The following is a 71,538-nucleotide window of genomic DNA, read 5'->3' as shown; positions in this document are numbered from 1 at the left end:
ACAATCAGACCCCTAAGGTTAAGGTGCTTTAGGGGGACCGAAATAAAGTAAAAAAAATTTGGCAAAAAATATTTAAAAACAAAAAAACCCCTAAAAGTGCAAATCAACCCCCTTTCCCTAGAACGCATATAACAATAAATACATAAAAGGTCATAAGCATGTTAGGTATCGACACTTCCACAAATCCTGATGTATGAAGATATAAAACCAATTATACCTGTCGGTGAACCTGTAACAGAAAATAGTCCCTAAATCTCCAAATTGCCACCTTTTCGCCATTTTGCTGAAAAAAGCTCCAATATAGTTTGTTTCATTTCTAAAATATTTCTCATTTTCCTTGTCCATGTGCAGTTGATTCTTCATTGTGCAGCTGGCTGCTTCACGTTGAGGCTACATTCACAAAAACTGCCTGGTCATAGCCGGGTGGTCATACGTTCGGCGCCATGGAAAGGAGGAAGGTTGACCACTCCCCTCTCCATAGAGATGCACAGCGCCGCAACACGGGGGAAAGATAGGATCTATCCTATCTTTTCCCTGTGTACGGAGCGGTACGGTGCCGCAAGTGTGCAGCTCCATATTGCTCCGTGCACCCATTGCCGGCCTATGGGGGACGTATGTATGCTTGCAAGCTTTCGGCCGTACATACGTTCCCTTACAGTCATATGCATGGGGCTTAAGGCTGGGTAATGAAGAGCAAACCGCAATGTGCAGAATTTATGGAGAGCTGGGGGACATCGCAAGCTCTTTGGAAAGTCCCATAGGATGAAGTAGAAGAGGAATAAGGGCTGCTGGGGATGGCCATTAGCATTAGATGACGAAACCTGGAGGGGCTCTGGTGATGTCCACAGAGCCCCTCAGCTCAATAGCATTTTTTAAATTCAATTTTAGAAAAAGGAAGATATTAGGAATAGGGAGCCTCCTTATCCAGGAGCTTTTGCTTATTCGACCTGGGAAGCCCACCTGAGGATATGGCTTGGACTCATTGTAGCCATAGACCTGTCTCGATGAAGCGACAAATGTCTGGAGCTTCCCGGGATAAGCAGGCTGGGGTACAACAGTGGTGGCTCCAGCTGAAGCAGTTGGGAACAGCAATAGCTCCTTTTGGAGCAGATGTTAACCCAGTCCTATGAGGGCCTTTAAGGCCTTAGACCTGGTGAGACCCAGCAAGGCAAACACAACAGTTTTGCCAAACTCCAGTCATTGCAGAACAAGGGCACGTTGTCCCTTTTGCATCTTGCATGACTCCCAAGTCACAGCCCACAAGGCACTACAGGCTCCAGATGCGTTGTTCAGTGCAGGGGCGTAAAAGTGCTATTTCCGTGTATAATGCTAAGTGCGACGATTCACTAAGATCGTGCACCAAAAATAATGAATCTGTTGCTTCCCCGTGCTGGCCTGACAGAGTTCACCATCTTTTTTGTGATCCACCTTTAACATACGTTGTGCAACAAAACTTGCAATTTAAATACGGCGCTTGGTCCAAATCAGTCTGACCTACTGACGGAACGCCCCCTAAATTGTTTAGCATGGAGGCCCGTGCAGCTGCGCCACCAAAGGGTTGCACGCGACACAATAGCGCCATAGACACTTCTTAAATACCTGTGAAAGCCATGTCAAGTTTTAGCCATGAAGAACGTGTACAATACGACAAAAGTGCAGCGGGACCATTAGTAAATGTGCCCAATTAAGTACATCAGGTATAACATCATTAAAATCCAGTAGCCATCTGTTTTGATCTCCACCTCTATTTCACCGCTTAACCCTTTCTGGCCCAGTTATTTTCATTGCAGCTAAATCTCCATCGTGATACTGCCGAAAATGTTTTGCAACAATCCATTATTAACCTCTTTGCTAACTGCCCCATTAAGATGTTCTTTAGTCCTGATATTCAAACTATGACAGGTGCATCCAAAATAGCTGAGATTACAAAATGTAGTACACTACATTGTTTGTGTTTCAGTTGATAAAATCTTTTATTCTATAATTAGTATTATCAATGTCAACCATCAGATTTTTACTAGGTTGTGGATCTATGACATCAATTAGAGCCACACTTGTAATATCCCAAGACTCCAAGCCACGTGCGTTTAGTGTTCTCTTCAGCAGTAATCTCTCTAGGGGGGCAAAGTGGCACCTAAAATGGGGACTTTACCCGTGGAAAAACCGCATCCCTTATTCCAAATGTTTCTCATCCTAAATATCTGACCACATGGTTCATATATGGCTTGCTGTCAATCCTCCCACCGCGCAACATAGCTGTACAGAAGCCCAACCCCTGTGACTAAACAGAGGATTCTGCCAGGGTGCAAGGTAAGTTATAACACACAATTATATTGTAATGCAAATGCTTAGAGAAAGCAGAAAAACAGATTTGCTAAGCAGATGTCATGGGCTTTTGCAATCTGTCTTTAGTGAAAATGAGGTCGCTGGTGACAGGTTCCCTTTAAAACCCTCCTCTACAAGGGAAAATAATTTAGTTTTAAACATACAAGTAGGATCAGAGGGTGATTATTAGATACATAGAGTCATTTTTATTCATAATATTATAACCCCAAATTCAGGAGAACTACCGTCCCCCTTTTTCTGCTTTTCTAATAATAAGATCCTGATTGCATTTAAGTTCAGACAGAGCATGTTTTTGTAAAGCAGACAAATTATAATTTTGTTTGCCATACATCCTACTGCACTGCACTGATTGCACAGGGTCGAAAGGACGGATTATGAACAGTGAAATTGTCTGACACACTGGGGTTCATTTAATAAAGCTCTGCGGAGCGCATTTTCGTCGGGTTTCCCGACGATTTCCGAGTTGCGCCCTATTTAACAGGGGATTTTGGCACACGAGATTGGATTTTGGCGCATTGGCGCTGGCTTTCACACGACACAAATCGGGGGGCGGCCATTGGACAATCCGACGGATTCAGACAACCCGTGGGATTTAACATCGGAAATTGTGTCACAAGACACGCACTTAAAGGAAACCTACCACTTGTAGTGGCAGGTTTCTGATGGAAATACCGGGCACCAGCTCAGGGTGAGCTGGTGCCGGAGCTTATTTTCGGTAGTGTTTTAAACCGCGGTATCGCGGTTTAAAACACTTTTTAAACTTTATAGCCGGCGCAGGCAGGTACGCGCTCGTCGCTTACCGTGCACGCGGCTACATAGGAAGTGAATGAGAGCCGCGCGCATGGTAAGCACCGAGCGCGTACCTGCCTGCGCCGGCTATAAAGTTTAAAAAGTGTTTTAAACCGCAATACCGCGGTTTAAAACACTAACGAAAATAAGCTCCGGCACCAGCTCACCCTGAGCTGGTGCCCGGTATTTCCATCAGAAACCTGCCACTACAAGTGGTAGGTTTCCTTTAAAAGCACCGGGAAGGTGAACTCCGGCGGACCTCGGCGGGGAAGCAACAGATGCAGGAAATCAGGCGCACAAGCTACGTGAATCGCACCAGACTTCATCTTTGTTGGACCGTGCGTATCAGGGATTGCGACAGGACTGGGTAAGTAAATTTGCCCCACTCTGTCATCAGTGCATCAGAGTTATTAGGAGTCTTGGGATATTACAAGTGGGGCTCTAATAGATGTATTTGATGCAGAGTTTCGCAAACTACTAAAGATGTGATGATTGAGGTTGATAATACTAATTATAGAATAAAAGATTTTATCAACTGCAACACAAAGAATGTAGTGTAGTAAAGTTTGTACATTGTGTAATCTCTGCTATGTTACATGCACCAGTCAGAGTTTGAAATTCAGGAGTAACAAACATCTTAATGGGGCAGTCAACAAAGAAATCTAGTGAGGCACATTTACTTACCCGTCCGAGGAGTTCATCCAAAGTGCATTGTCTGACGATCATGCATTTGTGCCACAATTCACTAAGATCGTGCTCCCGATATCCTGCATGTGTCACTTCCCTGCTCAGGTCCGACAGAGTGCACCATCTTCTTCCTGGTACATGTAAGTGCATTGTCTTGCAACACAAATTGAAAGTTAAATCCCGCGCTCAGTCCAACGCACTCACGAAAATCACGAAAACCATGAACAGTCTGACGAAAGTGCGATCCGTGACCCTTAGTAAATAAGTCCCATTGTCGCCAAACATTTTCAGCAGTATCACCATGGAGATTTAGCTGCAATCAGATCACTTGGACTGGAAAGGGTTAAGCAGTCAAAACAGATGGCTACTCGATAGGGAAAGCTATTGGATTTTAATGATCAATACTATTATATCTCATGGACTTCATGTGAGAAATTACTTGATTATGTTGTGTTGATTTTCTTTTTGAGGATGCACTGATTATTTATATATATGTCTTTGTATGTGATTCTACTCTTTCTGCTTGAACCTTTTGTATTCCACACCTGAACTGATTGTGTGTGATGTTAGGGGGATACTTTAGGCAGTATATGTGTTAATTTACTATGATTAAGGACCTTGACAGTCAGAAACGTGACAGTTTGTTTGTACTGTATTGCTTTTAATGCTGTCTATGTAACGAATAAAGCTGGACGCCAATTTCTGTTTTGACACTGGAGTGCCGACCTTCCCTTCTGAAGTGTTGTACATCTATTGTACTAGAATAAAGAGAGGATTATCCTTTAAGCGTGCACCCGATTAGTGAACTGATATATTCTGGTGTGTGAATTGCATTTGATGTTCATAACCCTATCTCCACGTGTGAGACTTGACTGCCACTAACATCACATGCCCTCCCTTCACCATCTTCCCGGGGATCTGGCCTGTTCAACTGGTCCAAGCTTACCGTGACACTATTGCTATGCCATGCTTCAAGCCAGCCATTCAAGTATGATAGCCATACCCTATAGTTATAATTTAGTGAGATACCTTTTAGATACAGTATAGTGAGGGTTAGATGCAGTGTAGTCCATATAATTCCATATCTAACATATATTTTGGCTCATAGACCTTTAAGCTACTTAGGTATCACAGTGTTTTTAGCATCACTGACTTTGCAAACATCCGCTCAAGACAGAATAATGGAACTTGACATCTCAATCCGGAAAGCACACAGCAACACAAAGGGAATAATGACTGAATGTATCTACTAAAATGTTTAACTTGTTTAACATGGAAAGTAAACTAACATAAACGTTTCAGTGAGATTAGAGAGTTCACTATAATGTAAAAGAGATTAGTTCAATATATCATTTTGTCAAGATCATGTATGTTATACGCCTTCTATGATAAGTATATAAGATAATCACCTAATCAATATTAGGATTTTTGCCCAGACCCTGAGTCTGTGTTGATTGCATCTTGTTCCTGAGCACCAATAACTATTCTAAGTCCAATATACTCACTGCACTGGTCGACTTGAGATCAGACCCAACAGGTACCAGGGATATTCAGCTGCCCCCACACCAAAAGGTCAGGCCCTGGTGGGAGGATGTTGCAAGTGGCTTTCACAAATAGGATATTTACTTCTGTTCCTTGCTGGCATTCACAAGCTGTGTTATGTACTCAACATACAACTCACAGGGGGTCATTTACTAAGGGCCCGATTCGCGTTTTCCCGACGTGTTACCCGAATATTTCCGATTTGCGCCGATTGTACCTGAATTGCCCCGGGTTTTTGGCGCACGCGATCGGAATTTGGCGCATCGGCGCCGGTATGCACGCGACGGAAATCGGGGGGCGTGCCCGATCGAAAACCTGACGTATTCGGAAAAACCGCCGCATTTAAAAAAAAAATTGTGTCGCGAAAATTTCACTCACCTTCATCCTGGATAGGCCGTTGTATTTCGAGGCATTCCAGCGGACTTCAGCGCAGCAGCGCCACCTGGTGGACGGCGGAGGAACTGCTTTGATGAATCCCGGCCGGACCCGAATCCAGTGCAGAGAACTGGATCGCGAACGGACCGGGTAAGTAAATCTGCCCCACAGTCTCTTTATTCCAAGACTACAGCACAGCAACTGTAACAGGCTGCGGTAGTGGCTGAGGTTGGCTGAGGCTTTCTGCCTGGGTCCTTACTGCCTGGATGCAGTCTGGATGTAGCTCACAGGCCTGGTCCAGTGGCCTAGGGTTGGAGAAGGAGTTTGGTTGCACAGCAGGAGTTTAGGCAAGCTCTGTATGGAGACAGAAATGCAGGCCTAGCAAGAGGGGAGTAAGAGGGGAGACAGCACCACCAGACTGCAAGTCTCCTGTCCAGTGCTCTCACGCTGTTCTAGACTGTTCTAATACTGTTTGGGACCAAAATAACAGAATATTTCCTACCTATCTTCCTACTCTTTAGGGAATTCCAACCTTTCAACCAATAACAGAGCTTGCTCAGATCGGGATAAACATTGTATAACATAATAATGTCAACAATAATGACTTTAACCCTTCCCCTAATGCACAACAAGAGAGTAGAGCAGCACTGTGAAAGTCGGATTCAAATCCGTGTGGGTGCAGGCTTCTAGGGGTCCGACTCACGATCCCAAGGTCCACAGTCCAAAATCCAAGACAAGGAAGCAGCACCCCGTGAAAACTAGTGTTTTATTTCACCAGTGGAAAAGTGCAACGTTTCAGCTATCTCAATGTAGCCATTTTCAAGCATAGTGTGTGAACATACAAAGCGGGTTTATATCCCCCGCAGGATGTGACATCATCAATAGAAAAAATCAGTAGAAAAAAATCATGTGCGATTTTAAACCATATTTCATTATAATCACATAGGGGGTCATTTACTAAGGGCCCGATTCGCGTTTTCCCGACGTGTTACCCGAATATTTCCGATTTGCGGCGTTTTCCCCTGAATTGCCCCAGGATTTTGGCGCATGCGATCGGATTGTGGCGCATCGGCGGCGGCATGCACGCGACGGAAATCAGGGGCGTGGCCGAAGAAAATCCGACGGATTCGGAAAAAAACCGCCACATTTAAAAAAAAAATCTGTGGCGGAGCTTGCACTTACTTTCACTCAGTCCGGCCCGGTGAACTCCAGCGCGTTCCGATCCTTTTCAGCGCAGCAGCGCCACCTGGTGGACGGCGGAGGAACTACCTTAATAAATCCCGGCCGGACCTGAATCCAGGTGCTGTGTTGATATAAAAATGTCATAGTACCCGACAATCAACCCAGGGCGCCGTCACGCCAATGTTTGTCAACAAACTCACAGCGCATATCAATGTGGTTGCTAAGCAACCCAGTTTAAACAGGACGCCTTCTCTGTAAACCACAAAATAAATCAAGGCTAGAGTACGTCTAAATGCACCACTTATCTGATTGTAGACATGCCTCTGCTATGGGGGCAGCAACCCGAGTGGACTCACTGGGACGATTTGATCGCGTTGCGGAGCTGTGTACAGTCTCGCCGCAATCTACCACATCATCCAGTATCGTCACTGCCTCAGAATTGCCTCAACTCTCGCGAGACTTCACCCAAACACAGCGGCAGCCATTTCAGATGTGGGCATGCGTATATATTGCCCATAAGCAGGTAGATGTGGCAGGAAGGTTATCCAAACTGGAAAGGTTTTTTGACTGTAGAGCGATCCCACGGAAAAATAGATAGGAACCACTTGGTTGGGGGCAGCCTAGTCAGGATCCACCCAGTCATGGTGAACTTCTGCATGTATCGCTGTGTCCATCAGGAACATCCGTGTGCTCTGTTATACTCATTAGTCATATTCTTCCAGTATATAGTGAAAAAATGTCACTTGTGGAGGTTGTGAAGAGTAGATGAAAAAGAGAAAGCAGGCATAAACCACATTCCAAGGAAAAAGATGTTGGCAGACGGGCTCAGGGTCGGCAAACCATTGTGAAAGGATCTGATGCGATAGGATCGGGAATGTGAGGTGGAAGTGACCGTTGGCTACCGCGCGGGGTTGTGCGGCTCAAGCTGTGTGTTGCAGGGATCACTCCCTTACTGCGTTGCTACTGGCCAGTACAGAAGCCAACATTCCGGGAGCAGCATAAAGGCCAGGAGCAGTATAACTCGTACAGTGCTGTATGAAGGACCCATAGAAGCCCTATACTTCGGGAGCCGTGTGGATAAGTAGGGACTGGTGAGATCTGTATACTAACCCCACTAAAGGGAATTGTTGTAAACTAGCTAACTATTTATTAACCCCTTAACGACTTGGCCTTTTTTAGTTTTTTCACTTCCATTTTTCACTCCCCACCTTCAAAAATCTATAACTTTTTTATTTTTCCACATAAAGAGCTCTGTTATGGCTTATTTTCTGCGTAACAAATTGCACTTCGTAGTGACGGTATTTAATATTCCATGGCGCGTACTGGGAAGCAGGTAAAAAATTCCAAATGCAGTGAAAATGGTGAAAAAACACATTTGCGACACTTTCTTGTGGGCTTGGATTTTACAGCTTTCACTGTGTGCCACAAATGACATGTCTAATTTATTCTTTGGGTCGGTACGATTAAGGGGATACCAAATTTGTATAGGTTTTATAATTAGAGATGAGCGAACATGCTCGTCCGAGCTTGATGCTCGGTCGAGCATTAGGGTACTCGAAACTGCTCGTTACTCGGACGAATACTTCGCCCGCTCGAGAAAATGGCAGCTCCCGCCGTTTTGCTTTTTGGCGGCCAGAAACAGAGCCAATCACAAGCCAGGAGACTCTGCACTCCACCCAGCATGACGTGGTACCCTTACACGTCGATAGCAGTGGTTGGCTGGCCAGATCAGGTGACCCTGGGATAGACTAGCCGCTGGCCGCGCTGCTCGGATCATTCTGTCTCTGGATGCCGCTAGGGAGAGAGCTGCTGCTGCTCAGGGAAAGCGTTAGGGTGTTCTATTAGCTTACTGTTAGGCAGGAGTGATTCTCAAAGAACCCAACAGCCCTTCTTAGGGCTACAATAACGTTCTACTTTTTTTATTTTAATTTGCATCTTTTACCATTTTGTGAGGAATTAGCAGGGGGACTTGCTACCGTTGTGTTTAGCTCTTAGTGGCACACATATCCATAGCAAAGACCGAAGTGGGAAAATTCAGTAGGGGTTGGATTTCTATTAGGCAATAACTCAGTGTCATCTCATCTGGCATAGTACTGTGCTTCCTTTGATACTTGGCTAGAAAATAGCCATAGGAGAATACAAACAGCTTCTTGAAGCCTACAGTAGCGTTCTATATATTTGATTTCTGGTTGATCTGCTGGTGACTGTAGTTTCTGCAGTGCATGTACTTGCCAATTCTGAGCAATTTGTAGTGGGACTTGCGACCGCTGTGTTCTGCGCTTAGTGGCGCACATATCCATAGCAAAGGCTGAAGTGGCAAAATTCAGTAGGGGTTGGATTTCTATTAGGCAATAACTCAGTGTCATCTCATCTGGCATAGTACTGTGCTTCCTTTGATACTTGGCTAGAAAATAGCCATAGGAGAATACAAACAGCTTCTTGAAGCCTACAGTAGCGTTCTATATATTTGATTTCTGGTTGATCTGCTGGTGACTGTAGTTTCTGCAGTGCATGTACTTGCCAATTCTGAGCAATTTGTAGTGAGACTTGCGACCGCTGTGTTCTGCGCTTAGTGGCGCACATATCCATAGCAAAGGCTGAAGTGGCAAAATTCAGTAGGGGTTGGATTTCTATTAGGCAATAACTCAGTGTCATCTCATCTGGCATAGTACTGTGCTTCCTTTGATACTTGGCTAGAAAATAGCCATAGGAGAATACAAACAGCTTCTTGAAGCCTACAGTAGCGTTCTATATATTTGATTTCTGGTTGATCTGCTGGTGACTGTAGTTTCTGCAGTGCATGTACTTGCCAATTCTGAGCAATTTGTAGTGGGACTTGCGACCGCTGTGTTCTGCGCTTAGTGGCGCACATATCCATAGCAAAGGCTGAAGTGGCAAAATTCAGTAGGGGTTGGATTTCTATTAGGCAATAACTCAGTGTCATCTCATCTGGCATAGTACTGTGCTTCCTTTGATACTTGGCTAGAAAATAGCCATAGGAGAATACAAACAGCTTCTTGAAGCCTACAGTAGCGTTCTATATATTTGATTTCTGGTTGATCTGCTGGTGACTGTAGTTTCTGCAGTGCATGTACTTGCCAATTCTGAGCAATTTGTAGTGAGACTTGCGACCGCTGTGTTCTGCGCTTAGTGGCGCACATATCCATAGCAAAGGCTGAAGTGGCAAAATTCAGTAGGGGTTGGATTTCTATTAGGCAATAACTCAGTGTCATCTCATCTGGCATAGTACTGTGCTTCCTTTGATACTTGGCTAGAAAATAGCCATAGGAGAATACAAACAGCTTCTTGAAGCCTACAGTAGCGTTCTATATATTTGATTTCTGGTTGATCTGCTGGTGACTGTAGTTTCTGCAGTGCATGTACTTGCCAATTCTGAGCAATTTGTAGTGGGACTTGCGACCGCTGTGTTCTGCGCTTAGTGGCGCACATATCCATAGCAAAGGCTGAAGTGGCAAAATTCAGTAGGGGTTGGATTTCTATTAGGCAATAACTCAGTGTCATCTCATCTGGCATAGTACTGTGCTTCCTTTGATACTTGGCTAGAAAATAGCCATAGGAGAATACAAACAGCTTCTTGAAGCCTACAGTAGCGTTCTATATATTTGATTTCTGGTTGATCTGCTGGTGACTGTAGTTTCTGCAGTGCATGTACTTGCCAATTCTGAGCAATTTGTAGTGAGACTTGCGACCGCTGTGTTCTGCGCTTAGTGGCGCACATATCCATAGCAAAGGCTGAAGTGGCAAAATTCAGTAGGGGTTGGATTTCTATTAGGCAATAACTCAGTGTCATCTCATCTGGCATAGTACTGTGCTTCCTTTGATACTTGGCTAGAAAATAGCCATAGGAGAATACAAACAGCTTCTTGAAGCCTACAGTAGCGTTCTATATATTTGATTTCTGGTTGATCTGCTGGTGACTGTAGTTTCTGCAGTGCATGTACTTGCCAATTCTGAGCAATTTGTAGTGGGACTTGCGACCGCTGTGTTCTGCGCTTAGTGGCGCACATATCCATAGCAAAGGCTGAAGTGGCAAAATTCAGTAGGGGTTGGATTTCTATTAGGCAATAACTCAGTGTCATCTCATCTGGCATAGTACTGTGCTTCCTTTGATACTTGGCTAGAAAATAGCCATAGGAGAATACAAACAGCTTCTTGAAGCCTACAGTAGCGTTCTATATATTTGATTTCTGGTTGATCTGCTGGTGACTGTAGTTTCTGCAGTGCATGTACTTGCCAATTCTGAGCAATTTGTAGTGAGACTTGCGACCGCTGTGTTCTGCGCTTAGTGGCGCACATATCCATAGCAAAGGCTGAAGTGGCAAAATTCAGTAGGGGTTGGATTTCTATTAGGCAATAACTCAGTGTCATCTCATCTGGCATAGTACTGTGCTTCCTTTGATACTTGGCTAGAAAATAGCCATAGGAGAATACAAACAGCTTCTTGAAGCCTACAGTAGCGTTCTATATATTTGATTTCTGGTTGATCTGCTGGTGACTGTAGTTTCTGCAGTGCATGTACTTGCCAATTCTGAGCAATTTGTAGTGGGACTTGCGACCGCTGTGTTCTGCGCTTAGTGGCGCACATATCCATAGCAAAGGCCGAAGTGGCAAAATTCAGTAGGGGTTGGATTTCTATTAGGCAATAACTCAGTGTCATCTCATCTGGCATAGTACTGTGCTTCCTTTGATACTTGGCTAGAAAATAGCCATAGCAATAGGATAGCATTGTTTGGTTTTAAAAACTCAAAAAAAAACAAAAAACACAAAAAAAAAAAAAAAACACAAAAAAAAACAAAAAAAAGTAAAAAAAAAAATAAAGTTATAACTCTCATTTTAAAAATGTTTAACCCGAGGGCTAGGGGTAGAGGACGAGGGCGGGGACGTGGGCGTCCAACTACTGCAGGGGTCAGAGGCCGTGGTCCTGGGCGGGGTGAGACACCACCTGCTGATGAGGGAGCAGGGGAACGCCGCAGAGCTACACTCCCTAGGTTCATGTCTGAAGTTACTGGGACTCGTGGTAGAGCACTGTTGAGGCCAGAACAGTGCGAACAGGTGATGTCGTGGATTGCTGACAATGCTTCGAGCAATTTGTCCACCACCAGTCAGTCTTCCACGCAGTCCACCCATGTCACCGAAATCGCCACTCCTCCAGCTCCTGCACCTCAGCCTCCTCCCCCCCAGTCTGCCCCCTCCCAGGAAAATTTGGCATTTGAACCGGCATACTCTGAGGAACTGTTTTCTGGACCCTTCCCACAGTCACAAACCACTTGTCCGGTTGCTGCTGAGCAATTTTCCGATGCCCAGGTTTTCCACCAGTCACAGTCTGTGGGTGATGATGACCTTCTTGACGTAGTGGAAGTGTGTAAAGAGGTGTCCGACGATGAGGAGACACGGTTGTCAGACAGTGGGGAAGTTGTTGTCAGGGCAGGAAGTCCGAGGGGGGAGCAGACTGAGGGATCGGAGGATGATGAGGTGACAGACCCAAGCTGGGTTGAGAGGCCGGGTGAACACAGTGCTTCTGAGACGGAGGAGAGTCCTCGACCTGAACAGGTTGGAAGAGGCAGTGGTGGGGCCAGACGGAGAGGCAGGGCCAGAGCTGGTGCATCAGCGCCACTGTCAACTAGTGAAGCTCCCGTGGTGAGGGCTCTTGCGGCGAGGGCTAGATCTTCAGAAGTGTGGAGGTTCTTTAAGGAAACACCGGATGACCGACGGACTGTGGTGTGCAACATTTGCCAAACCAGGCTCAGCAGGGGTTCCACCACTACTAGCTTAACTACCACCAGTATGCGCAGGCATATGAATGCTAAGCACCCCACTCAGTGGCAACAAGCCCGTTCACCTCCGGCCGTGCACACCACTGCTCCTTCCCCTGTGTCAGCTGCTAGTCAGCCCCCTGCCCAGGACCCTGCCACAAAAACCCCATCGTCGCCTCCACGATCCTCCACAGCATCCACCAGCGTTCAGCTCTCCATACCCCAGACGCTGGAGCGGAAACGCAAATATAGTGCAACCCACCCGCACGCCCAAGCCCTTAATGTGCACATCTCCAGATTGCTTAGCCTGGAGATGCTGCCCTATAGGCTAGTAGAGACCGAGGCCTTTCGCAACCTCATGGCGGCGGCCGCCCCTCGGTATTCGGTCCCCAGCCGCCACTACTTTTCCCGATGTGCCGTCCCAGCCCTGCACCAGCACGTGTCAGACAACATCATCCGTGCCCTGACCAACGCCGTTTCTGACAAGGTCCACCTGACCACGGACACGTGGACGAGTGCTGCCGGGCAGGGCCACTATATATCGCTGACGGCACATTGGGTTAACTTGGTGGAGGCTGGGACCGAGTCTGACCCTGGGGCTGCTCATATACTGCCGACGCCGAGGATTGCGGGGCCTACCTCGGTCCAGGTGTTTCAGGCCTACTATGCCTCCTCCTCCTCCCACCCCTCCTCCACCTCCTCCTCCGAACTACCATCCGTGGGCACGGCGCCATCAGTCGGTAGCTCTAGGCACAGCAGCAGTGCCGTCGCTAAGCGACAGCAGGCGGTGCTCAAACTGCTGAGCCTAGGCGACAAAAGGCACACCGCCCAAGAGCTATTACAGGGCATCACGGCGCAGACTGATCTGTGGCTGGCACCGCTGAACCTCAAGCCGGGAATGGTTGTGTGTGACAACGGCCGTAACCTGGTGGCGGCTCTGCAACTCGGCAGACTGACACATGTGCCATGCCTGGCCCATGTGTTAAATCTGATAGTGCAGCGTTTCCTCAAGACATACCCCAATCTGTCTGATTTGCTCACGAAGGTGCGCCGCATCTGTGCGCATTTCAGGAAGTCCAGCCCAGATGCTGCCACTCTCAGGGCAGCGCAGCGCCGCCTCCAACTGCCCGCTCACCGACTGTTGTGCGACGTGCCCACGAGGTGGAATTCAACACTGACCATGTTATCCAGAGTTTACCAGCAGCGCAGAGCGATTGTAGACTGCCAGATGTCAACTTCCACCAGAACTGGTAGTCAGGTCAGTCAGCTTCCTCAAGTCTACAATGAGGAGTGGACGTGGATGTCTGATATCTGTCAGGTGCTGAGTAACTTTGAGGAGTCAACACAGATGGTCAGTGGCGATGCCGCCATCATCAGCCTCACCATCCCGCTGCTTGGCCTGTTGAAAAACTCTCTGGTCAGCATGAAGTCGGAAGCTTTGCGCTCGTCACAAGAGACGGGGGAAGAATATTCCCTTGTTGATAGCCAAAGCACCCTGAGGTCTGTTTCTCAGCGCATATCGGAGGAGGTGGAGGTGGAGGAGGATGAGGAGGAAGAGGAGGAGAATGTTGGCGAGACACAAGAGGGGACCATTGTTGAGTCCTTCACTGTTCAGCGTGTATGGGCAGAAGAAGAGGAGTTGGAGGAGTTGGAGGAGGAGGAAATGGACAGTCAGGCCAGTGAGGGGAGTGAATTCTTACGCGTTGGTACTCTGGCGCATATGGCAGATTTCATGCTAGGCTGCCTATCCCGTGACCCTCGCGTTCAAAGAATTTATTCCAGCACCGATTACTGGGTGTTCACTCTCCTGGACCCACGGTACAAGCAAAATCTTCCCACTCTCATCCCTGGAGAGGAAAGGAGTGTGAGAATGCATGAATACCAGCAGGCCCTGGTGCACAAGCTGAAACAGTATTTCCCTTCTGACAGCGCTAGCGGCAGAGTGCGTAGTTCTGCGGGACAAGTAGCGAGGGAGAGTAGGCGAGCAGGCAGCTTGTCCAGCACTGGCAAGGGTACGCTTTACAAGGCTTTTGCCAGCTTTATGTCACCCCAGCAAGACACTGTCACCTGTCCCCAGTCTCGGCAGAGTAGGGCTGATCTTTACAGAAAGATGGTGAGGGAGTACGTAGCTGACCATACCATCGTCCTAAATGATCACACAGCTCCCTACAACTACTGGGTTTCAAAGCTGGACATGTGGCACGAACTGGCGCTGTACGCCTTGGAGGTTCTTGCCTGCCCTGCCGCTAGCGTCTTGTCCGAGCGGGTTTTCAGTGCAGCTGGTGGCATCATCACCGATAAGCGTACACGCCTGTCGACTGACAGCGCTGACAGGCTGACGCTTATTAAAATGAATAAAGGCTGGATTTCTCAGAATTTCCAATCTCCACCAGGTGAAGGAAGCTCAACCTGAATAATTGATCCACTCCTCCTCCTCCTCCTCATTTTCCTCCTTCTCCTCCTCTTTGTACAGTAAAGCAGAGGAAAATGGCTATTTTTTGACAGGGCCCACTGGCTCTTGCTATAGTACTTCATGCATTTAATTTTTCTGGAGGGCCACCTACCCGGTCCTCTGTTTGAAACAATTTTTGTGAGTGCCACATACAGGCACTCAATCTATTCCATTTTTCTGGAGGGCCACCTACCCGGTCCTCTGTTTTAAAAAATTTTTGGGACTGCCACATACAGGCACTCAATCTATTCCATTTTACTGCAGGGCCACCTACCTGCTCCTCTGGTTTGAACAATTTTTGGGACTGCCACATACAGGCACTCAATCTATTCCATTTTACTGGAGGGCCACCTACCTGCTCCTCTGGTTTGAAACATTTTTGGGACTGCCACATACAGGCACTCAATCTATTCCATTTTACTGCAGGGCCACCTACCTGCTCCTCTGGTTTGAAACATTTTTGGGACTGCCACATACAGGCACTCAATCTATTCCATTTTACTGGAGGGCCACCTACCTGCTCCTCTGGTTTGAAACATTTTTGGGACTGCCACATACAGGCACTCAATCTATTCCATTTTACTGCAGGGCCACCTACCTGCTCCTCTGGTTTGAACAATTTTTGGGACTGCCACATACAGGCACTCAATCTATTCCATTTTACTGCAGGGCCACCTACCTGCTCCTCTGGTTTGAACAATTTTTGGGACTGCCACATACAGGCACTCAATCTATTCCATTTTACTGGAGGGCCACCTACCTGCTCCTCTGGTTTGAAACATTTTTGGGACTGCCACATACAGGCACTCAATCTATTCCATTTTACTGCAGGGCCACCTACCTGCTCCTCTGGTTTGAAACATTTTTGGGACTGCCACATACAGGCACTCAATCTATTCCATTTTACTGCAGGGCCACCTACCTGCTCCTCTGGTTTGAACAATTTTTGGGACTGCCACATACAGGCACTCAATCTATTCCATTTTACTGCAGGGCCACCTACCTGCTCCTCTGGTTTGAACAATTTTTGGGACTGCCACATACAGGCACTCAATCTATTCCATTTTACTGGAGGGCCACCTACCTGCTCCTCTGGTTTGAAACATTTTTGGGACTGCCACATACAGGCACTCAATCTATTCCATTTTACTGCAGGGCCACCTACCTGCTCCTCTGGTTTGAAACATTTTTGGGACTGCCACATACAGGCACTCAATCTATTCCATTTTACTGGAGGGCCACCTACCTGCTCCTCTGGTTTGAAACATTTTTGGGACTGCCACATACAGGCACTCAATCTATTCCATTTTACTGCAGGGCCACCTACCTGCTCCTCTGGTTTGAACAATTTTTGGGACTGCCACATACAGGCACTCAATCTATTCCATTTTACTGCAGGGCCACCTACCTGCTCCTCTGGTTTGAACAATTTTTGGGACTGCCACATACAGGCACTCAATCTATTCCATTTTACTGGAGGGCCACCTACCTGCTCCTCTGGTTTGAAACATTTTTGGGACTGCCACATACAGGCACTCAATCTATCCCATTTTACTGGAGGGCCACCTACCTGCTCCTCTGGTTTGAAAAATGTTTGGGACTGCCACATACAGGCACTATCCAAATTAAATTGTCTCCATAGCAGCCTCCACACGTTGTCTCCATTGCTACCTCCAAAAGTCGTCCATATAGCTGCCTCCATACATCGTCCCTTTATCAAACGAGGTGTGTCAGGCAGAAATTTGGGTTGTTTTCATGGATTCCACATCAAAGTTGTTAACTTTGTCGCCACCCTGCTGTGTAATCCCCAAAATATACTGGCAAACTTTTACCATTTAGGGATATTATTTCAGCGCTTCTTGCGCATCTGTTTACATTCCCCTCACCCGGCATATCCTAAACTTATAAGAACGCTACTACACTTGATCTTATACAAAAGGTTCTTAGAAGTGCTGTTTGGGGAGTAGCCTAGAGACAGGGGCTTGGATTGGCGAAAGCTCGCCTGGCAGCGGAACGCCAGCTCCATGCGCATCATGCGCTTCTTGCGCATCTGTTTACATTCCCCTCACCCGCCATATCCCAAACTTATGAGAACGCTACTACACTTAACTTGGTGCAGGCTGGGACCGAGTCTGACCCTGGGGCTGGTCATATACTGCCGACGCAGAGAATTGCGGGGCCTACCTCGGTCCAGGTCTCAAAGGCCTACTATACCTCCTCCCACCCCTCCTCCACCTCCTCCTCCTCCGAATTACCATCCGTGGGCATGGCGCCATCAGTCGGTAGCTCTAGGCACAGCAGCAGTGCCGTTGCTAAGCGACAGCAGGCGGTGCTGAAACTGCTGAGCCTAGGCGATAAAAGGCACACCGCCCAAGAGCTATTACAGGGCATTCCACATCAAAGTTGTTAACTTTGTCGCCACCCTGCTGTGTAATCCCCAAAATATACTTGCAAACTTTTACCATTTAGGGATATTATTTCAGCGCTTCTTGCGCATCTGTTTACATTCCCCTCACCCGGCATATCCTAAACTTATAAGAACGCTACTACACTTGATCTTATACAAAAGGTTCTTAGAAGTGCTGTTTGGGGAGTAGCCTAGAGACAGGGGCTTGGATTGGCGAAAGCTCGCCTGGCAGCGGAGCGCCAGCTCCATGCCAAGATCCAACTAACATAGTTTTAACTGCAGCACCTTTAATCTACTACTAGTTCACTGCCTCCATACATCGTCCCCTTATCAAACGAGCTGTGTCAGGCAGAATTTTGGGTTGTTTTCATGGCTTCCATGTTAACTTTGTCGCCACCCTGCTGTGTAATCCACAAAATATACTGGCAAACTTTTATCATGTACCGATATTATTTGAGCGCTTCTTGCTCACCTCCTTTGGTTCCTCTCTGCCACCCATTGGTTTGAAGCCTGAGTCCATTTAGGGTATGTCGCCATGACACTCTCTAGCCTGCTGCCGCTGCCTCTGCATGCCGTCCCCTATAGTGTCAGGGTCAATTATTGGATGTTTTAGATGCTATCTAGCTTCATTCTGTCACTCTGTCATGGCCATGCTGTTGCCCATAATTTTGGCATAATGGTGCGATTATGCAGCCTCAGAGGCATCCATGCATGCTGCCCCTGCTGTTTCCTGTCCATTTCCGTGGTGTTTCCATCCTTTTCTGAGGTTCCCAGGTGTTTGGCCAAGCTTCCCTGTGCAGAGCCTTGGTCCCCTTGAAAAATGCTCGAGTCTCCCATTGACTTCAATGGGGTTCGTTATTCGAGACGAGCACTCGAGCATCGGGAAAAGTTCGTCTCGAATAACGAGTACCCGAGCATTTTAGTGTTCGCTCATCTCTATTTATAATGTTTTCATACATTTAAAAAAATTAAAACCTCCTGTACAAATTTTTTTTTTTTGATTTTGCCATCTTCTGGCGGCAATAACTTTTTCATACTTTGGTGTACGGAGCTGTGGGTGGTGTCATTTTTTGCGACTTTTGATGGCGTTTTCATTGCTATCATTTTTAGGACTGTGCGATCTTTTGATCACTTTTTATTAATTTTTTTATATTTTCCAAAATGGCAAAAAAATTTCATTTTTGACTTTGGACACTATTTTCCGTTATGAGGTTAAACGCAGTGAAAAACCGCAATTATATTTTGATAGATCGGACATTTTCGGACTCGGCGATACCTAAGGTGTTTATGATTTTTACTGTTTATTAATATTAATATCAGTTCTAGGGAAAGGGGGGTGATTTGAATTTTTAGGTTTTTTTATTATAATTTTTTTTTTTTTTTAACTTTTTTTTACTTTTACTATTTTTCAGACTCCCTAGGGTACTTTAACCCTAGGTTGTCTGATCGATCCTACCATATACTTCCATACTGCAATATGGCAGTATATGGGGATTTTACTCCTCATTCATTACAATGTGCTGATAGCACATTGTAATGAATGGGTTAAAACGAGACTGCTTCGGGCCTTCGTGAGACCCGAAGCTGTCATGGCAACAGATCACTGCTCCCCGTGACGTCATCGGGGAGCGGCGATCCGCGGCAAGATGGCGGCCCATGCGGCGCCATCTTTTTGGAGCCTCCGGCAGCAATCGCAGTGAAAGCACCCGCGATCGGTGCTAGCACCGATCGCGGGTGTTACCGGTAAGCCTTTACTGCAATATGCAGCAAAGACTTACCGGCTATGGAGAGGGCTCGGCCCGCGAGCCCTCTCCATGCACCGGGACCCGGCGCGCGCCGTACTAGTATGGCGAGCACCTTACTGGTCACCTATCTGTAGCCTCCCAATGTATGCCCCCTCCATGCAGATCACCACCCACACTCCCTACTTCTTTTCATAATCCTATAATCACCATTCCCCACCCCTGAGGCACCTGCAGTTCTCTTCTCCTCTACTCTGTCCAGTGCGCAGCTCTGATGCCGACAGACGCAGTGTGATGACATCATCACGTCTGCCAGCTTCAGCTCAGCGTACAGTGGTCGTACAGAGGAGAAGCGGACTACTGGGGGAAGGGGGTGGTTATTTATTTTCCCTAAAGTTCTTTTGGTGCGACCCAGGACTGGATGTTCCACGGACGACTGTGGTGACCAGTGTATTAGATCACTACATGGAAATCCAAGGGAAATAAAGACACAGACACCAAGATGTAAGGGGGAGGGGAAAATATTTTATTTATATCTATATTGTTTTTAATATTTTGTGTATTTTATTTTATAAATCTAAGCTATATTAATATTATCTGTATTACTATTTATTCATAAAATTATTAAAACTATGAAACTTTACCTATTTTTTTTTAGCTTTTTATATTTTTTTTATATTAATAATTACTTACCTACACTATCCACATTATAACCTACATTATCTAACCCAGTGTGTGTGTGTGGGGGGATATATATTTACTTCTCTATTCTTTTCTATAAGACACTTCTTACTATAGGACGCACCCCAGATTAAGGCTTCTAAAAAAAGGAAAAATATATTTTACACCAATTAAGATTTCCCTGTTGGTCGCACTAAAGCACAGCACACACAGACATACATTTACACAGACAGCTCTGCATCATCCATAGTTACACACTCAGCTCTGCATCATCCATCCACATACACACTCATTCCTGCATCATCCATCCACATACACACTCAGCTCTGCATCATCCATCCACATACACACTCAGCTCTGCATCATCCATCCACATACACACTCAGCTCTACATCATCCATCCACATACACACTCAGCACTGCATGATCCATCCACATACACACAGCTCTGCATCATCCATCCACATACACACTCAGCTCTGCATCATCCATCCACATACACACTCAGCTCTCCATCATCCATCCACATACACACAGCTCTCCATCATCCATCCACATACACACTCAGCTCTGCATCATCCATCCACATACACACTCAGCTCTGCATCATCCATCCACATACACACTCAGCTCTGCATCATCCATCCACATACACACACAGCTCAGCTATACACATTCAGCTCAGCTATACACACACAGAACCACACACACATACTTCCCCCATTCCCCTTCTTCTTACCCTGTCCCAGGGCAGCATGGCAGTATGAGACCTGTGGTGATGTAAGAAGCATGTGATCAGTCACATGATTCTGACATCACTGCAGGTCCTGTACCTGTAGGACGCTGGGGAGAGCAGTACGGAGGCTCTCCTCTCTGGGAATTTGGGTGCAGCTCTATATCAGGGCATCACCCGATCTCCCTTACAGCGGTCAGGAGGGTCTGGCAGTGCTGGATCCTCCTGACCTCCGGTCTATAAGACACAGGCACTTTTTAGCAAGATTTTTTTCTTGCTAAAAAGTGCGTCTTATAGTTCAGAAAATACGGTGCTTAGCTGCACTATCCACTTTATAACCCACATTATCTTACCTAGTGTGTAAGGGGGTCTATATTTTTTACTTCTCTAATATTTTCTATGTAAATTATTATTATGAGACTACACCTATTTTTTTTTAGATTTTTATATTTTTTTGTTTATTTATATTAATATTTACTTACCTAAACTATCCACATTATAACCTACATTATCTAACCTAGTGTGTTTTTGTGGGGGGATATATATTTACTTATCTATTATTTTCTTTGTAAATGATTATTTTGAGACTACACATTTATTTTTTTTTCTAGATTTTCTTATTTTTTTCTTATTTATATTAATTAATAATTACTTACCTACACTATACACTTTATAACCCACATTATCTTACCTAGTGTATGAGGGGGTCTTTATTTTTACTAGTCTAATAAGTTCTATATAAATCATTATTATGAGACTACATCTATTATTTTGTGCGGGGGGTTATTTTTTATTTATATTAATAATTAATAATGATTTAAAGAAGTTTAGCACTAAAACTATTTATGGCTGAGTTGATCCAGAGGAAGGCAAAAAAACACCTTCCTGACCCCATATATGGGGATCAGAACAAATCCCAGGATCAAATACCATCATCTAATTACATCTGCTATCAATATTATAAACTACATTATTCATCCTAATATGTGGGGGAGGGGAAATCTATATTTTACTTGTCTAATATTTTCTATATAAATTATATATTTTTTAGGATTGTAAATCTATCATACTATACCTATTTATGGCTCTGTATGATCCTGAGGAAGGCAAAAACCTCCTTGAAGATCAAACTAATGCTCCTCAAGGTGGAAAAATTCCTTCCTGACCCCAAATATGGCGATCGGAACAATTCCCAGGACCAAAGCCAATATCTACACCTGTCCTATATATCTATGTGTGTGTATACCTACATCTATCTAAGTGTCTATCAGTGTATCTATGTGTGTGTAGTGTGTGTAACTTACCAGGCCTGTGCTGAGCAGGACACACAGGCCTCTCCAGGAGCCGGACGTTTCTTCAGGAGGGAAGTGATGTCAGACGCTGCCGGATATCAGAGGATCAAAGCCAAGCACCGAGGCAACGTCATGATGGAAATGTACAGCAACCTGATGTCATAGAGAGGATGTTGTAGGCGAGCCGAGGTCTCACACAGCAGCAGAGGTGGGTACAGGAGGCATTAAGTTCTGGGCAGTGGCACGGGCTGATCCTACAAGACACAAGAGGGAAATGTTACTTCTACCACTTGTACATATATAGACAAGAGAACTAATGTAACATGAAAATATTTATTCTTATGAGATTTGTGTATATGGAGAACTCACCAGTCATAGATATTACAATCTGGATCTCTCCATCATCCTAAGAATAAGCAGAGACATAGTAATTGTTAGGAGCAATAATAATGAAGAACAGGAGGGAGAAGATTATGGAAGAGACTACATCAGGTTAGTAATGACTATTACATGTAAGCTTTGTACAGGAGAAGGATCTTACCGGGCCCAGCTAGGTGACATGTAGGAGAATTCGGCCACGGGGTTAGTAGGTGTTTCATCTCCCGGCCACTGCAGGTGTTTGTTCTTCAGAACGGCCCTGAATGGTGTAAATGGGGGCTGTGCTCTCCCGGCCTCAAGATCCTCCCAGCCAATGCTGTCAAAGAAGGGATGGTGTCTGATGTTACCGGACACACCCAGCCGCATCTCAGGATTTTTCCGCAGCAGGTTTTTAATCAGATGTTTTAAATCGGAGGCCAGCCAGGGTGGTATTTCTGGCATTTCGGTGATGATGGACTCGACCGCCTCACTCCTGATGGGCCCATAGTAAAATGGGGAGTATCCGGATGACATCATGGACACAACAATCCCCAGGCTCCACCAGTCAACTGCTGCGTCATATTCCTCATCCAGCAGCACCTCTGGGGCCATAAAACAGGTTGTGCCCACCACTCCACGGGTCTTATTGGAGGAGGTGACACCATCGCGGGCAAGGCCCAGGTCGATGATGCGGATGTGCCCACTTCTATCCAGCATGATGTTTCCTGGCTTTAGATCTCTGTGGACGATGTTATGTCCATGGAGGAATTGGAGGCCACATACTATCTCTGCTGTGTAGAATCTCACATTATCGATGTTCAAGCTGCCGCACATTCTGATTAACGCCTGCAGGCTGCCGCCGGACAGATACTCCGTGATGAAATACGCCCCGTGCTGAGACTGATGTGCGGCATACAGATGGCATAGGAATGGGCACTCTCGGGCTTTTTGGAGTATCCGTCGCTCTCTCATCAACATTGCTGTATTGTCCGGTGTTTTGAGGACAACTTTCACGGCCATGAAGGTGTTTCGGCCAGGGAATGATGCCAGAACCACCTAAAGATGGAAAGGGGAGATACTTATACATTTATTACATACGATAGCTGAGTAATCTGCTGGGGGTCAGACATTTCTGCTGGCTATGACAGTGGGGTACACCGCTCACATAAAGCGCCAACCAGCTCCCCAGTGCACAATCCTCTGTGTAGTCAGGCTATGGTCAGACAAGTGTCAGACTCTCTGTACTATTAGTATTTTATGCTGTCATTTACCAAAAATAACTGTTGCCAACATCCTAAAGCCATCTCTTCCTTGAGGAATATTTTTTCACTATAACAGTGGTGTCGACTGATCTATATGACATCAAGGGCCTCATTAAAAAATGTAGTAAGCCCATGTCATACCTTTCTGAAGCGAGAAAGTTTTAATTTAAAACCTCACACTTAAATCATCTCACCCTCATGCTTTATAAAAATGGAACTAATTCAGAACATAATATTTTTCAATGTATTTACAGCAGACCAACGGCATATAACAATGAATAATCTCTACTATACATCTCTTAATGATGAAACTTTGTGCATACATTCACCACTAGGGGGAGCTCAGTGGATAGAAAAAATACAGCTTTTATTCTGCTCAATGAAAGCTAAAAATGTATATTGAATAGAGCTCCCCCTAGCGTGACTGCTGGGAAATGCAGCAATCATTGTCAGGAGAAGATCAGTGTTGGACCCATTCCCCTTACAGGCGCCTTTGCTGCTCTACTGTCTATGGATATTGGATTTAATCCAATGGATAGCAATTAGACCCAAGAGCTGACCAGAAGGAAGCAAATACAATGCTGAACACATCACTATAAGCATAATATGACCTTTGTGGAGCAAGTAAATAACAAAAATAACACAAATTTAAAGTTAAATCCTGCTCGATTGCGACACACTCCGATCGCATGCGACACAATGCCCTTCTAAATACCTGTCCCGGCGGCGCAATCCCTGAAAAGTCGGAAAACCCGACGGAAATGCGGCCGCGAGACCCTTAGTAAATAAGCCCCAATGAGTCTTTCCCAATCTCAGTGTGACCCCACATATCATACGTATGGCTAGAAATATTACTGGAGATTCTCAGCTCTTGACATACATTGGATAAAAATGTCTGTTACCAGAAACTAACGGCAAAGGCAAAATGTAACCAATAAGAAATGATGCCACTTACTTTTCCAAAGCCGCCCCTACCCAGCACCTGATGGATGGTGAGGCGGTAGACATAGAAGTCGGGGTAGGGGCTTGATGTTACAGGGTCCTGGCTGCTGCCCGGTCTTGGCCCGTCATCCTCTAATAATCCGGCAATCTCTCCTCTCCTCTTTATCTTCAATCCGCTCTCGCTGTCCTCTTCTCTCTTCCTCTTTTCTCTCTTCCTCTTCTTCTCTTCTCTCTTCCTCATCTCTTCTTCTCTCTTCCTCTTCTTCTCGCTTTCTCTGTGTCCTGTAGACGCCATCTTTGGGAATCCAGTAGAATCCAATCCAGTCGCTGCCTTCGACAGTTGAAGGTAACTGGTAGTTGGCCGTGTGCAGGTCACAGGTCAGAGGTCACGGAATGCTCAGGTGGCACCTGCCTGCCAGTAGGATCATGTACCTGCTCTGCCATCTATACTGTGGGCATCAGACATGGCAGTACAGTGTCCAGAGGAATTAATATATTTATATGTATTATTGTATTGTTATATTAGTGGTAGATGGGCAGAGGATGAGAATTATGCCCGGGCTGGCAGTGGTGCCCATATTATACATCACCAGGACATCTGCTGCAATCAGGAATGAATGCAGACATGTTGAAATGTAGATGCTCCTGGGGTGGCATGGGATGGGGGTCATCTATACTGATGATATTTAATGAGGAGGACAATGTTTAAATGGGAATATATCAATTTTAGGAGTTTTAAGAAACAATGATGGTTTGGGAAAGTTTGCAAGTGTCCAATTATGAACATGCAGGTATTGAGGGCCTCTATGGTAGTAGTTATGAGCGATGTACCCCAGGGTTCTGTTCTTGGCCCTCTACTATTTAATATATTTATTAATGATATAGAGGTAGAAATTAATAGCACTGTGTCTATTTTTGAAGATGACACCAAACTGTGTAGTGTAATACAGTCTATGGAGGATGTTCATAGGCTGCAGGGTGACTTGGACAAAATGAGTTTTTGGTCATCCACTTGGCAAATGAGGTTTAATGTGGATAAATGTAAGGTTATGCACATTGGGGCTAATAATCCAAAGGCAAAATATGTCCTTGGGGGAGTAAATCTGGGAGAGTCCCTTGTTGAGAAGGACCTGGGGTACTACCGGTAGTAGATCATAAATTGAATAACAACATGCAATGTCAGTCAGCTGCCTCTAAAGCCAGCAAGATCTTGTCATGTATCAAAAGTGGTATGGACTCTCGTGATAGGGATGTAATATTACCACTGTAAAAGGCATTAGTCCGGCCTCACCTTGAATAAGCTGTCCAGTTCTGGGCACCGGTCCATAAAAAGGATGCCCTGGAGCTGGAGGGGGTTCAACGCAGAGCCACAAAAATGATAAGGGGTATGGAGGGTCTTAGTTATGAGGAAAGATTACAACAACTAGATTTATTTAGTCTGGAAAAGAGATGACTACGAGGGGACATGATTAATTTATATAAATATATGAATGGTCCATACAAAATAATATGGTGGTAAGTTGTTTCAGATTAAATCAAATCAAAAGACAAGGGGGCACTGTCTGCGTCTGGAGAAAACAAGGTTTAATCACCAGAGGCGACAGGGCTTTTTTACTATGAGAACTGTCAATCTGTGGAATAGCCTGCCTCAGGCGCTGGTCACAGCAGGGACAGCAGAGAGCTTCAAGAAGGGTCTAGATGCCTTTTTACACCTAAATAACATTGATGGTTATATTATATGGAATTGTTTCCCCTAAATCCCTTCCTCATCCAGTCCTTTCCCTTCCTTGGTTGAACTTGATGGACATGTGTCCTTTTTCAACCGTATAAAATATGATATTAAAGATATTGTCAGTTGTGTAGATTTTATTTGGTGATCGATCGGTTTGGTGATTATCTAAGTTACCGGAATTCATACATCGGTACCATATTTTTTTACTCATAGGGCCAGGATTATAGAAAGGGTAGAAAGCATTTAGTGGTGCAGTTGCTGTACATTTGTTATATTGTAGAGACCAGATGTGTAGCTAGCGGTGTCAGCAGTGGTCGTAACTTAAAGCTGATGGGCCCCAGTTAAAGTCTGTGCCAGGGCCCGGATATAATGTTTGTTTTATAGTATAAGCCTTCTCATATCGGAAAGTGAAACCTTTTGGGCGCCCTAAGCCTCTAGGGCCCGGTTGTGACCGCTCCATCAGCACCCCCTCAAGTTACGCCCCTGGGTGTTAGCAGAAGAGGGATAAATAATATATCCACAATGGATGCTGCTCCCACGCTGAAGTATACCCTGTACTGCATAGTGACAACACTGAATAACACCCCCAGATTGAAAATTGCCCCCCTAACTCTAAGTAATGATCCCAGTCTCCCACACTCCGTATAATTAAAACAAAAGATAATACTTATCTCTCTTCTCTCCTGACTTTTTATCATCTTAGACAGCAGATAGACATGAAACAGGGGAAAGCTTCTCAGACAGTGTATATAGAATAGTGTGTGCTGACCCAGAGACATCTGAATCTTAGGCCCAAAGATTTGACGACTGATTATTTATCACCCCATGCGCATATACAGGATCCAATAATTTTTTTCAGAGACAAAATATACACTGTTTTAATTCCAGCCTGTATTCTGATGTTTCTCAATTGAAGATGTAAATGTCTCCATCAATGCTTGCTCCATTATCTGGCTGCTTCTAATTAAAAAAGGAAACCTACATCTGTTTTCTGGATTTTAAAGATGTTGTTTGAGAGTTGAAAAACATGGCTGTTTTCCATAAACAGCACCAGACATGACCATGGTTTGTGCAGCTCAGTGAAGCTAGAAATGAATGGAGCTTAGTTTGAGTACCTTCCACTCCCCAAGGTCAGGTGTGGCGCTGTTTTGGTAAATAGCCATGTTTTTCAAACTCCAGACAACCCTGGCATGCACGCACTATGGGGGGAAAGAATTTCTACCCTAAGCTACAACAATTGCCCTGCTCCTGATATATGTTTATAAAATACTCCCTAATGCAACTCAATAGCATATAATGGCCCCACTTAATGTTATCCCCCTTGTTGTGACCCCTCACTTGTAAAAACCCTCACATATAATGCACCCTTTTATGCACCCCACTTAGTGAGCCCTTTTATTAATCCCCATTACTTCTAATGCCCCAGTTTTCTAAGCTCCAACCCCACTCACATTGCGGTCCCTCTCCTCTTCCCTCTAGTAATTTGTGGCCGTGTCCTTATTCATTTAATAGGACAGTGGTCCCCAAACTTTTTTCTTGTGACCAGGCACCCCCTGCTCTTTATAAGGCCAGACAGACCACTTTCCACCTCCCCCCCCTCCCCACTTATAACATACTCTCTGCTTCTTTTAAATGTGACAAATAACAAAAGCAAACATATACTTACCTATTTCTGCTCCACTGACGCAGCAGTAGTCCCTTACTCCTATGTGCAGCGGCACTACACGTCTCTGAAGCCACTGTGCAAAGAGAAAAGGGGACTATTGCTGCTTCAGCAGGGTAAGTGGAGTATATATTTTTTTAATGATTTTAGGCCGTGGTTGGGGACCGTTATAATACACAGCTCTGATTATTCTCTGTGATATAATGAGCCGTGCACCTGTGTGACCTGTGTGACATCACAAGACCAGGGACCGATTGAATGTCAGCGAAAAGATCTCTAGAAAACAGGAATTGATATAGAAAGTATATTTCAAAATGGTATAACTTGTCATTTATTGAATGATGACATTCATTTTAAGATGTGGTGTTTTTCCATCTGAGGTTGTATTTTCCTAATTTTAATACCGGATGTCATTTCACTATGTACTGATATGTAAGACCATAGAAGAGAAAGAGGGTGGACTTCGTTTTTTTTCGTGACTTGAGTGTTTACTATTATGTATAATAATCTTTTACTCTCCCGTCTCCACTTTTTATCCACCATACTTCTACTTTATACGTACTACACAATATCTGGCATGTTTTCTATTATGGGAAAATTAGAAAACTCCCTTGGTAATTTGTGAAGTATTATAAGTGCATGGTATATACGTAAACTGTAGAGAGATCCTCCCTTAAATGGCTTGTTACATTAATAAGACACACATGTACATTCCCGGTGGCTTTGCACTCTGACCATGAGTCCTCTGCGGGTGTAAGGTACAGGGATCTGACAGAAGTAAAAGCTTCTCTGCCCCTTTAGGTACTTTTAACAAAAAGACAACTGCACAGTTTACAGTAATCGTCCTACAGATGCAGCGTTAAATGTCATCACGTGTTTTCGAGAAATTGGTGCCATTTGTACAGTAGCTTGTATCTTGTTGGTTATTTGAGAGATTCTACATAAGGTCATATTCAGATGGTCTCATGTTCTTGTGTACAAAGACACAATGGGGGTCATTTACTAAGGGCCCGATTCGCGTTTTCCCGACGTGTTACCCGAATATTTCCAATTTGCGCCGATTTCCCCTGTATTGCCCCGGGATTTTGGTGCACGCGATCGGATTGTGGCGCATAGGCGCCGGCATGCGCGCGACGGAAATCGGGGGCGTGGCCGAACGAAAACCCGATGTATTCGGAAAAACCGCCGCATTTAAAAACGGAAAATGTGTCGATTGGGACGCGCTTACCTTCACTTGGTCCGGGTCGGTGAATTTCAGGGCATCCGGATGCTTTTCAGGGCAGCAGCGCCACCTGGTGGACGTCGGAGGAACTACCTTAGTGAATCCCGGCTGGACCCGAATCCACCGCAGAGAAGGCGCCGCTGGATCGCGAATGGGCCGGGTAAGTAAATCTGCCCCAATGTGGGAGATTTATCAGAAGTGTCTGAGAGCAGAACTGTTCTATTTCAACCAATCAGAGCTCAGGTTTCATTTTCCCACATCCGTTTATAAAATTAAAGCTGAGCTCTGATTGGTTTCCATGGGCAACTGGAACAATTTTACCTCAGACGCTTCTGATAAAACTCCCCCAATGAATGATGTGACCAATTCTTTTTCTACTAATTTTTCCAACCAAACCAAGTGATCTTATAAGATTTTCCATTATATATGAGTTTCATTAACCCATATAATGGTTTTTTTGTCCTTATGTGACAGAATGCCCTTAGAACTGCTCAAAACGTTGTTATTGCTGGGAGTGGTCTTAAAGTTTTTAATAATGTGTGGCCTGTTTGAATGACAGAAAAGTGACCTTTAGTGTAAAAATAGTTTCAGCTGCATCTTCCTGTTACAACAGCTTATAATTTTTGCTCTGTATTTATAGGCTATATTATCCAGGAATATAATGAAGGGGTTAAATGCATAAGGTTAGGACAGCGTCCCATCATATTTACAACATTGGAGGAAATTATTAAGATTGGCACTTTGAACACCAGTCCTAATATTCCAGCCAGTGTTTCGGATATACTACGAGGCTCCGCCCCTTCTCTGTAAGTTTGGATCCATTTAGACCAGGAGATTTCAGGTATAGTCTCCACTGGTTTTTCGGGGTGGGTTGTGCTGTTGATTGTAGAGAAGCCTGAGAACTGGCAGGCATGGGGCATTTTACAGAAAATTGGTGGAGAAGTGCAACACCCTCGCCGATGCAATAGCGAGGGAGTGTTTGCGAATACGTCCCACCTGCATGTAATCACATTACGCAACATGGTCCTGATAGGACATAGGGGATATTGCAGTGGTGAATCCTGCCTGGCAAGGCAGAGGTTAAGTGTTTTGTATGATGCAAGATGCTATTGTCCAATGATCTGTGTTACATCCTGTCCTTTGTAAGCTGAGATGTGATTGGAGGAGCAGCCACCACCTGACCAAAGGGAGGTAATAAAACCCCCTGGCCAGGAATGTTCTAGAGTTCTTTCTGAGAGATTTCTAGAAGAGAGATTCCAGTGTAGGAGAATCAGTGAGTGAGCAATCTCTGTCTAGCCCATACCAGAGCAGGAAGAGCCTAGCCCCTGCCTCTGAAGAGTGGAGCATCAGACTAGAGTTAGTATAGTGAGGAAAGGGGTATCATCTTACCTTCTAAGGTGATACCTGAAGCCCTACAGGACAAGCTGAAGCTTCCTACCAGGACACAGCTGCCTCCCAGCCTGCCCTCTACATCCAGGCTGGTGAACTATCTCCTGAGGCTCCCTCCAACTCACATCTCAGCACTCCATCTACCTGTTAAAGGCACGTTGCTGCGGTTCCTGCCGGTTCAAATAAAGAACTGTAAGTTGTTTTCTTCAACTTCTGTCTCCGTCTGGTCCCTGCTAATACGGCTGCCTTCAATACCGGCACCCTGTCCATCACACAGAGACTCACACTCGGGACATTAAGGGGTTGCCCCAGGGAGATCCGCTATAGCAGCCTCTCCCTCATCATTTCTTGCCAACACCACCCTGCTGGAGACCTGCCAGGCTGTAGGACAGCCCTCCGGTTCCCCCGTACCAAGCACCGTGACAATAGCGTGCCTAGGCCGCAACCGCCAGCCACTCCGGTACAGCGGGCCCCGGCTGACTCCAGGCCTCACCTCAAGGGCTAGGCCCCGGTGGGGGATGTTGCAAGTGGCGTCACGAACAGGATTGATACTTCTGTACCTTATTCCGGCATTAAAGACTTTCCTTTATTACAAAGACTGTGCTGCCTAACCCTGCTGCCATCCGGGTTTAGGCCCAAGTAATTGTGTGTTTCTGGATTGAACTGTGTTATACTGCTGCCACGTGCTGTCGAGCGCCGCTCCAGCACTCAAGAGGTTAATCCCTGCAAGAACTGTACCAGCTCTGCTACATCCGGCGCTGCCGTGCCTGAAGATTTTTACCTCAGAAACTGTGGCGCAGCAAATAATTCAAGCCCGCCAAAACCTTCACTGGCGGGAAACCCAGATGACTCACCAAACTCCGCCCACGCACGAATGGCGCGAACCCCGCCTCCTGTGGCGCAGGAAAAATTAGAGCCCGCCACAGCTCTTGGCAGGAAGGACTTGGACTCCTCCCACTGGCTCGAGGCGGACTTCCTGCCCCGCCTCAGAGAAGCGCCAGAACTTGTGCTGATCTTGGAGAGTGAGGTCAGCATCATGTGGGGTCCTCCGCCATTCCCTCCTGTGGAGCCTCCCGAGTTCTTTGAAGTGTTGGAGACCATGGTGGTGGTCTCTGCGCAGCCGGTCCGGAGGCCCTTTGCTGGGCACCGGCTGCATCGAGGACTGACCCGAGCATTCGTCACCCGGAGGTATGTCCAGACGGTGACGGAGTACCAAGTACCACCCGGGCGGTTCCTCGTGCCTATCCCGGTTACCATACCGGTACCGCAGGCCCACGTGGAGGCGCCACGTGGGGAGGCCCCGACTCCTGTTGAGCCAGCGCCTGGGCCTACTGCTGCCGTGCCACCTGCTCCGAGGCCTACTGTCTCTGCTGTTCGGCCTGCTAGCCCTGCTGTGACGGTTCCTGATCCTCCGGCTGCTCCTGCTCCTGTTCCGGCACCTGCCCGACCATCACGGAGATCCGAGTCTGCACCGGAGCCACGAGCCCCAGCACCGGCACCTCCGCAGCCTCGAGGCCGAGGTGAGGCCGCCCGCCAGAGACTCCGAGACGCTGTCTCGGAGCAGCGACGCCGCGAGAAGGAGGCCCAACGCTACATGGCCGGCCGGTCTACAGCTGGAGCCTGGGTGGAAAAGAACCGCACCACCGGTATGGTCCGGTTCTTCGACAAACAACGTGGCTATGGCTTCGCCACTCAAGACTACACCGGACGGGAGGTATTTATTCCCCGCCGGTCTGTCAAGAGGCCCGATCTGCCGGAGAGCCAGCACAACCTGAAGCCAGGCGAGTGCATTGAATTCTCCCTGCAGGAGGGGCCCCGAGGACCCTGGGCGGCTGGTGTGATCCGGATCCCCGACTCCGATGAGGACCGCTACCCACCGTATGACGACCTGTATGAGGACGACGAGTGGCCGGAATCTCCGAACACCTCTTCTTCCTCGGCTGCGAGTCCCCGGGCTGTGACCCACGTGAATGCTCCATCCACGGTGATTGTGAGTACGGGTCCCATTGCCATCCATGGGCCGGGCATGATCCAGGGCGCCACCCCCACCGTCTCCCCTGCCGGGAGTATTGCCAGGTCCCGCGGCTCTTCTGTGGGAGAAGACATCCCGGCTAGCGAACCTTGTCCGGAGGTTCCGTCTAGGCCCACATCTCCCCTTGCCGGTTACCAATGGGGTGATGACCCGGCCCCAGAAGAACCGGAGCTGGAAGGAGCTGCGGCGCTGCCGCAGGTCCCTGTTTATTTCTTTCTGGACCCCTCCGTGGTCCCTGGCTCAGTTGAGCCCCCGGCTGGAACAGCCGACACCCCGGACGACAGTGCTCCTCCCCCTGAAGGTCCGGAGGATATTGCTGCACCTGCAGTACCCGCTACTGCCACCGGGTGTCCCCAGCCGGCACCTACTCCCGCTGAGGATGCACAGGATTCCCTACTGACTTTGGATCCTGTCCCTGCTGAACCCAGCGAAGGTGCATCTGACTAACCCCTGAAGGGCTGTAGCCCTCTCCAGGTACTATGTCCATTGTACATATTGTATATTTCTGTCCTTTCCCTAAAGAGCCAGAAACTGTCCTGAGACTCTTACCCTTATTTATCTCAGTTAAGAGATTATATATTGTCCTGTGCTATGATAGCACCTCTTCCTCTGCCACAGCAGAGAATTTCTTCAAAGGACTCTGTCCCTCTACCTAAAGAGGAGACCCTTTGTTTCTTTAGTGCACTTTTCCCCACATCAAGGGCTGTACCCAGAAGATGGACTTTGTCACTAGAGACCTTCTGTGAGACTTTTGCCAGATACTACCAGGAAAAGTTGCCACTTTATTTATTATCATTTTGCACTTAATGCCTTCCTTTTTAGGTATGGACATTCTGCTTGCACTCTTTATGCCTTTTCTTTGCAGGAAAAGAGACATTTATCCTGCTACCCTGAGTAGCCTATCTATCTGTAACGTTTGTAACGTTCAAGATGTGTACCCATTGGGCTCCTAAGCCAATGTGAATTTACCAAATGTTTGCACACTGTCATATATGCCAGTAGTCTGCATTAACCCTTTCATAGGCTTTTCAGGTTGTAATGTGGCTGTGTCGGACCGTCTTTTTGTGTAAAACACTGACCGCTACCTGATCCCTCAAACCGAGGTTTGCACGTGGGGGTAGTCCGTAAACTGCGGGTCTTTAGGGGACCGGGGGTGTTACACAGTTAGCACCTGGATACCACCCATACATGGGTAAGGATGTCAGTCAGGAGGTACTCGTGTCGCATATGCTAACGCAATGCAGATATACACACTATATAATTGCCGCCAGGGAAGAAGCGTTGATACAACAAATATACAGGCCTTGGTGCAAGGAGTGGATTACAGGACATGACACCACACCTTTCCTACTGTACAGTTCGGTTTAATGGCGTCAGCGACCAACTGTCATACAGCTATATGTTTTTGTCTTAGTCCGACACCAACCCAGGTGCCTGTCTCCAGAACCATGGGCGGTTTGTCCCTACACCTCACATAGCCTGCACTTCCCAGAAGTGCCTTTAGCCCCCTCTTTGCCCCAAACCATCTGTAGTCGAGCCGAGGGCGGCTCTTTCAATTGCCCCCGGGGTACGCAACACCCTCGCCGATGCAATGGCAAGGGAGTGTTTGCGAATACGTTCCACCTGCATGTAATCACATTACGCAACATGGTCCTGATAGGACATAGGGGATATTGCAGTGGTGAATCCTGCCTGGCAAGGCAGAGGTTAAGTGTTTTGTATGATGCAAGATGCTATTGTCCAATGATCTGTGTTACATCCTGTCCTTTGTAAGCTGAGATGTGATTGGAGGAGCAGCCACCACCTGACCAAAGGGAGGTAATAAAACCCCCTGGCCAGGAATGTTCTAGAGTTCTTTCTGAAAGATTTCTAGAAGAGAGATTCCAGTGTAGGAGAATCCTAGAGATCAGTGAGTGAGTGAGCAATCTCTGTCTAGCCCATACCAGAGCAGGAAGAGCCTAGCCCCTGCCTCTGAAGAGTGAAGCATCAGACTAGAGTTAGTATAGTGAGGAAAGGGGTATCATCTTACCTTCAAAGGTGATACCTGAAGCCCTACAGGACAAGCTGAAGCTTCCTACCAGGACACAGCTGCCTCCCAGCCTGCCCTCTACATCCAGGCTGGTGAACTATCTCCTGAGGCTCCCTCCAACTCACATCTCAGCACTCCATCTACCTGTTAAAGGCACGTTGCTGCGGTTCCTGCCGGTTCAAATAAAGAACTGTAAGTTGTTTTCTTCAACTTCTGTCTCCGTCTGGTCCCTGCTAATACGGCTGCCTTCAATACCGGCACCCTGTCCATCACACAGAGACTCACACTCGGGACATTAAGGGGTTGCCCCAGGGAGATCCGCTATAGCAGCCTCTCCCTCATCATTTCTTGCCAACACCACCCTGCTGGAGACCTGCCAGGCTGTAGGACAGCCCTCCGGTTCCCCCGTACCAAGCACCGTGACAATAGCGTGCCTAGGCCGCAACCGCCAGCCACTCCGGTACAGCGGGCCCCGGCTGACTCCAGGCCTCACCTCAAGGGCTAGGCCCCGGTGGGGGATGTTGCAGAAGGCATAGCAAATACCCCCCAATGTATTATCAAAAATGTTTTGCTTTGTTGTAGTCTCTATCTATACTGACTCTGTATAGTCTACTATCGGTATCATTATAGATGCTGCTGTTTAGAAGGGGAAGCAGAGATTTGTTGCATCATAGATTCATATGATGCAAGGAATCCCGTCCCTGCAGTGTGATAAGATAGTGACACTGGACTGGGTAAAACAATATGTGTTTACTCTAATTTCATACAATCTTTAAGTTTGTATTCTGCAGCCTGTACATTCTCCCGTACAATGCTCTATCCCATGTTTTTATTCAATGATGTACAGTTTTTTTTGGAGCCAGTGAAGCATATCAAGCATATTGCAGGCAACATATGGTCCATCAGCCAAGAGGGATTAACACGAGGCACATGACTGCTCGGTTTGTAAAAACTGGACTGTGTGCTTGCTGGATTTCATAGACTGAACACAGTGCCAGGGAAGGGAATCCTTGCATCATACTGAATTGTGATGTAAGTGTCCCTGCTTGCTTCTAGAAAAGCAGCGCAAAAGTGTAATCCATCAGTCTTAAAGGACATCTAGCACCAGGATGAAAGACTGAATGCAAATGATCCTGAGGGTCTCTAGGATCCATTAACACCTATGGAGCCTAGAACCTCTCTGGCTCTTTTGCATAGTCTTTCATCCTGGTGGAACATGCCCTGGTCAGCGATTTATTATCTGTGGATTAACTAATTATCACTAACCAACTAATTACTGATCAGCCTATTGGTATGGATGATGCATTTCCCAGAGGCCGGCTGAATAACGGTGTGTCGAGCTGGTAAGGTGGTGAGATCCGTATGTTACCCTCCACAGGAAACACTTGGAAACTAACTATCTACTAACCAACTACTGGCCAGTTACTCATTATCCACCAACTAACTAACTATTAAGTAACTACCCATCGGTTAATTGATTTGGAGGATACTATTCTATGAGGACGATTGAATGAATATTAGTTTGACGGGCGGTTAGGCCCGGATTGTATCCCTAGCAAAGGGAACATCTCTATATTTCTCTTGTTAAATAGCTTTGGAATATATAACATTGGTGGTGCCTGAATGAGAATAGGAACTTTGTAAATACTAACTTACTACTATATTCCTATGATTTTTGGACATTTGCTATTATGGTATAGTGTTATTATAGTGGTAATTGTGGCATAGAGGCTATTGCCACATTGATAGAACAACAGTGCAATTGTTAGGGGTACAGTGTTAATATTCTGCTGTACAGCGCCGTGTATTCTTGATTGCTATTCTTTTTTTCTTGGAGGGATAAGAGGGTGGTAAATTGGTGAAATGGCCCCAAAAAATGCATCAAGAATTCCTTGGGTTCGCCCAACGAAAAAGTTAGTAGTACGGGAGACAATTCTGCCAAATTAGATAAAATATGGAAGACCCCCCCCCCCTCCAGTAAAACACAGGCTGTTTCTAATGTTTAAAAGAATTCAGGGATTGAGATCAAGGATATTAACCCCCTTCCCGCTGCAGCCCTTTTTCGTTATTGCGTTTTCATTTTTCACTCCTCACCTTCAAAAATCTATAATTTTTTTTATTTTTCCATGTACAGAGCTGTGTTATGGTTTATTTTCTGCGTAACAAATTACACTTCAAAATGGTGGTATCTAATATTCCATGCTATGTACTGGGAAGCGGGAAAAAAATTCCAAATGCAGTGAAATTGGTAAAAAAAACGCATTTGTGCCGTATTCTTGCGGGCTTGGTTTTTACGGATTTCACTGTATGCCCCAAATGACAGGTCTACCTATTCTTTGGGTGAGTACAATTACAGGGATACCAAATTTGTATAGGTTTTATAATGTTTTCATACATTTACAAAAATTAAAACCTCCTGTTCAAAAATTTGGGGGGGGGGGGGGGGGACTTTTTTATATGTGAAAAAGGAAAAAAGATAGTGGCACTCCCCCAAAAAAGAGAATCTTCTTTATTCAAAGCAATACATAGGACAGGGAGGTGCAGCACGCAAAAAACTCCGGCGACGGACCGTTTCGCGCACTCCTGCGTTTCGTCTGCCCGTATAAAAAATAACTTTTTTATACTTTGGTATACAGAGCTTTGGGAGATGTCGTTTTTTGCCACTTTTGATGACGTTCAATGTTATCATTTTTAGGACTGTACAACCTTTTGATCACTTTTCAAAGAATTTTACTTTTTTTTTTAATGGCAAAAAAGGGCCATTTTCGACTTTTGGGTGTTTTTTTCCATTACGGGGTTACGGGGTTAGATCGGGCATTTTCAGGCGCGTCCATACCTAATGTGTTTATGATTTTTACTGTTTGTTTATATTTATATCAGTTCTAGGGAAAGGGGGGTGATTTGAGTTTTTATGTTTTTTTATAAAACTTTTTTTTTATTTTTATTTTTACTATTTTTCAGACTACCTAGGGTACTTTAACCCTAGGTTGTCTGTACGATCCTATCATATACTGCCATACTACAGCATGGCAGTATATGGGAATTTTCCTCCTCATTCATAACAAATGAATGGCTAACACAAAGCAGCCTCGGGTCTTCGGAAGACCCGAGGCTGTCATGGGGGCGGATGATGATGTCACAGGGAGCGAAGACTCTCGGCAAGATGGCGGTGCCCATGTGCCGCCATCTTTTTGAAGCCACCGGCTAAGAGTCACTGCTAAGAGAAGATCTAAACAAAGTTAGGGATAGACAGAAGACTACAGAAGAGATGGTTCAAAAGTTGGAAAAAGAGATGGCCACTTTGAAAAAAATAACTAATAGCATGAACCAAGAGAATGAAAACCTTAAGGGAAAATAGCAAATCTAGAGGATCTTTCTAGACGGTCTAATATAAGAATCCTTGGGGTACCAGAAAAGGCTGAAGGTGCAAACCCTGTTCATTTTGTGAAGGATTGGTTAGTTAAGACCATAGGGAAGGATTATTTATCGTTGAATTTTGATGTGGGACGGGCGCATAGGATCCCTAGAACTCATATTCCTGGTAATTCTCCACAAACGATTATTTGTAACACAATCCTATCCAGGGACTGGGATTCCATTTTGAGGAGAGCCCTTGAGTTAAAAGAATTAACAATTGAGGGAGCAAAAGTTTCTCTGTTCCCTGATTTTTCTAGGGATACCTTACAAAAAAGAAAGAGCTTTGTGGAAGTTAAAACAAGTTTAAGGGAAAAAGGTTTTCCGTATTTACATATCTTCCCTGCGCAATTAAAAATTAGATATCAGGGTCAATCCCACTTCTTTAGTCTCCCAGAGCAAATATCTGAATGGTTGGATTCAAAGGGACTGTAAATGGGGGAAAAGAAGAGGAAAAGAAAAAAGGGGGAAAAAACAAAAATATGATATTTTATGTATTTTTTTATGTATGGTTGTCGTGGAGATGGGCAGGGGTGAGGGGGATATGTGGCTCCAGTAGGTAGAGTTCTATATGTATATAGGACATGGAGTGGGGAAGGGGGGAGGGCTCCCTGTGCTGAAGGTAAAACTTTCTTTGTGGTACCGTATATACTCGAGTATAAGCCGACCCGAGTATAAGCCGAGACCCCTAATTTTACCACCAAAAACTAGGAAAACCTATTGATTCGAGTATAAGCCGAGGGTGGGAAATGCATTGCTCACAGACCCAGCCAGCCTGCCCCCTATAATATACAGCTTGCCCCCAGTAGTATACAGCCTGCCCCCAGTAGTATACAGCTTTCCCCCAGTAGTATACAGCCACCCCAGCCTGCCCCCAGTAGTATACAGCCACCCCAGCCTGCCCCCCAGTAGTATACAGCCTGCCCCCCAGTAGTATACAGCCACCCCAGCCTGCCCCCCAGTAGTATACAGCCTGCCCCCTAGTAGTCGCGGCTCCTCTTCTGGCTTCCCGGCTCCTCTTCTTGCTTCCGCCCCGTCTTCTGTCTTCTTTAACATCGCGTTGGGCGCCGTAACTGTTCTCTCCCGTGCGGCGCCTAGTATGACGCGCCGCTGCTGACGTCATACTAGGCGCCGCACGGGAGAAGAACAATGGCGCCGCCCAGCAAGATGTTAAAGAAGAAAGAAGACGGCACGGCAGCAAGAAGAGGAGCCGGGAAGCCAGAAGAGGAGCCGCGATGACATCGCGGGAGCAGCACTGCGCATCGGGGCCACAGGAGGGTGAGTAAATAAGTTTATTTTTTTTTTAGTCCATTTTTAATTATTTTTTTAAGCATTGACTCGTGTATAAGCCGAGGGGACGTTTTTCAGCACATTTTTTGTGCTGAAAAACTCGGCTTATACGCGAGTATATACGGTATTTTTCCAGTTTTACTGAGGTTTTACTGTTTTTGTTCTCTTCCATTATATGTGGTGATCAATGGGAACCAGATTAATAGCTTGGAATATTAGAGGAATGAAAGACCGCACTAAACGTTGTATTATTTTTTACTATATTGGAAAACGACTACCAGCTATTGTCATTTTAGTGGAAACCCATCTTGAGAAGGATTCTTTGTATTTAATTAAAAAGGGATATAGTTCGTTTTTTTCTTTCTTTGCTAGAGAAGTGTCCATTTTGTTTCATGGATCTATTGAATTGAAATGATTGGATTCCTGGATTGGATTATCGGATTGGATTACGTTATGTTTTTTTTATGTGGAATATTGGAGGGCAAGAAATGTGTGGTGGCAGGGGTATATATTCCTCCAACGTTTTGCTATAATGTACTGCGTCAATTACTAAAATTTATTTCTAAGGTGGGAGAGTGTCTGGTATGGATTATGGGTGATTTTAACTCATTCTTCTCTAACATCAAAGATCGAATACGTAATAGTAAAATAACCCAATTGGGCCATATGGAAACTGGCCCTTTTTAGGTTTTGTGAGGAGGTGGGTCTCATTTATGTAGATGAAAACTGAAGGGGGGATGCGTTGGCATATTCATGTTATAATTGCACATACAATTCCTTCTCTAGAATTGACTTGGTATTGGCAAATGAATTGGAAATTGATGGTATTGCGAAAATGTGTTATGATAACCGTATTATTATATCAGATCACTCACGAGTAGTCATCAAATTAGTGAGGAATAACAGAGAGGCAAGGAGGTACTGGAAATGTAACCCATGCTGGTTGTCGTTAATAACAGATGAAGACAAGATTAAGAAGGAATTGGGTTGGTTTATAGAGGTCAACAGACATGCGCAAGATGTGGGCATATTCTAGAACAACTTGAAGTCTTTTTTAAGAGGAATATTGAATTGAGAAATTATCAATATGCGTAAACAATTTGTGAAAAAGGAAAAGCATTTGAAGGAAGAAGTACAAAAAAGAGAAAAAGAAGTCCAGATTACCGGTAATAGAAGCAGAGTACCCTTGAAAGTTACAATAAGGCACAGGAAGAGTATAATATATATTTGACTACCGTATTTTTCGGACTATAAAGCGCACCAGATTATAAGGCACACCATCAATAAATGCCTGCTAAAACATCTAGGTTCATATATAAGGCGCACCAGATTATAAGGCGCACCTGATTATAAGGATGAATGACCAGCAGGTGGCAGATCTGTGCACAGTTCAAGGCAGCTGTTGTCTGTAAGTATTGTTCATGTATAAGGCGCACTGGACTATAAGGCGCACCTTTAAATTTCTGAGAAAATTAAAGGATTTTTTGTGCGCCTTATAGTACGAAAAATATGGTAATAAGGTACTCCAAAAATAATTCTTCCTAGATCAGAAAAGACACTGTGAAAGTGGGTTACCCTCTAAGGGGCTAATTCAGAAGATTAAGAAACAACAGGAGTTAACTAGAATCCTGGCTATTAAAGATAGTTTTGGGGAGGTTGTAACTAAGGACGAAGATACGAAGGAAATTTTCTAATAATTTTATAATAATATTTACACTTCGGAGTTGGATTCCCCATTACAGGAGATACAGGAATATTTGGGAAAAATACAATTTCCAGTGTTAGGAAGGGAAGAGAGGGACGTCCTGTCACATACAAATACAGCTGTGGAATTGGAGACGGTGGCTTCATGTAAAGGAAATGTTTCCCCAGGACTAGATGGACTACCTCTTGAGATTTATAAAGGATTTGGTAATGTACTCCTTCCAATCATAGTAAAAGTTTGGGAAAAAGGACAGGTGGTGGGTAAGAACTGAGGCATAATACAGGCTTTGTGTGTACATTGTGCACCACTTGGTGATTGTATGAGTAGTATCTGTATAGCGACTATGGCAGGTTTATGTTGTACAGTGTAATAGATCAGACATCCGGAATGGACTTCACTACATGTTCTGTGCTTTTTCTTTGGTTTATTACTGGAAAACAGGTTTTTGAACTGGAAAGAGCAGGAGATGCTCTCCTCCATCCATGTCTTCATGCAAGTCAGGGGAAAGAAAAAACAACAGGCGCTGCCTAGTGCAAATAAAAGTGATTTCTTTTGAGTGTATTTGAATTCATATATGTATTCCACTCACCTTTAGTGGTGGTGCTATCAGGCACAAAACTATCAGATCACGTTTTTGGGTGCTGCCCCGTCCTTGCCCGTGGGTGATTTGCTCTCCTCGGGTTGTAGAAAATGCATAGGTGGATCCAAAAGATGTGGAGTGTAATTTCCTCAATGGATACCAGATAAAAAATAGGGACTTCTTCTGGCGCAGCCCAAGGAATCACGGCTATACGTAAAGCTCAACAGTGACTCAATTTAATATTATAATCAGGATAAAATACATACAGATAAAATCTGTATGATACAAATGACAATGCGTTTCGCGCCACAACCGGGCGCTTCGTCAGGTCTATGTCTTCATGCAGTTTGGTTTACGAAATGCTTTTACTTTACCTCTTTTGATGCCTGCAATTCCGAGTTTCTGAATAGAGAAGGCGGAGGGTATTTGGTCACTTGAGCCAACTGGGACCATCGACACATGCAAATTGCACATTTCAGTTCACTTTCCATGTCCCCATGTCCTCCTCTTCATCTTGATCCCAGCGTTGTCCGCCGCTAGTCTTGAAACTCATCTAGAAAAGAAATTTATAGTTAGTAGCACGGAGCATGGGGAAAAGATGTACGGCGCACATGTTGGTAATTATACACACCCGCATCTTCCTCTCCCAGCATGGGAGCTAATTATCCATTTCTTTTCTAGGTGAGCCCTAGGACAAGTGACGAACAGTACTGGGATCAATATGAAGAGGAGCAGAGTATACTATCCTGTATAACGGAGTATACTATCCTGTATAACGGAGTATACTATCCTGTATATAACCCTGTAATATCTTGTACCCATCTTGTACATAATCTACATGTACATAGTTTTGCTTTCAATCTTTTTACCTGTTTAACGATCCCATGAAATGTTATCTAGAAGAATCTGCAGATTCCACAATATCTGCCAAGTTTTTTTTAAGTTTCCTGTTCCTTTCCTGTAATTGGGGGTAACTAAGGACAATTACTATAGTAATAATAATAATAATAATTCCTTTATTCATATAGCGCACAGATTACACAGCACTATACATCGCTTGCCAAATCTGTCCTATAAATTACACGGTAAATAGAGAACTTGTCAGAAGGAGGAGGAAGAGGCGCTCACTATCTTCTATAGATAGTCACATAGTCACAGCTGTAGTCACATATTGCATTTTCTTTTAGGTGTCTCAGGATGAATTCTGAACCTATATATGCTGTACTGCTGCTGGCAGGTTTACTGATCCCCACAGCTTCTAGTCAAGGTAATTTCTGTCTCCTTTGAGTACCATTGTGTCACAATATAATATAATAATCTACTCTTTTATATTATTTATTTAAAAAACGCTTTTCTACTGCCATTTCTATTATATTGCCCCCTTTATGTTCCTTAACCCTTTTATGACCAATGGTAATTGGTAAGTAAATGTCCAGGTAAATTTCTGCAGTACTGTTCTTCCATATCATTGGAAAAGCTTTACATATTATAACAATGCAGACAGCATGTTATAGAGCAGGAGGAGCTGAGCAGATTGTACAGTGTCCTGTCTGCAGACAGCATGTTATAGAGCAGGAGGAGCTGAGCAAATTATATACAGTGGCCCATATTTACTAAAGCCCCTGGGCCAGCTTTCTGTCAGACTTTGTATGTCAAAACTGCTTGCACAGGTATTTAAGAAGTGTCAGCATGTGTGTCGCACATGACTAATTTGTCATGCAGAATAATCTGCAGAATGCAGAATAGATTGCATGTGGTTTCATTCTGCAGGCAGATGTATATTGCTTTGATGCAAAAGACTTGTCAGCTGTTCTATGCTTAGGAGTCCAGTGGGTGGATCTTCCTGGATGAATTTGCATAAAAACTCTGATGCCTTACTGAACCATTCTTTTCAATGTTGGTGCTCCGCTTCAGTTGTGAAGCTGTTGGTTTTGTCTGTGTTTTTCATCTGTTTTGTCTCCGTGTCCGAAAAAAAAAAAATGAAGGTTTAACATTGCAAACATTACCTGGTTTTTAAGCCTCATCGATGAAAAAAACAGATGTTGCATTGATCATAGCTTTTGATGTTTTTTGTGCAATCTTTTGGGGCAGTTGTTAAATTTGTCTCCAATTTTCGACTTTTTTGGGTGCAAGCAAAAGTCCGGCGCTTAGTGATTTTGAGTGTCTGCGCTTTATCTGCCGTGCATAGATGTTTTCACGGTATCTATCACAATTTTGCACATAAAAAGTAGCAAAAATACACCTGCTCTGAGCAGCTGCACTTGAAAAAAACCTCCTTTTTCATTACTGGAAACAAAGGTCTTCGCTTTCCAAATGAAAAATTAACTTAACCCCTTAACGCTCTGCGCCGTAGCTCTACGGCGCAGAGGTATAAGGAGTGTATGAAGAGGGCTCACGGGCTGAGTCCTCTTCATACAAGGGTGGGGGTTTTTGCATATTGCAGAAAACCCCCACCGCTAATAACCGCGGTCGGTGCTTGCACCGATTGCGGCTATTAACCTTTTCATTGCCGCCGGCAAAGTCTCCGGCGGCGTTTAAAAAACGGCGGCGCGCGGAGGGGTGGGGGGAGCGGCGATCGGTTGGCATGGTAGCCTCGGGTCTTCGTTTGACACGAGGCTACATGGCTTCTGCAGATTCGTTACAATGAGCCAGTGGCTCATTGTAACGAATGTGCTGCAAAAATGTCATATATTGCAATACAGAAGTATTGCAGTATATGGTAGGAGCGATCTGACCATCTAGGGTTAATGTACCCTAGATGGTCTAAGAAATAGTGGAAAAAAAAAATAAAAAAGTTTAAAAAATAAAAAATTTTTATAAAATATTAAAAATTCAAATCACCCCCCTTTCCCTAGAACTGATATAAAACATAATAAACAGTAAAAATCACAAACATATTAGGTATCGCCGCGTCCCAAAATGCCCGATCTATCAAAATATAAAAACGGTTACGGCCGGCGGTGACCTCTGAGGCGGGAAATGGCGCCCAAATGTCCGAAATGCGACTTTTACACCTTTTTACATCACATAAAAAATGAAATAAAAAATGATCAAAATGTCGCACAGACCTCAGAATGGTAGCAATGAAAATGTCGGCTCATTTCGCAAAAAATTACACCTCACACAGCTCCGTGCGCCAAAGTATGAAAAAGTTATTAGCGTCAGAAGATGGCAAAATTTTATTTCTTTTTTTGTACACATTCGTTTAATTTTTGAAAATGTATTAAAACACAATAAAACCTGTATAAATTTGGTATCACCGCGATCGCACTGAATCAAAGAATAAAGCTGAGGTGTTATTTTGAGTGCACAGTCAAAGTCGAAAAAACTGAGCCCACAAGAACGTGAGTTTTTTTAAAAATTTTTCCACATTTGGAATTTTTTTTCAGCTTCGCAGTACACGGCATGTTAAAATAAATAACATTACAGGAAAGTAAAATTTGTTACGCACAAAATAAGCCCTCACACAGGTCTGTACACGTAAAAATGAAAAAGTTATGGATTTTTGAAGTTGAAGAGCGAGAAATGAGCAGAAAAACCCTGCGTCCTTAAGGGGTTAATGCAACATAAAAAATACTTCAGCACGGCTTTAAAATGTAAAACATTTCAAGTAACGACTTCACCATTTTCTATAGGATCATCTGTCTGAGTGGGATTATTGTCCATCTTAATGTGCTGATCTGAAAATGTTATTAGACTCCATTTCCTATACATTATAATAAAAATGGCAAAGGCTCATTTATAGATATTTTTTAAATATATATATATATAAATATCTTTGACTTTTAGTCTCTGCACAAAATGTAGTCTGAACATTGTACAAGCAGTTACTTTTTTTGTGCAAGAATGAAGCCCTGATTGCTCTGTCACCTTTTCTCAATTTTGCCTCATTATTGGTCACAAATGAGATCTACTATATAGGGTTATAATTCGAGACAAATTAGGGTCAAAATTAGGTGCAATTAATCGAATATGCGACAATTCCAAAACGCATTTAATAAGGTAAAACTAGATCAATCATAAGTCACAAGACAAGAAAAGGAACAAACCAGGCGCAAAAATAGGCGAATCTGAGAGATACGATAATCAATGTCCCCCATAGACTTTAATTGCCTTCCGTGATCCGCATCTGTGAATAAAAATAGGATATGTTTGATATTTTTTCCAAGGACAGCGGATCAATGAAAATACAAACCAATGTGAAAACACCCATAAAAATCAATGGCTAGAAATCACAAAACCACAGATGTGTTAAAGAGCGCCAATGTAAAAGAGCCCCGAGGCACCCAAAAAGCGTGTTTGTGCTTTCTTTAGTCCTGCAATTTGTATGTAATTTTTGCTGCCAATAGTCCAGTAGCTATAAATTTTATAAAGTTTCGTGGCTGTTATGTCATGTGTTTCAATGTGACCACACAAACTATCATTACATTTAATCAGGAAAATATGTGACTGTGTAATAAACTTGGTGAATCTTAAATTCTGACCTTAGATTTACTGCTTTACAAAATGGAGATTAAGACAATTTTCATGGCTTTTTAAAATATCTTACTTGATATCTGGCTTACAGGCTAAGGTCTCAATCAGACGGCCGTCCGCGGGGATGTATATAGGGCCGCATTTACGTCCCCATAGACAGCAATGGTGGCCCGGCAGCGGTACGATGCCACGCGTGTGTGGCACTGATCTGCGCCGTACACGGGGAAAAGATAGATCATGCTTGGAGGGGGGATGGGTCACCTCCTCTCCAGCGCACGGCGGTATGCCCCCACGGCGATATGTACCCTAACTATGTCTCCTTTACCTCCCACTTTGGAAAATGTGAATTAAAATTCATAAAATATTATAAACTCTATGTGTAACTGAGACTTCAATGTTGCAATTGCTAAATGTTGTGACTTTTTGAAGCCAGATTTATGGAATACATATATCATGCATTGAACAGTATTGTATTAGACCCAGGATTTTGCACAAAATGTAAAATTCAACGTAGTAAGGCTACATGCACACTGCCGTGTGCCCGCCGCACCGTAGCACGGCGGGCACACGGCAACGCGGGGAGAGGAGGAGGAGGTGAGCGCTGCTCTCCCCGCTCCTCTCCGTAGGAAGATACAGCGGACGGCGCCGTATCACGGGAAAAGATAGGACATGTCCTATCTTTTCACGGGCTACGGAGCGGTACGGTGCCGCACGCGTACAGGGCCGTGAGCCCATAGAAGTGTATGGGGGACATATATCGGCCGTACATACGTCGGCCATATATACGTCCCCCATACATGTGTGGGAATGTAGCCTAAGGCTACATTCAGGCGACCGTATGTGGCACCGCACCATCCCGTAGCTTGGAGAAAGACAGGAAAGCTGGCGCCGTGCGCCATACATTGCTGTGGGGAGGGGCGGGATGAGCAGCGCTCACCACCTCCTCCTCTCCTGGGTGCCAACGTGTGCCCGCTGTGCTACGGTACGGTGGGCACAAGTTCATGTGAATGTAGCCTTAAGTGCTTTTAATGCTTGTGTTCCTTTTTGTGTTACAGATGGCGTTGAGGAACTGAATAATGAATTTATTGAAAGTTGTGCAAAGGAAGCCAAAAACCTGGTAGATACGGCCTATAAAAACACCCGCCAAATGTAAGCAGAAAAACACTGACACTCCGGGTGATGCAGGATGAGGTTTTACAAGGAACTTTAGTCATAAATGACGGCATCTAAATATAGAAATGTAACAGGACTTAGTGATAACAGTCTATCGTGTTGGCGAGCCATGAAGTATGAATCAGTTATCTGTAGACGTAGTGGACTACGGTTCAGTTCACACCTGCATCAGTTTCAGAAGAGTGTAACGGAAACCAAGATTGGAAGCTAAGTCTAAAGTCTTTGTTGATCTTCTGCTCTCCATTTATTTCCATTACACTTCTGTTATAACAGCAGAAAACCTGACAAACGCCAGTAATGCATATTTCTGGATTTTGCTTTAATATTCTAGGAAACATCACACGAGTTGTGTCATTCTTTTGTTACTTTTCTACAACTGTGTTAATAAATTGACAACTGGGTGTGACTAGTTGTGGACGTGGTCCTGCACCATCATACACTGACCAATCAATGCTTGGCACGCAGGTTAAAGATCTTTGATAGTTACACCTGTTGTCAATTTATTCACATATGTCACGTCACATAATAGAAGAAATAATAAAGACATAGAAAAAGATATGAAAAGATTATCCAAAATTATTATTTCATGGGGAATACAGTCAGGAGATGTGACAGACCTGTTTCAGTTACAAAATACTTTTATGATATATCCAGAGAATATTTTCTAAGTGTCTGATGGTTTGTAAATCATGTTTTTCACCTGAAGATTCGGCTTCCAACCACTACAGGGAGCACAGAGCCAACTGCTTTGGGTTCCATGATCTGTCCCCCAGGGGTTGTCAACCCCCCAGTATTCTTTACATTTTTGGAAAACCCCTTTAACTGTAACTAATGCTTTAATATTATCTAGCCTGAAAGAACGCTTGAGGAAGAAGAATGTCGATGCCCGTGACCTCATGGCTTACTTCAAGCAGCCTGTAGCAGGAAGCAGAAATGCCATCAGAGCTGCTGACTACATGGGCACCACCCTCCAGCTTCTGGAAGGAAAAGTCAAATACTTTTATGACCATCCTTTCAATATTACAGGTACATGAGTGCAGTATTAATAGGTAGCACATAAAAAAGAGGATTCACATATCTTGTATTGTACCACATACAGGGCTGGCGCAAGCACTAGGCATATCTGGGCAAGTCCCAGGCCCAAGAGCTGCTGGGGGGGGCCCACATAAGACCTTACATAAGGAATTCATGTGGCTGAGGGGGCCTGTATCTAATGAATCCACAGGGATGTTTGGGATGATAAACTAGGGAATATTTTAGGGAACAACAGACTGTTTTAGTTTCTGAATTTCAAATGCTGCCACGTGAATTCACTGCAAAGGGGCCCACGGAGGCTCTGTCGCCCAGGGGACTACTGAAACCTGGAGCTGACCCTGACCACATATTCCATGATATGATTAGTAAATTGGTTGGAGCTGCAGTGCCAGACATCACATCATGCCACCACACAATGCACATTGCTGTACTTTGATGAGAGACTTGTCCAAAACACTGCAGGCTCTACACTACTCGCTTGTATCATCTCCATTTCCATCATTCAACTATCAGATGAGTATCTTAGGCCCCTTCCACACTAGCGTTGCATTTCACGTCAGGGTGCAATGCGTGAAAAACTGACGTTTTTGGCTGCGTTTTTGTTCCATTTTTCCTTGGAGTCATTAGCGTTTTTGCGTTTTTCACGCGCGTGTTGTTCACGTTTTTTTGCGTTTTCGGTGCGTTTTTCACGCGCGTTTTTTTAAGTCAATTGGACTTTTTCAAAGGGACCATGGTTCGGGAATAAAATTTTTTATTTAATTGAAAAAGAATGTCTTCAGATAAGTTAGCAGATATATGCAAACATCTACAATCTATTCTTCACTGTTCCGCGCGCGTATATTATCTCCCGACAAGTTAGCAGATGTGAAGAACAGTGAAGAATAGAATAAAAACAGTGAACACAGTGAACACAGGATCATTTAAGTGAAAAACACAGTAAAGAACACAGTGAAGAATAGATTACAGATGTTCGGCACATCTGCTTACTTGTCGGGAGATACGCGCGGAACGGTGCGTACAAAATAGCATGTGAAGAACAATATATATGTGTGAAGAAGACATTGCAGATGTATGGAAACATCTATTATATGTTCTTTACACACATATATATTGTTCTTCACATGCTATTTAGTTTGCACCGTTCCGCGCGTATCTCCCGACAAGTAAGCAGATGTGCCGAACATCTGTAATCTATTCTTCACTGTGTTCTTTACTGTGTTTTTCACTTAAATGATCCTGTGTTCACTGTGTTCACTGTTTTTATTCTATTCTTCACTGTTCTTCACTGTGTTTTTTAAATTAAATGCGCGATCGCGAGCAGGGGAATTATTCATGTCACCTAGCAACCCATACATTTAAAACGCATTGCACTCGCATTGCACTTGCAATGCTTGCGAGTGCAATGCATTTTTGATGCGTCTCCATAGACTTGAATGGGGCGGGAAAAACGCGCGTGAAACGCAAAAGTAGAGCATGCTGCGATTTTGACGCGCGTCAAAACAAACGCAAGCACGCGCGTGCAAAACAACGCAAATGAGGAAAGACCCATTGGAAACAATGGGACAGAGTGCAATACAAGTTCTGCGCGTCAAAAGCACGCGCAGAACTCGCGCGTGAAAAACGCTAGTGTGGAAGGGGCCTTGGGCTTTAAGCTGATTTTTTCATTACTGCCAACCTTGTATTTCAGATCTACTCACAAAGAACCAGATAAATTCTATTTCCAAGTTTTCGGGCTGCGCAACCCAACACCTCCCAAAAGCTTGTCAGGAAATTCCATACCGCAGCATTACTGGAGAGTGCAATAACAGGTGTGAAGTTATTACTGTGGTCTCGGCAAACAGTAGAAGAACCTAAACACCAGTTTTCTGTTGGATGCTGCATGCTCTTTTATGTGCAAACTGCTTGCACATGTATTTAAGAACTGTCCGCGCCACATATGTTTCGCACGTGACTAACTTGTGTCGCGCTTGCACTACTTTTTTTTGGTGCACCTTTAACAGGGGACGTGAGATACTTCTGTTGGACACTGCATGATATATGTGGCACGGGATACCACTGTGCACTGGAACTTCTCTTCCGGTACAGAAATTTTTGTCCCGACGTCGTTCCAGTGCACAGTGGGATAGCGTGCCACTAGAGATGAGCGAGCACTAAAATGCTCGGGTACTCGTTATTCGAGACGAACTTTTCCCGATGCTCGAGTGCTCGTTTCGAGTAACGAGCCCCATTGAAGTCAATGGGAGACTCGAGCATTTTTCAAGGGGACCAAGGCTCTGCACAGGGAAGCTTGGCCAAACACCTGGGAACCTCAGAAAAGGATGGAAACACCACGGAAATGGACAGGAAACAGCAGGGGCAGCATGCATGGATGCCTCTGAGGCTGCTTAATCGCACCATTATGCCAAAATTATGGGCAACAGCATGGCCATGACAGAGTGACAGAATGAAGCTAGATAGCATCTAAAACATCCAATAATTGACCCTGACACTATAGGGGACGGCATGCAGAGGCAGCGGCAGCAGCGGAAGGCTAGAGAGTGGCATGGCGACATACCCTAAATGGACTCAGGCTTCAAACCAATGGGTAGCAGAGAGGAACCAAAGAAGGTGAGCAAGAAGCGCTCAAATAATATTGGTACATGATAAAAGTTTGCCAGTATATTTTGTGGATTACACAGCAGGGTGGCGACAAAGTTAACATGGAAGCCATGAAAACAATCCAAAATTCTGCCTGACACAGCTCGTTTGATAAGGGGACGATGTATGGAGGCAGTGAACTAGTAGTAGATTAAAGGTACTGCAGTTAAAACTATGTTAGTTGGTTCTTGGCATGGAGCTGGCGCTCCGCTGCCAGGCGAGCTTTCGCCAATCCAAGCCCCTGTCTCTAGGCTACTCCCCAAACAGCACTTCTAAGAACCTTTCGGATAAGATCAAGTGTAGTAGCGTTCTTATAAGTTTGGGATATGGCGGGTGAGGGGAATGTAAACATCTGCGCAAGAAGCGCTGAAATAATATCCGTAAATGAAAAAAGTTTTCCAGTATATTTTGTGGCTTACACAGCAGGGTGGCGACAAAGTTAACAAGTTTGATGTGGAATGCCCTGCAATAGCTCTTGGGCGGTGTGCCTTTTATCACCTAGGCTCAGCAGTTTGAGCACCGCCTGCTGTTGCTTAGCAACGGCACTGCTGCTGTGCCTAGAGCTACCGACTGATGGCGCCATGCCCACGGATGGTAATTCGGAGGAGGAGGAGGTGGAGGAGGGGTGGGAGGATTTGGAGGTATAGTAGGCCTTTGAGACCTGGACCGAGGTAGGCCCCGCAATCCTCTGCGTCGGCAGTATATGACCAGCCCCAGGGTCAGACTCGGTCCCAGCCTGCACCAAGTTAAGTGTAGTAGCGTTCTTATAAGTTTGGGATATGGCGGGTGAGGGGAATGTAAACAGATGCGCAAGAAGCGCATGATGCGCATGGAGCTGGCGCTCCGCTGCTAGGCGAGCTTTCGCCAATCCAAGCCCCTGTCTCTAGGCTACTCCCCAAACAGCACTTCTAAGAACCTTTTGTATAAGATCAAGTGTAGTAGCGTTCTTATAAGTTTAGGATATGGCGGGTGAGGGGAATGTAAACAGATGCGCAAGAAGCGCATGATGCGCATGGAGCTGGCGCTCCGCTGCTAGGCGAGCTTTCGCCAATCCAAGCCCCTGTCTCTAGGCTACTCCCCAAACAGCACTTCTAAGAACCTTTTGTATAAGATCAAGTGTAGTAGCGTTCTTATAAGTTTAGGATATGGCGGGTGAGGGGAATGTAAACAGATGCGCAAGAAGCGCATGATGCGCATGGAGCTGGCGCTCCGCTGCTAGGCGAGCTTTCGCCAATCCAAGCCCCTGTCTCTAGGCTACTCCCCAAACAGCACTTCTAAGAACCTTTTGTATAAGATCAAGTGTAGTAGCGTTCTTATAAGTTTAGGATATGGCGGGTGAGGGGAATGTAAACAGATGCGCAAGAAGCGCATGATGCGCATGGAGCTGGCGCTCCGCTGCTAGGCGAGCTTTCGCCAATCCAAGCCCCTGTCTCTAGGCTACTCCCCAAACAGCACTTCTAAGAACCTTTTGTATAAGATCAAGTGTAGTAGCGTTCTTATAAGTTTAGGATATGGCGGGTGAGGGGAATGTAAACAGATGCGCAAGAAGCGCATGATGCGCATGGAGCTGGCGCTCCGCTGCTAGGCGAGCTTTCGCCAATCCAAGCCCCTGTCTCTAGGCTACTCCCCAAACAGCACTTCTAAGAACCTTTTGTATAAGATCAAGTGTAGTAGCGTTCTTATAAGTTTAGGATATGGCGGGTGAGGGGAATGTAAACAGATGCGCAAGAAGCGCTGAAATAATATCCGTAAATGGTAAACGTTTGCCAGTGTATTTTGTGGATAACACAGCAGGGTGGCGACAAAGTTAACAACTTTGATGTGGAATCCATGAAAACAACCCAAATTTCGGCCTGACAAACCTCGTTTGATAAAGGGACGATGTATGGAGGCAGCTATATGGACGACTTTTGGAGGTAGCAATGGAGACAACGTGTGGAGGCTGCTATGGAGACAATTCAATTTGGATAGTGCCTGTATGTGGCAGTCCAAAAAATTTTTCAAACCAGAGGAGCAGGTAGGTGGCCCTCCAGAAAAATGGAATAGATTGAGTGCCTGTATGTGGCAGTCCAAAAAATTTTTCAAACCAGAGGAGCAGGTAGGTGGCCCTCCAGAAAAATGGAATAGATTGAGTGCCTGTATGTGGCACTCCCAAAAATTGTTTAAAACAGAGGACCGTGTCGGTGGCCCTCCAGAAAAATTAAATGCATAAAGTACTATACCTAGAGCCAGTGGGCCCTGTCAAAAAACAGCCAGTTTCCTCTGCTTTACTGTAGAAAGAGGAGGAGAAGGAGGAAAATGAGGAGGAGGAGGAGTGGATAAATTATTCAGGTTGAGCTTCCTTCACCTGCTGGAGATTTGAAATTAGGAGAAATCCATGCTTTATTCATCTTGATAAGCGTCAGCCTGTCAGCGCTGTCAGTCGACAGGCGTGTACGCTTATCGGTGATGATGCCACCAGCTGCACTGAAAACCCGCTCTGACAAGACGCTAGCGGCAGGGCAGGCAAGAACCTCCAAGGCGTAGAGCGCCAGTTCGTGCCACATGTCCAGCTTTGAAACCCAGTAGTTGTAGGGAGCTGTGTGATCATTTAGGACGATGGTATGGTCAGCTACGTACTCCCTCACCATCTTTCTGTAAAGATCAGCCCTACTCTGCCGAGACTGGGGACAGGTGACAGTGTCTTGCTGGGGTGACATAAAGCTGGCAAAAGCCTTGTAAAGCGTACCCTTGCCAGTGCTGGACAAGCTGCCTGCTCGCCTACTCTCCCTCGCTACTTGTCCCGCAGAACTACGCACTCTGCCGCTAGCGCTGTCAGAAGGGAAATACTGTTTCAGCTTGTGCACCAGGGCCTGCTGGTATTCATGCATTCTCACACTCCTTTCCTCTCCAGGGATGAGAGTGGAAAGATTTTGCTTGTACCGTGGGTCCAGGAGAGTGAACACCCAGTAATCGGTGCTGGAATAAATTCTTTGAACGCGAGGGTCACGGGATAGGCAGCCTAGCATGAAATCTACCATATGCGCCAGAGTACCAACGCGTAAGAATTCACTCCCCTCACTGGCCTGACTGTCCATTTCCTCCTCCTCCAACTCCTCCAACTCCTCTTCTTCTGCCCATACACGCTCAACAGTGTAGGACTCAACAATGGTCCCCTCTTGTGTCTCGCCAACATTCTCCTCCTCTTCCTCCTCTTCCTCCTCATCCTCCTCCACCTCCACCTCCTCCGATATGCGCTGAGAAACAGACCTAAGGGTGCTTTGGCTATCAACAAGGGAATCTTCTTCCCCTGTCTCTTGTGAGGAGCGCAAAGCTTCCGACTTCATGCTGACCAGAGAGTTTTTCAACAGGCCAAGCAGCGGGATGGTGAGGCTGATGATGGCGGCATCGCCACTGACCATCTGTGTTGACTCCTCAAAGTTACTCAGCACCTGACAGATATCAGACATCCACGTCCACTCCTCATTGTAGACTTGAGGAAGCTGACTGACCTGACTACCAGTTCTGGTGGAAGTTGACATCTGGCAGTCTACAATCGCTCGGCGCTGCTGGTAAACTCTGGATAACATGGTCAGTGTTGAATTCCACCTCGTGGGCACGTCGCACAACAGTCGGTGAGCGGGCAGTTGGAGGCGGCGCTGCGCTGCCCTGAGAGTGGCAGCATCTGTGCTGGACTTCCTGAAATGCGCACAGATGCGGCGCACCTTCGTGAGCAAATCAGACAGATTGGGGTATGTCTTGAGGAAACGCTGAACTATCAGATTTAACACATGGGCCAGGCATGGCACATGTGTCAGTCTGCCGAGTTGCAGAGCCGCCACCAGGTTACGGCCGTTGTCACACACAACCATGCCTGGCTTCAGGTTCAGCGGTGCCAGCCACAGATCAGTCTGCGCCGTGATGCCCTGTAATAGTTCTTGGGCGGTGTGCCTTTTATCGCCTAGGCTCAGCAGTTTGAGCACCGCCTGCTGTCGCTTAGCGACGGCACTGCTGCTGTGCCTAGAGCTACCGACTGATGGCGCCATGCCCACGGATGGTCGTTCGGAGGAGGAGGTGGAGGAGGGGTGGGAGGAGGAGGAGGCATAGTAGGCCTCAAACACCTGGACCGAGGTAGGCCCCGCAATCCTCGGCGTCGGCAGTATATGACCAGCCGCAGGGTCACACTCGGTCCCAGCCTCCACCAAGTTAACCCAATGTGCCGTCAGAGATATATAGTGGCCCTGCCCGGCAGCACTCGTCCACGTGTCCGTGGTCAGGTGGACCTTGTCAGAAACGGCGTTGGTCAGGGCACGGATTATGTTGTCTGACACGTGCTGGTGCAGGGCTGGGACGGCACATCGGGAAAAGTAGTGGCGGCTGGGGACCGAATACCGAGGGGCGGCCGCCGCCATGAGGCTGCGAAAGGCCTCGGTCTCTACTAGCCTATAGGGCAGCATCTCCAGGCTTAGCAATCTGGAAATGTGCACATTAAGGGCTTGGGCGTGCGGGTGGGTTGCACTATATTTGCGTTTCCGCTCCAGCGTCTGGGGTATGGAGAGCTGAACGCTGGTGGATGCTGTGGAGGATCGTGGAGGTGACGATGGGGTTTTTGTGGCAGGGTCCTGGGCAGGGGGCTGACTATCAGCTGACACAGGGGAAGGAGCAGTGGTGTGCACGGCCGGAGGTGAACGCGCTTGTTGCCACTGAGTGGGGTGTTTAGCATTCATATGCCTGCGCATACTGGTGGTAGTTAAGCTAGTAGTGGTGGAACCCCTGCTGATCCTGGTTTGGCAAATGTGGCACACCACAGTCCGTCGGTCATCCGGTGTTTCCTTAAAGAACCTCCAGACTTCTGAAAATCTAGCCCTCGCCGCAGGAGCCCTCGCCACGGGAGCTTCACTAGTTGACACATTTGGCGCTGATGCACCAGCTCTGGCCCTGCCTCTCCGTCTGGCCCCACCACTGCCTCTTCCAACCTGTTCTGGTCGAGGACTCTCCTCCGTCTCAGAAGCACTGTGTTCACCCGGCCTCTCAACCCAGCTTGGGTCTGTCACCTCATCATCCTCCGATCCCTCAGTCTGCTCCCCCCTCGGACTTCCTGCCCTGACAACAACTTCCCCACTGTCTGACAACCGTGTCTCCTCATCGTCGGACACCTCTTTACACACTTCTTCCACTACGTCAACAAGGTCATCATCACCCACAGACTGCGACTGGTGGAAAACCTGGGCATCGGAAAATTGCTCATCAGCAACCGGACAAGTGGTTTGTGACTGTGGGAAGGGTCCAGAAAACAGTTCCTCAGAGTATGCCGGTTCAAATGGCAAATTTTGCTGGGAGGGGGCAGACTGGGGGGGAGGAGGCTGAGGTGCAGGAGCTGGAGGAGTGCCGATTTCGGTGACATGGGTGGACTGCGTGGAAGACTGACTGGTGGACAAATTGCTCGAAGCATTGTCGGCAATCCACGACATCACCTGTTCGCACTGTTCTGGCCTCAACAGTGCTCTACCACGAGTCCCAGTAACTTCAGACATGAACCTAGGGAGTGTAGCTCTGCGGCGTTCCCCTGCTCCCTCATAAGCAGGTGGTGTCTCACCCCGCCCAGGACCACGGCCTCTGACCCCTGCAGTAGTTGGACGCCCACGTCCCCGCCCTCGTCCTCTACCCCTAGCCCTCGGGTTAAACATTTTGAAAATGAGAGTTATAACTTGTATTTTTTTTTTAACTTTTTTTTTTTTAACTTTTTTTTTTTTTTTTTTTGTGTTTTTTAGTTTTTAAAACCAAACGATGCTATCCTATTGCTATGGCTATTTTCTAGCCAAGTATTACAGCACACTACTATGCCAGATGAGATGACGCTGAGTTATGAAAAAAATAAACGTAAAATAAAAAAGGAAATGGCAGACTGTGCCTAGTTGAAATACAACCCCGGGCCCTAATAAATTTTCCCACTTCGGTCTTTGCGATGGATATGTGCGTCACTAAAACACAGTGGTCGCAAGTCTGACTCCAAATTGCTCCCAATTTGATAGTAGATGCACTGCAGCAAGTACAGCCACCAGCAGATCAACCAGAAATCAAATATATATAACGCTACTGTAGGCGTAATTAAGACGTTTGTATTCTCCTATGGCTATTTTCTAGCCAAGTATTACAGCACACTACTATGCCAGATGAGATGACGCTGAGTTATGAAAAAAATAAACGTAAAATAAAAAAGGAAATGGCAGACTGTGCCTAGTTGAAATACAACCCCGGGCCCTAATAAATTTTCCCACTTCGGTCTTTGCGATGGATATGTGCGTCACTAAAACACAGTGGTCGCAAGTCTGACTCCAAATTGCTCCCAATTTGATAGTAGATGCACTGCAGCAAGTACAGCCACCAGCAGATCAACCAGAAATCAAATATATATAACGCTACTGTAGGCGTAATTAAGACGTTTGTATTCTCCTATGGCTATTTTCTAGCCAAGTATTACAGCACACTACTATGCCAGATGAGATGACGCTGAGTTATGAAAAAAATAAACGTAAAATAAAAAGAAACTGGCAGACTGTGCCTAATTCTACTCAAACCCCTAATAAATTTTCCCACTTTGGTGTTTGAGGTGGATATGTGTGTCACTAAGAGCTAAACACAACGGTAGCAAGTCCCCCTGCTAATTCCTCACAATATGGTACTAGCTGCAAATAAAAAAAAAAAAAATTATAACGTTATTGTAGCCCTAAGAAGGGCTGTTGGGTTCTTTAAGAATCACTCCTGCCTAACAGTAAGCTAATAGAACACCCTAACGCTTTCCCTGAGCAGCAGCAGCTCTCTCCCTAGCGGCATCCAGACAGAGAATGATCCGAGCAGCGCGGGCAGCGGCTAGTCTATCCCAGGGTCACCTGATCTGGCCAGCCAACCACTGCTATCTACGTGTAAGGGTACCACGTCATGCTGGGTGGAGTGCAGAGTCTCCTGGCTTGTGATTGGCTCTGTTTCTGGCCGCCAAAAAGCAAAACGGCGGGAGCTGCTTATTTTCTCGAGCGGGCGAAATACTCGTCCGAGCAACGAGCAGTTACGAGTACGCTAATGCTCGATCGAGCATCAAGCTCGGACGAGTATGTTCGCTCATCTCTACGTGCCACATATATCATGCTGTGTCCAACAGAAGTATCTCACGTCCCCTGTTAAAGGTGCACCAAAAAAGAGTAGTGCACTTTGTTGGAGCGGTGCAGGGGGCGCCAGATTCATGCAGAACTTGAAATTGTTGCCCTCTGCACAATACACAGGCAAACTACACATAGCACAGACTGCATTTTTTTTTAGTAAAAGTGCCCCACTGTCTTATATTTGGGGAAAACAGGTGTTGTGCGTAAGTTTATTGTGTGTCTTTAATTGGAATCTAAACATCAGATTCCATTATATTAGTAATAACTGCATATATCCAGGTAACTATCAAAGGGTCCATGTATGTTTTCTTGAAAATGAATCAAAGTTAAAAGAAATCAACCAGCAAAATCAGTCATGATAAACCAATGCCACTTACTCATAGATCCAAACACTGTGACTGTGATAATCTTTTTATATTTGATATCCATGGCCTCTTTCCCTTTAAAATCAACTTTTAACATTATGCTATTGAGTCTGAAGTGCTCTGGGGGTGTTTCCAGAACCCCTCTCCTGCAGTTTCAAAGGCTGTTACACTGCCCTACCCTTCCCTTGTGCTACCTCAGTCCTGCACAGTGTAACAGCCTGTGAAGCTACAGCACAGAGGGCCCATAGCCCTTATGCTCATTAGCATATTTTAAGATGTTAAGTTAATTTTAGAAGGAAGGAGGCTATGGATAACAAATATAAGAATAATTACCAAAATCACGGTGCCTGGATCTATGAGTAAGTGTCTCTGGTTTATCATGGTGGATTTTGACGGTAAATTTCCTTTAAAAATTTCATAATAGAAGTTGTTCAACATAATTATTTTTTCCCAATGTAAATTTATAGGAGAAATCCCAGTCTTGGTGCTTCTAATACTGGGTTTACACGTTTGCTCCGCGCTCAGTATGAGGATGGCGTGTCTCTTCCCCGTGGCTGGACTGAGAGTCGTAGAATTAATGGGTTTCGTCTTCCATTGGTAAGTATAAGTTTATGATACTTTTTACTTTGCTCCTATGTACAATGTTTCTTGGGTCAAAATATGCTAATCCTAGCAATTGTTAATGATCTCACTATTTTCCCGTAATTAGGCACGCCAAGTATCCAATGAAATTGTTAGATTCCTTACAGAAAACATCACCCTAGACAATGGTCGGGCGCTGATCTTTATGCAGTGGGGACAATGGACGGATCATGACCTCGATCTTTCCCCTGAAACTCCTGCAAGGGCAACTTTCCTGGAAGGTATAGACTGTGATACCAGCTGTGCCAGAGAGCCCCCCTGCTTCCCACTCAAGGTAAAGCTCAATCTTCTGCAAATCCAGTGGACCAGCTTTTTCAGAAAATCTCTGCCTTGAGTTTTGCTGCTATATTGTGACCGACTGCTCAGATAAGACTCGTCTCCCAGAGTCTTCCCCCAACGATTCCTTATACGTGTAAGAATTGGGGTGAAATTATTCTCTATGGGACTGTCTGAGATATCCAAGCATAAGTAAATGGAGTGGCTGTATATGTGCAACCAGCTCATCAATTCATATGTCAGAGTATATGACCCACCTTCTTTTCATTTTAACTTTTTTATTGTATTTATTGGATAGTGTTACATGTTTAATCAGTGGGGGAATGGAATGACTGGTCCCTCATCTAGAGCCATTTTATTCACTCAAATACAAATACACAAGGGATTCAGAGATTTCATGACTGGTGGGGGACAACTTCTACCAGACCTTTCCCTCTCCATCTCCTTCATGTAGCTAAATTGAAATCACTGACCAGCATTGCCCTTTACTATATATCTGTTATTTTTATAACATTTTTATCACTGCTATAGTGATTGTCGTCTCCCCACATTCCTATATAAGTCATGCATATAATATTTGATACTAATATTTGCAGCAATCACAGCTATATACATAACTCACACCTGTCTTCCAACATCTATCGAACATCAAGCTTCCTAATTATCCTACTTTTCCAGGAATAACACAGGACTTCAGGTATTCTCCAGCAAATAATTTATAGGGACCACAACTACGACTGTCCATTTATTATAACTGGGATGACACATTTAAAGGGGTATTCCTGTCTCTGAATTCATATTTCATTTAATTCAGCTACAATACATATACATTTCTTCACTTACATGTTATAAAAAATGGCTATGCTGTCCCTATATCAAATGTCTGAACATTTCCTCTCATGGTTCCTCTTGTATTGAGCAGGATTAATATTGCAACAGCACATCATCAGTAGGATAAAACTAATCACCTGGCTAAGGGGATGACTTTTAGTAGATCCAGTGGTGGATTTAGTGTCCCATGGGCCCTGGGCTGTTCACACAACTAGGGCCCCCCCTGGCGTCCAAACCAACCTCGTGCCCCAAGTCCTGATCTCCTCCATCCGACGACAGTACTGGTCCCCCTGTAATGAAATGGCCACAGCAGAGCCCTCACCCGATAAATAAAATCTCCACAGAAGAGCCCCCCTTTAATGAAATGGCCACAGCAGAGCCCCCCTTTAACGAAATGTCCTCAGCAGAGGCCCCCATAAATGAAATGTCCACAGCAGAGCCCCCCTTCTTCTCCCTGCGGCTCTATCTTCTCCTCAGCCCGTGTTCAACACTATGACATCACACAGCGGTGGCCCCCGCCACGTCATAGTGTATGCATCCGGACAGGAAGGAGAAGACTTTATTTTTTAACCTGCCGATCTTCATGGGCAGGCGTGGGCCCCCAGGAACTAAAGGCCTATATGAAGATCTGCCATTGAATAGATTAGCTGCTCTGCTACACATGAAACCCTTAGAAGCAGGTCGTGTACAAATGATTTAGCCCCGGCCAACCCGTTGTCCTTTTTGTCCCTTAGAAAAAGATTTAGTAGTCCTTGGATACAATCACCACTGCACTATTCAGCGTTCTTTACCACAGGACGGCTGTGGGACATGTAGTAACTCCCAGACAACAATTCGAATTCGGTTGAATCCAAGGACAGCTGGCCACCATTTCTAAGAAACAACATGGTTACATGTTGAATTAACAGATGAATTAAACTAAATGTGAATGTTCAGATCAGATTATCCCTTTCTTAAGGACAAGTAAAATTAATATTTATAGTTACAAGTTGATTTTGTCGCATTGTAGTTATCAACTTTTGACTGTATTTTCCAGCAGAATTTTTTCATTAACATTTGCACTTTGCATCTTTTTTTCCCTGTAGATTCCACCAAATGATCCTCGTTTTACAAATCGTAGCGACTGTATCCCCCTTTTCCGGTCCTCTCCTGTATGCAACCCAGAATCTCCAATCCGTGAACAGATAAACATCCTCACATCTTTCCTTGATGGGAGTCAAGTGTATGGCAGTGACCTGCCTCTGGCTTTCGCGCTACGTAACAATACAAATCAGTTTGGGCTCATGGCGATCAACCAGAACTTCACAGACAATGGACGAGAATATCTGCCATTCGAAACAGCAGAAGAAGACTTTTGTGTCCTGACTAATAGATCATCTGGAATCCCCTGTTTCTTGGGAGGTACAGATCTGAGATCAGGCATCTTATTGACTGGTTTTATTCATTTTGTTTATTCTGACTATTAATAATCAAGTAAAAGTAGGGTCTAAAGTCTTATCAGTCAGTCGCACTCAACCTTCTGTGAATCTTCCATCTCAGTCATTGGTTTAGTTTAGAGCTCTCATGACCCCTCCATTATTAGTGAATATTTTATATAGTAGACTATAAGATCCTATACAAGTCATGTGTCTATTATTATCTATAGGAGACCCTCGTGTCAGTGAACATCCTGGTCTCACGGCCTTTCACACACTCTTTGTACGTGAACACAATCGCATAGCAACAGCACTACGGAGGTTAAATCCAAGAATGACCGGTGAAACATTGTATCAAGAGGCTAGGAAGATTGTGGGCGCAATCTTACAGGTGATGTTTTATTCTTTGTCAATTCTTTGTCCCTAGCCCTGCTGTTCTGCTGTCCCCTCCCCGACATTTCTTATCTGAGCTACCGGCTCAGCTGTGTACTTTGGAAGATGTGCAGTGAAACATGTATATAATGGTGCACATCCTCCATTCTTTAGTGTGGCGAGTTGGGTGGTCAGGCCCCATGACACTGCGGGCCCCATAGTAGCAGCTATGGCTTCTACCACTGTAGTTACACCTCTTATTGTGGGGGTTAAATGAAGTAACTGGTCACACATATATAGCCACTTTATTCACTCGTATTTTGAAAACAAAAAATACATTTTTTGTAAACATAGATTATATACATGTATATATATGTAAACAAAGTAAAATTATTCTTTCTACAATTAATTAGCTCCTCTAATGCCCGTTCCCTTCTCAATATATAGAGTTTCTCTCTAAAATCTCTACTGAAAGTGAGATGGACAGGGGCACACTGAAGCGTCAGATTACATAGAAGCCTATGGAGAGGGGATGGGTATTTCCACCTCCATATGCAGGAATAGAGAACATTTTTACCATAAGGATGTGTTGAATTATTCAGACATTTAAAACATATTACATAAAATAAATGGTTGAACTTTGGGCTCATATATTATCCCCAATTAAAAGGACAGGCAAATAACAGGGAAGAGACGCGTTTCAAGCCTGAGAATGAGTCACAGCTACTAAGACTCTACCCACAAGATCACAAACAAGTGCAAGTCACACAAAGAGCTTTCAGAGAGATCAGAGAGAAAATCAAGATTTCAAGTCACTGGATGAAATTTAAACCTTATGTAATATGTGAATATACATTTTCCAGGATGGAATAAGAAAAACAATGCCTCTTTTGACTACATTGTATAGCAGCCGCCTCAAAATCAAGCACGACTTTTAAGAATCCTAATTACATTATGGGATTATATCTATTCCAGAAGGACCAGATTCCCTACTGCAGACAGCACTGTTTTGATATTTTTGCGTCTCATCAGTAGAGTGTAGGAAACTGGTTTAGCTGAGTGAGAGGCTTTTGACACAGACTAGACTGCTTCATTCAATGTTTGTTGAACAGTGATGTACACTTTAACAATTATATCTTTCATTTTTACAGAAAATAACATACAAAGATTGGCTGCCTTTACTGTTGGGGTCACAGATGCCCAGAGTTCTTCCAAATTACAGGGGTTATAATGAGTCTGTGGATCCAAGAGTGGCCAATGTCTTCACAGTTGTGAGCCAAGAGCCAACGACCCCTCTTCATATGACCTTCTTCAATAGCTGGAGAGTAGCCAGACAAGGTAACGTACTTAATTCTGCTGCACAGAACCTTGTAGTAATTCCGCCATGTTGAGCGCCAGGTGTGCCAGTCATTAAGCCTCTCACATGACAAGACCTCACCCCTCTATGCAGGAAAAGGGAGGAGTAGACTGTTGAGTGTGAACGGGTTCTGTAGTATTTACTATTGTTACAATATTTTTTATTGTGTGATATGTTTTTTGATACCAGCATTTGATGTTATACTATTGAACTGGTCGTTCTGATGTCATCAGTAGCGCTGCCATTTTCTGCACAATACATTTTCATCATCAATAATTACCTGGTTACATAGTTCAAACATCGAAGGAATTGGATGAGGAAGAGATTTAAGGCAACTAATTCTATGTTACAACATAAACATCAATATTATTTAGATGTAAAAAGGCATCTAGACCCTTGAAGCTTTCTGCTGTCCCTACTGTGACCAGCGCCTGAGCTTGGCTATTCCACAGATTGACAGCTCTCAAAATAAGAAAAGTCCTGTTGTCTTTGGTGATTAAACCTTGTTTTCCCCAGATGGAGACAGGACCCCCCTTGTCTTTTGATTTGATTTAACCTGGAACAACTTTCTCCCACCATATTTTCTATATAGACCATTCATATATTTATAGAAGTTAATCATGTCCCCTTTTAGTCGTCTCTTTTAGAGACTAAATTAATGTAGTTGTTTTAATCTTTCCTCATAACTAAGACCCTCCATACAACTTTTCATTTTTGTAGCTCTTCATTTTACCCTCTCCAGCTCCAGGGCATCCTTTTTATGGACTGGTGCCCAGAGCTTAACAGCATATTCCAAAAGAGGCTGAACCCATGCCTTGTACAGTGGTAATGTTACATCCTTATCCCAAGAGTCAATGCCACTTTTGATACATGACAAGTACCCCCAGGTCCTTCTCAACAAGGGGCTCTCCCAGATTTACTCCCCTTAGGACATATATTGCATGTAGAGTACTAGCCCCCAGGTGCATAACCTTACATTTATCCACATTGAACCTCGTCTGCCAAGTGGATGACCAAACACTTTGTCCATGTCACCCTGTAGCCTGATATATGAAGAAGAAAAAAAATCTTCTTTTTTTCAAATAGGTGGAATTGATCCTCTTCTTAGAGGACTGATGGCAAACCGAGCTAAACTCAATCGTCAAAATCAGCTGGTAGTAGATGAGTTACGAGAACGTCTCTTCAAACTCTTCAAACGGACTGGTCTTGACCTACCAGCCATAAACCTGCAACGAGGCCGTGAACATGGTATTCCAGGTAATTGCTATGCAATCTGTCAACAGTATGCTGTGCACAAATCCTCAAAGACACGAAAGCCATAGTTCATGTTCTCTCAAAATCAAAAAGTTTATTTCTATACATTCTACATACAGTCTGTGGGCTTTTTTTTTTTTTTACTATAAATTACATTTTGTAGTTGTGTAGAAGAATTGCCTTTACTATAGTGATTATAGGTGGTGTGCTATTATATAACACAATTTTTTTAAATAGGATATAACGCCTGGAGAAGGTTTTGTGGACTTTCTGCACCGAGAAATCTGAATGAACTAGCTGCTGTGCTGAATAACAGGGAGCTTGCACAAAAATTCATAAATTTGTATGGAACTCCAGAAAATATTGACATTTGGGTTGGAGGAGTTGCTGAGCCATCAGTTCGTAATGGTAGAATCGGGGAGTTGCTTACATGTCTGATTGGTAACCAGTTTCGTAGGGCTCGGGATGGAGACCGGTAAGTACATTTAGTATAGACAAAAACTATTTTAAAAATTTGTGGAACAGATATATAATATATAATTATTTATGAAGTGAACTTTTATGAGGATGTCATAATATATGGAAAATTTTATAATTTGAAAATACAGGCAATCACCCAACTTACAGACGACCAAGAGTTACAGACGGACCCCTCTGCCCCCTATGATCTCTGGTGAAGCTCTCTGGATGCTTTACTATAGTCACAGACTGCAATGATTAGCTGTAAGGTGTCTGTAATCAAGCTTTATTGATAAAAAATGTAAAACTCAAATTGTCACTGGGGAATAAAAAATTATTTGTCTAGAACTACAATTATAAAATATACAGTTTTGACTCACATACAAATTCAACTTAAGAACAAACCTATGGCCCCTATCTTGTACGTAACCCGGGGACTGCCTGTATGGTTAATTAAGATATTTGATATAAACAATAACTGCTCACTTAAGGGTACAATAACCTAAGGGCTACATTTTAATAGGCTCCTTAATTATTGTTTTTTGTAGGTTTTATTATGAGAACCGTGGGGTGCTCACCTCAGCTCAGAAGAACGCCATAGAGAGAGTGTCATTTGCCCGTGTCATCTGTGAAAACACTGGGATCACTGAGGTTCCTCAAAATGTCTTTTTGGCCAATCAGTATCCTCGAGATTTTCGACGATGCTCCACTATCCCAGCCCTGGACCTAGGGCCATGGAGACAAGGTTAAGATAAAAATGGTGAGATTATATTTACAAGTAACACTAAAAACATACCGGAAATATGAAAGATGATGGAAAATTCCGCTAGAAATATGGATCTGTATCCCAAACTGTAGGCAAAAGAATTATCAAAATTAAAATCTGGTCAATAGAAAAGAAACCTCTACACCTTCCTTAGGAACGACTCTTTTAACCATATTATTCATATTCATGTGAAAAATATGACATGATGTACCATCATATACTATCCATAATGGACATCTCCTACAATAGGAATCATTAGCCCAGATATGCCATTGAGTTTTTCTGAGTTTGCACAAAAAAAGTGTCTTTAGAGTTTGCATACTTATTTATTAAGTGTTTGCACCACTTTTGTGTCGCGGTTGCATTTTGTCTGACATCTTCAAAAACTGTGCATATAAAGAGGCGCGGTAGTTGGAGTTTGTGCCACATTTATTACTGCGCTTTGCCACAATTGTGTCTCAACACCATAAAGCAAAGTGAACCAAGAAAAAAAAGGTGCAACTGTGTCACATCCTGAAAACCGGCCAGATTTACTAAGAGCGTGCGCCGCTATTGGATTATCTGGCGCTAACCACACATTAGTGAGGCAAACTGCACTAGGCATAGGCAGATTACACCAGTTTTCATATATTTAGGCCATTGTTTGTAGGGGACATTTTTAAATGAATTTTGAGTGGTTGGCATGAGGCTTCACTGTAATAAATTTTGATAATAATACAGACAATACGTAAATTGACATCTAGTACTTGGAGGATAACATAACATTAGTGAAAAGTGAGTTGTACTTAATTACATTTAGGGAAAGTGATATGCTGCCTAAAGAGCTGGATAACCTTCGTGTGGGGAAGGGCATTCTTGAGAATTGGTGCAGCTCAGGAGAAGTCCTGGAGATGTGAATGGGAGGTCCAGAATAGAGAAGATAATAATCTTAGATTGCTGGCACAGGTTGGGTAATGGAATGAGATGAGGGATGAGAGCTAGGATGGTGCAGCACTATGCCGAGCTTTGTGAATGAGACTGATTAGGACGACTATACAAACCAGGGGCCTTCTGAAGACTATATAACTATTTAGATCTATCTTTCGCAGGGTGAAATAATAAAGTTTTTGCCATAGAGTTCCACACACACATATGTATGTATATAAATATATTCTTACTTCCTGGAAATCCTCAACTTGCAGGAAGTCAATCACTTACTGAGATGAATCACTGCTGTGGCCAGGGATTGGATGAGCCGACTTTTTCTATGTGTCCAAATGTGTACAATGCTATTCTGCTCTTCTCTCCATGGAGGACCACTAAATCAGCAGAACAACAACAGATACCTGCTGGTGGCAGGGGTGTAGCTAAAGTAGACTTGGCATGTGCCCCATGTTGAGAGGAATATGCTGAAAACCCACCACTCTGACTTGGCAAGGATATTACATAAATTACAGGACAGTGACAGAGTCTTTAAAGGGAAGCATCTCACTAGACTTGATGAAACAGCCTGAACTAAATAGAGTATATTTGAACTGGCAGCTTTATAGGTTCTAAGATTACCATTGAAAACCAATAATTTTGAGAGTATAAGGTTTTGCATAATAAGATGAGTTTCTAATTAGATTATACTGTCTTTCCAGAAAACTCTTACCTTCTCTGATCTGGAGATTGCTTGGAAATCAAGAACGCTGTAGTCCTCCAAGTGCATGACAGCCATACTTCCCCTGTATATAGCGTCAACATTTCTTGTTCTATTGTCTTGATTTTTCTTTGTGTGAGGGACATATGTAAAGACAGCATAACTATAGTGGATGAAGAGTAAGTAAACACGTCCTAGCTCTAGGTGTATGGTGGCTCAAAAGCCCCCATCTGCAGACCGGGGCCATGGCAGACCGGGGCCAGCTTATAGATTTTTTTTTGAACACCAGGAACCGCAAGTTATTTCTCTATATCTATCACACCTAGTGTACAGGAAAAACTAGAAGAGTCTCTGGTCCTAGGCCCTAGGATGTAAAATCAGCCGACTCATTCACCAACATGGGCGATTGAGCCACTTTTTTTATTGCACCACCAATATTTCTACATCTAAAAAGCTTCTTAGAACATTCTGATAATAATCCAATATATACTAGAATAAAACACCTAATAAATGTTTGGTTGTTTTCCTGCATTAGGCAACCCAATAAACTTCATGTAGTGTGCAAATTACTTCACAATAAAAATAGAATTTTTAAGTGATTTGAAGGTTTGTCTTAATATATTACTGAGCTCATGCTACATGTGGAACTATCGAAAACCTCATACTTGAGCCGTACCCCGTTTCAGAACACATGCTTGTAGTGAACTCATAATTGGGGTCCACTTGCACTTCGGGTCAGTTCACTCAAGTTATTTTTTTTAATCTGTTATGGTGAGCGAAATCCAGGCACGGTCAAGCAAACAGAACAGGTGAATTCTACCTGTGATCTCTCCACACCTGGTTGTACCTGATAATAACTTATGCAATAACCAATTAAATAATTGAGATGTGAGTAAGTAGGACCTGACAAAGTGTTTATGGTTTTTATTCTCTTATCAATGGAAAGCAGTCAAGGATGTGATCGTATCTCTCTATTGTGGATGGATAACATGACTAATCCCTTCTTGAGAATTGGCAGACTTGATTCTGATGAACAGGAAAGACATTTTATGGAGAACTGGTAGTTAATAGGTGAATTTTTAATAATTGTTCCCCCTACTTATCTTTCTTGAAACACAGGACTCAGGCTTACAATCTACTGTACTGTTGATTTTCCACTGGAAAGACGGTTAAATGGTCACTAACATTTACACCAACTGTTAAAGGTTAATACCACATGCAAATATAAGAAAGTTCCAAAAGAATAATATTTTAACAAAAAACTCCAATTCCGTCTAAAAATCTCTGTTTCATCAGTCATTTAGAGGAATTTACTATGCCTTCTATAAAGGCATGTGTAAAGCCCTCTTTCCGTACGTTTTGTAGAAATTCCGCCCCACACAGCATGTTGGGCGTGATGTGGTGGCCGCCCCAGGCAGCGGTATTTGCTATAGTCCCTTCTGGAAAACTGACAGAGACCATGGGGGGGATTTACTAATTGTGGTGCAAGCACGTCTGTCAGCATCGGAGATCAGTCTCCGCAAAGCACAGCACGATGTATTTAAGTGGGGCAAGGCTGTTAGTAATTAATGGGTAGATGGAACTGATCAGTCGGGCGCCATAAAAATGCCGACATCAATGAGACGTGCGCCAAAATCTTTCATGGACTGCACCTTAATTTTGCTATCAGATCAATTTTTTCCTGTTCTATCGTGTGCCAAAAATTGCGCCTAAAAATGCAGACAAAATACACATAAATGTGGAGGATAATGTGGAAACGTTAGGCCACGCTAACTTGCGCCAAGACGGAGGAGTCGGGATAGTCAGAAACATCTGTTCTTTCTGGCGCAAACTCATTATAAATGATCCACAACAGTTCTGCGCCAAAAAAACATTAAAATCCCGGCATTTTTATGGCGCAGATGCAATAATACATGTGCTCCCATGACTGATATCTCTACACTGGTCAGACCAGGACGAGATTGGTCCCACATATACTAAAAGCCTCTTTTGAACAGAGTAGACAAAATATGGCTGCATATACAAAATTTTTTTTTGGTTTGCCATATGGTATTGATGCCAGGTTTGCCAGAATGTCTCCCATGGAAAACTATAATCTACAAATGAATAATATAAACCCTTGAGTTGTCGGGCTACACAAATTTAATACCAGATTAATAAAAAAAGTTCAGTTTAGCAGATGTTTAGCAGATGTCTTATTCTTTTTGGATATAGATTTCGTTACTCCATTTGATGTTTAATGCATATTGTATGCATTTATAAACACACAGCACATTCTGATAAACTGAGGCTAATACTAACGTTTATAAAGTTTTTCTTTTAATTATTTAATAAACATGATTAAAAGAAAATAGATAAATGGTAAGGAAACTTCTCGAATAAAAAAATCTCTGTATATGCTGTGGAGGATTTGGCCCAGTAGAGACCGTGGTAGCGGGGTGCTGTGATGCAGTTCACGACAGTGACACCAAAGCACAGTCCAAAACAGGTCTAGCCTGTGTTTATTTCAGCAGGAACAAAATAAACAAAATAATATCCTACCCGTCAGGGTGCTAACTAAACAATGGTTCTCTGACTCACCACTAATAAAAACACTTTTGTTGCTCCAGACACTGAGGTCGAGACTGCGTGCTCTCCAGCCTCCTTCCAGAGAGAGCACACTCTCAGCTCTGCTGAGCGGCTTTATGCAGGCTGATTGGGCTGTTCCCACCACCTGTGTCCAAGGTGCTGGACAACACAACCTCAGCACTAAGGCCTTGCATAATAGCAAAACCTAGGGGAAACATGCCACCCATCCACAGTTAACCCCTTCAGTGTCTCACATAGCACACAAAACATTATTTCTATGTACCAAAGTAAAGTATGGAAATATTTTTCGTATTGGGTCTATGGTGGCATAAAGCAGTTGTCTAAATCAATCACAACACTGCCTGATTCCACCAACCCAAGTTAAAATGTGTGTTGTTACTATTTGGATAAAGGAGCTGGTTTCATTTGTAATAGATGATGGCTTTTAGGAGACCTAAATGGTGTAATACAACAGAATATCTAACATGTATTGATCAAAAGAGAGAATCAGTTCTAAAAATCAACTAAATTTCTCGTCATGGCTTGCCGGACATTTTCTATCCCTGTTACTTTTTCTGTATCGCATAATGTTCAACATAAAATAACCCAAAAAAGTGTATAAATAAATGAAGTGTGGAGGACAAGCGATGGCACACTTACTGTTATAAATATCATGAAAATGAATGGAAAATTAACAAGAGACTGCACCCTAGCTAACTAACAATGCCAGGGCTTTATCCTAAAACCATTTTGTTCAATATAAACTTATTTTATTTTGCAAATGCATGAAAAAAAATTGTGACCATCACAAAACAAAAAGAAAAAGTTACTTAAACCATGCTGTAAATGCCATTAAAAACTGCCCAAAATATAAAAAAAAATTTACTTTTTACACCCATGAATAAAAGATAACAATTAGAGATGAGCGAAAATACTCGCCCGAGCTTGATGCTCATTCGAGCATTAGCGTACTCGAAACTGCTCGTTGCTCGAATACTTCGCCCGCTCGAGAAAATGGCATCTCCCGCCGTTTTGCTTTTTGGCGGCCAGAAACAGAGCCAATCACAAGCCAGGAGACTCTGCACTCCACCCAGCATGACGTGGTACCCTTACACGTCGATAGCAGTGGTTGGCTGGCCAGATCAGGTGACCCTGGAATAGACTAGTCCCTGCCCGCGCTGCTCGTATCATTCTCTGTCTGGATGCCGCTAGGGAGAGAGCTACTGCTGGTCAGGGAAAGCGTTAGGGTGTTCTATTAGAATAGTGTTAGGCAGGAGTGATTCTACAAGAACCCAACAGCCCTTCTTAGGGCTACAATAACGTTTTATTTTACTTTTTTTTAGTTTGCCTGTGGCTGGGCTTGCTGCCATTAGTAATGCAGCTAGTACCATATTGTGAGGAATTTGCAGGGAGACTTGCGACCGTTGTGTTTAGCTCTTAGTGACACGCATATCCACCTTAAACACCGAAGTGGGACAATTTATTAGGGGTTTGATTAGAATTAGGCAGAGTCTGCTGATTTATTTTTTTTTACCT

The 71,538-nt window shown here is 44.5% G+C and overlaps 2 protein-coding genes across 2 annotated transcripts; one reads left to right on the top strand and one right to left on the bottom strand.

The window, feature by feature from the left end:
* Window positions 1-19,868: 19,868 nt before the first annotated feature.
* On the bottom strand, window positions 19,869-23,420 carry LOC140116741 (protein kinase C theta type-like). The gene is made up of 3 exons (XM_072133177.1): window positions 22,544-23,420; window positions 22,372-22,408; window positions 19,869-22,256 (listed from the first exon to the last, which is right to left on the bottom strand). The coding sequence occupies exons 1-2, from the start codon at window positions 23,377-23,379 to the stop codon at window positions 22,384-22,386; spliced, it is 861 nt and encodes a 286-aa protein (XP_071989278.1). The 5' UTR covers window positions 23,380-23,420; the 3' UTR covers window positions 19,869-22,256; window positions 22,372-22,383.
* A 17,001-nt stretch (window positions 23,421-40,421) lies between these two features.
* Window positions 40,422-68,033, top strand: LOC140117094 (myeloperoxidase-like). The gene is made up of 17 exons (XM_072133528.1): window positions 40,422-40,500; window positions 40,880-40,992; window positions 41,077-41,245; window positions 42,144-42,219; window positions 42,807-42,886; window positions 47,151-47,244; window positions 48,119-48,294; window positions 49,991-50,111; window positions 58,909-59,038; window positions 59,151-59,357; window positions 61,276-61,591; window positions 61,836-61,996; window positions 63,129-63,315; window positions 64,421-64,591; window positions 64,826-65,063; window positions 65,596-65,807; window positions 67,436-68,033. The coding sequence occupies exons 1-16, from the start codon at window positions 40,422-40,424 to the stop codon at window positions 65,795-65,797; spliced, it is 2,520 nt and encodes an 839-aa protein (XP_071989629.1). The 3' UTR covers window positions 65,798-65,807; window positions 67,436-68,033.
* Window positions 68,034-71,538: the final 3,505 nt, after the last annotated feature.

The sequence above is a fragment of the Engystomops pustulosus genome, chromosome 2 (assembly GCF_040894005.1).
Source record: "Engystomops pustulosus chromosome 2, aEngPut4.maternal, whole genome shotgun sequence".
NCBI classification, from domain to species: Eukaryota; Metazoa; Chordata; class Amphibia; order Anura; family Leptodactylidae; genus Engystomops; species Engystomops pustulosus.
The sequence above is the reverse complement of the archived record's forward strand: the minus strand, read 5'-3'. Positions and strand labels throughout refer to the sequence as shown.

Coding starts and splice junctions, on each gene's coding strand:
- LOC140116741 (XM_072133177.1), bottom strand. CDS start 23,379: ATGGCCGTGAAAGTTGTCCTCAAAACACCGGACAATACAGCAATGTTG. Junction 22,409..22,543: donor ATGTCACCTAGCTGGGCCCG/GTAAGATCCTTC, acceptor GCTTATTCTTAG/GATGATGGAGAGATCCAGAT.
- LOC140117094 (XM_072133528.1), top strand. CDS start 40,422: ATGCGTAAACAATTTGTGAAAAAGGAAAAGCATTTGAAGGAAGAAGTA. Junction 40,501..40,879: donor AAAAGAAGTCCAGATTACCG/GTAATAGAAGCA, acceptor AATTCTTCCTAG/ATCAGAAAAGACACTGTGAA. Junction 65,064..65,595: donor AGGGCTCGGGATGGAGACCG/GTAAGTACATTT, acceptor TGTTTTTTGTAG/GTTTTATTATGAGAACCGTG.